General features: G+C 36.1%; 1 protein-coding gene and 1 long non-coding RNA gene across 2 annotated transcripts; both read left to right on the top strand.

The window, feature by feature from the left end:
* The first annotated feature begins 4303 nt into the window (after positions 1 to 4303).
* On the top strand, positions 4304 to 12613 carry LOC142339896 (uncharacterized). Its single transcript, XR_012759039.1, has 2 exons — positions 4304 to 4435; positions 11354 to 12613. It is a non-coding gene; the product is annotated as an uncharacterized LOC142339896 (long non-coding RNA).
* Positions 12614 to 33165: 20552 nt separating this feature from the next.
* Positions 33166 to 68818, top strand: LOC142340320 (uncharacterized). Its single transcript, XM_075390895.1, has 2 exons — positions 33166 to 33306; positions 68140 to 68818. The coding sequence occupies exons 1-2, from the start codon at positions 33167 to 33169 to the stop codon at positions 68816 to 68818; spliced, it is 819 nt and encodes a 272-aa protein (XP_075247010.1). The 5' UTR covers position 33166.
* Positions 68819 to 72089: the final 3271 nt, after the last annotated feature.

Raw genomic sequence — 72089 nt, 5'->3', positions numbered from 1 at the left:
TTAAATTTCGCCTTACTGTTCCGTTCTACTGTAGCCAAAGTTAATCTGGTTAGCGGTTATATCTTCTATCTAATATTTTTAGAACTTCAACGCCACGAGATTTCATATATTTTTTTAATTATTGGGTACTTTATTTTATTTTTGGATCCTTTTGAGTCTTATCACATTATCCTACTGCTGATGGTCCCCAATTGTTTTAGGAATAAAGTTCAACGGATCATAGAGAAAGTTTTCAGAGAAGAGCTTATGATTTGAATTGCTTCGACATATTCTTCTGACACTTTTCTACTGAATTTTTGGTTTTGCCTGTCTCTGTTGTCGTTTTCATAGTCAATAACTTGTTGTAGGGTCTTTTTGATAGAATATGATTGGCAAACAAACTTATTGTCCCATCGAGGCATAATTTAGCGTATTTATTGGCTTGCGTTGAAAGCTAATGAAATTAATTTCGTTGAAAAGACGTAATTTCTCGAAAATTTCGTGGTTCAAATGTATTTGTTTATGTTTGTTGATTTTTTGAAATTATATTGATAAATAAGATAAATCCCATTGTTTTTAAAAATTACTTGAAAATAGAAGAGTTTTTAGTGAAAAGTTCATTTTTTTAATGCCTTCGACACTTTTCTCGCTCAACTTTTTTTGAATTTGCTGTTTTGCTCTTTAGGTAGCCGTACATTGTTGACAAATCTCATAGGCTTCTAATTGAGCCTTGAATGAATGATGTTACCCAAAGCAGTCAGTTTATAGCGAATAGTCTTAAAGGTTATGATAAACATATTGAAGTTTTTTTCAAACTTTTCATTTTTCTGTTGCTCATTTCGTCAAATTGTAACTTATTTTCATATATGAGAGATCCCATCCAATTTTTTGTATTTCAAGAGATAACATATCTTTTTATATTTTTTGTCACTGATGTTTTGTTTTTTGGATAATATGCGTTTTTCTGAACATTCATTGAGTGGCCAATTTTTGTGTTTCTTTTTCTCTTCTTTCAGAACAATCGCGTAATAACAGATCCCAATGGTTTTCAAATGTGGCGCAAGCAAAATTAAAAAATCTCTGTTTAAATCTTTCAGCTGAATCAGTAGAATCGAACAATTGAATTAAAAATAAATAATATTCAGATGATAGCTAATGACTTTATTGGTCGCAATAGATTGTGTTTTCGCAAATTGTTTGTAATTTTTTGAGTTCCTCTTTAGTTCGCTTCTATGGCTTAGTCTAACCAAAGACCATTCTTTTTGGTTTTGTAATGAGTTTTCAGTAATTTACTAAGGATTTTTTAGTTGAAAGCTAATGATTTTTGGGACTTTTAAAATTGCCTGGTCTAAAAAATGTTGATTAATTTTTAAATTTCGCCTTACTGTTCGTTCTTTTTGTCGACTTGTTACCCAGTCTGATCAATAAAACTTTTCTTCTGCTGTATTGTTAGAAAAAAGTAAACTTGTGTAGTCAAGGTTTTACCTGAATGCACTTTGACATTGTTACTAGGTGCTTTTAAATTTAGATATTCAGTTTTTGCCGTGAAGTTTTTGTTTGTGTTTATTTTATTTTTTGTTTTTTTGTCTCTTAGTCTCCTTAATGTCAGATCACGTTGGCGCTGTAATGAGGCATGGCATTATGTAATTCAGTTAGTAGATTAGTTGTGTAACGATTGCTTTAAACTCAAACATATGTTTTTGTTATCTCTTCATTTGGTTGACAATTTAGTCAAAAATGTGGATGAGCTCGGGTCGGAACATCATGTGCGAACGCACATTAACGAGCCGCCTTGTCTGATATAGGACTTATTTGTGTTCGTTTTGGTGCTGGTGTAGGCGGTGGTCTGTCCATTGATTTACAATTCCCAGGAAACCTAAATAGCTTTTTTGGGATAAAATTTTCGCTTTGAACTTTGTTTTCTCGGTCCTGAGTATACACGTTCCTGCTTTCAAGTAATCATCAACATCTTGCTTACAATTTAGTTTAATTGGTCGCGCTTTCTCACCAACTTTTATCAAAACTTGTGGTTGACTGTTATTTGTCTGTGTTCTGAGACCTTTTTCAAAAGCGTAATCTAGTAAAATTTTATCAGCTTTCGTAAGCCTCTCCTCCATGTGCACATTTTTTCCGTTCAAAGGATTTACAAAGCCAGCAAGAAATTTTTTCGTCCCCAAATCTGATTTTTTTGACCGAAATATAGAAACTTAGCTATGATAGGGGGTGGCTCGTTGATGTCCACTATCCGTCCTAGTTCATGACAGGCCACTATGTCCCCTGATGTAACTTCCACATGTAGCACATTTCTTATGAACTCGATAACATCCGTGGTAACGTCCTTGTTTGACAATAAAGGTAAATTTCGATAAATAATAGTATCTTTCGAAGTATATCTTTCGACATCATTCACTTTTTCACGGAGGTATTCAATCTCATTTTGCAGTCGAATTAATTGCGCATCCTTAGTTTTCAAGTTTTCACATATCATGGAGAGAAACTCTTTTAATTCTGGGTCAAAGTTAGAACTCAATAGTTTATCCGTTAAAAGAGCAGTCGAAGTAATAAAGTTGTTCATTTTGATTTCGTAGCACAGATGCTTTAACGAGAGAGAGAGAGAATCGACTGATCTTCAGCTTTGCATTTCTCTTGTGTGATAAACTCTGATTATATTAGGCACCTTTTTTTCAAAAAGAGTTTTTACTATATTTAAAACTTTCACTTGCTCCTAATAAAAAAGAGACGTGTTTCTACTGCTGAAAAAGGAAGACAAAAGGAAGATTCTTTCTTCCATTTAGCAATCCGATAATCACGCTAGCAAAACATTATTCAGGAGCACATGTACTGCAAAAAGTCTGTCTTTTCTCATATTAAAATTATTTTTTGAAATTTTTCAATAAAAAATCGAACGTTTTATAATTATCAACCGGTTGAAGTTTTAGTTTTTTTTGCCTTTTAGTACAATTTTTCCAATTTCGTGGTTGCTTCGTTCTTTTATATTTTCACTGGAAATGTATCGTCTAATGGACTTGTTTAAATTATTCTTTGTTTTTCCACCAAAGCATTCCAACAGTTGATATTTTTAGGTCCCGCAATTTTAACTTTGTAAGATAAAATTGTTCTTCTAGGATTTGTTCAGTTTTTGAAGCGTTTTTTAGTGGTACTCTTTTGGGTAAAATTTACTGCTAAATTAGCATGAGAAAAAAAACAGGTAAGCAAAATTTTTACTAAATCTCAAACCAATTTTGAGCATTGGAGGCAGATAAATATCATAGTCAGAGGCTTCTTTCTTTTGCTTATCTGTAATAAAAATTTTCACATTGGAAAACAAGTTCTTGTGAAATCAGAAGTTTTTCGCTTTGGTTCTTTAGCGTTTAACGCATATACAATATTATCAAACTGAAAACATATCACAATATGAGACAACTTTGTTTTCACCCTGAAGAATTGATTCATTTGCCCTTTTCTCATTCAGATATCTATTAATTTAGTCTTCCCTTTTACGTCAACCACTAGCTTAGGAGAGCAGCGGGAAGTTTTGATAAATATCTGCTAAAATGGTCAAATATTGAAAATTACATCGTACAACTAAGAGGGTGCTACCAGGTTTTGGTCCAGACCCAATTTGAGCTATGATCAGACCCAACCGAGCGCACACCCCTGTGTTCCCAGACCGAAATTACAGGGTCTGGAAAGCGGTTCGAGCGCACAATAGTCTGGACCATGGTCTGATTTCGGTCTGATCAGAGGTCAATTCGGTCTGGACGGTCTGATCATAGTCTTTTTAGTCTGGACCATGGTCTGGGTTCGGTCTGGTCAGAGGTCAATTCGGTCTGGAAGGTCTGCTCACTGTCTTTATAGTCTGGACAATGGTCTGGGTTCGGTCTGATCAGAGGAAATTTTGGTCTGGAAAGTCTGATCAGAGATCATTTTGGTCTGGAAGGTCTGATCAGAGGTAACTTCGGTCTGGAAAGTCTGATCAGAGGTCATTTCAGTCTGCATAGTCTGATCATAGCTCAATTTGGGTCTGGACCTAAACCTGGGTAATTTACTTTTGATGTGCAGCATACAAATAGGCTATAATCAATATGAAGCTTGTTGTTTTAGGTGAAGAATTCCTTCAGAAATACAGAAACGCAGTTTTGTTAAATTGTGATCAAATTATTTTATTTAGTTCATTATTCAATGTTACAGATGAGAAAGAGGAAGGCAAGTTTAAAATAAATCAGATATGAATAGATGATATCTGAACGAACAAACATCTTTTGAGCACGCGTTCAATCGTGAACACTGTTTGAAGTTGTACCTTACTATGATCAAGTTTCAATTTTAATAAGAAACAACCTGAATAGGTTTTAGTGATTTGTGAAATCTTCGACACAATGTCAAGTCCAAATAAAGAAGCTGTTGAAAAGAAGTTTGGTGTCACTCCCAAAGAGATCGTGAATTCTACTGACCAGTAAGAATTTTTGTTGCTTCTTTTTCTATTATTTGGGAATGATAGAACGATATAGATAATTTTAATAAGTTAAATCTGCGATAGTCGATTTGAGATTTATGTAATGTTCTACAAGACTGTGCATAAATTATACAGTAATGGGAATATTTTGCTCCAAGTTAACAATGAAAACTTCTGCATTGCTCTTCTCAAACTGAAACCTGTGTTGCTTTGAAAAATTCTACAAAATGTCACCATCTACAACAAAAACTCCCTAAATCGATCAATAAAGATCTTTATTTTTCTCCTATCAGTCAGTAAAATGCATTCTTTGAACGATTTCAGTTATAGGATTGACATTGCAACTGTTACATATAGATTGAGTTTTCCTTAAAAAAAGTAGATTGAAGTTTCAGCTTCAATTAGATTCTGTGTTCAAAAAATGATCTCTATAGTAAATGCTGCTCAACGAAGAAAAATGATAAACTGTTTACGCGTGCTTTTCACTGTCATAATTGTTCCGACCCCTCTTGAGGGGGGAGGAACTAAATACTCAAACGGTTTTTTTGTTCCGACAATTTTGGCCGATCGATATATTCATCGTAGAGAGTTGAGACTGGTATCATTAGAAAGCTTGTCCAGCGTATAAAAGGGAGTTAAAAAGAATTTTTTATTTTGTTTTTTGCCGGGAGTTATCCAGGTTTAAACTTTTGAGAAAATAGAGTGAATTCCGTTGATTTTATTCACATTTTCCGGAATTTTTGACCAAATATTCGCTAATTTTGCAAATCTTTGTTATATATTTTTTAAGAAAGTGTTGTTGATTTTATTTTCAAGGACAAAAAAATGTTGTGGGCTATTTTTATTTGATTTTTTGGTGAAAAATTCTGGCTAAATTTTTCATGACCCAAATTTTTTCATCAAAAACTGCACGAAATAATTTTCTTTAGTCCACTTTGATTAAACTTGTAGGAAGTACACACCCAAACACCACTAACACAATTTTTTTAAACTAAAAGGGGGCTTTTTCTATTTCAATTTCCGTCGCGAGTGTTTGGGACCAATCTTGGACTGTTGCAATCCAAAAATAATTCGGATTTTAATCAGACGGTCTTTTTTTATTTAAAATAATTTGCTCTTTTTAACATATTTATTAAGTAAAAGAATATTTCAAACCAGAGCTCACAAGTGAAAAGTCCAATTCGCTTCTTAATTAGCTCAAATTTGTTGGTTCTAGTTTATTATTTGAAAGCTCATGGTCTTTTTGACTTTTGAAAAAATTTGATTTTTGAATAAATAATGGCTTATTGAATTTTGCTTCATTTTTCTCTGATTTTGGTCAATTGGTAGCTTAGTGTCATGAATGAAAGAATGCTTCCTCTTTCAACTGAATTCAGATTTAACCTTTATTGTGGTTTAACACCTTAAGTGATGGTTTTTTATCTTTGATGCCACTAATTCCAACTTTTTATTATCAGGTGTTTGCCCATTTTTCACCTTTTCTAGTTTTGTCACATTATCACGTTATTGACAGCTCATATATCACATTAGGGCGTTCAATATCAGACACAGTTGATTATATTAGAAATCTTAAGGATATATAGAGTCTGGTTTTAACGGCTTAGACAATAATTTCTCGAAGAATTGAATTGAATTTTTAAATTTTGTCTTTTACTGTCGTTTTTAATTTGTCTTTTTAGTCGTATGAAATTTCCTGTAAAATGATCCGGTTTCATTGATTTTTCATGATAGAATAGATGCGCCGATATTCTGATACTAGTAGATAGCTGATGGCTTTCATGACTTTGAAAACAATTGTTTTCCGAAAGAAATAAAAATTTTTGATCAATTTGACTCGCAATTTTGATCATTTTTTTGTCTGTTTGTTACATAGTCGCATTAAATAAAAGCCAAATATGAAAGTATTTTTGTCACAAATGTTTGTCAAAGGGATTGGTGTCACAAAAAGCAATGTTTTTAAAGAATTCGTTATGACTTCACTGGCTTCTTTTTCACAAAAGAAGTAAATTAAATTTTGATTTTTGTCTTATTTTACGTTCTTTTTGTAGATGTAAGATATTTTCTGGATAATCGCAGTTTTCAAGGGCTTTCTTTGGATGAAAAAGCTGACCTTTTTCATGTTATTTCTTTTAGTAATTAATGGCTTTCATGTCTTTGGAAATAATTTTTTTTTCGAAAAAGAGACAGGTATCACTTCTTTTTTTGTCTACTTGCTAACTGGTTTCATTAAAGAGAGGTCAAATAATAGCTTATCGGTGTTCCAAATGTGCAATTAAACATTTTTTGAGGGCCAAAGTGTTGTTTTACGGCTTCAAAAGCGTTTTCTGGCAAAATTAAACTAATTTTTTTTTGGTTGTCTGTTTGTTCTTTTTTTTGTAACCGCATAAAAATTGAATACCGACAGTTCTTTTTTACCATCTTTAGAAACACTGGTAATTGTAAACCTATGCGACGTTTTAGCTGATTTCTATTGGTTTTCGTTACTTTGAAATTAATTGTTTTTGAAAACTAAATAATCGAATTTTTCAAATTTACTTTTTTTTGTCCAATTGTTACCAAGCCTTGTTATGGACCGGTCCCAAATCTTTTCTGGTGAATTACTAGTTATTTTGCTTAGTTTCAGTTTTATCTGACGCTATTTCGACTTTCTTATTAAGTTTTGTTTTTCAACACGGACATAAATTTTTTTATGTAATTAATGTTTGTTATTGTTGTTGTTTGATTTTGCTGTTCGTCTTGACTTGCTTTCTTAATATTGGCACATCTCATGAATCTAAGGCATCATTTTTTATTCCACTGAGTTATTTGTTTTGGAGGCTACCTGTTCTTTCTTACACCAATCTTTTTTTGAAAAAAAACTTGAATTTTTGAGGTTTTCTATCTGTTCCTCATTTGGTAGACAATTATGCAAAAATTGTGGACGAGCGGGTTCGGAACACTGCAATTTCACATTGCCGAGCCTCCCTGTTACTTTGAAAAGTTGAGAAGTCCAAACATCATTCTAGAAGAATCTTTCTAACCATGGTTTATAAGGACATTTTAAGTACCTGTTAAAACGATTAAATGACACTGCAACAGGTTATGGATGTTCTTTTTTCGATGAGCATTTTCATGAGAATTTCTTGAGCAAACTAAGGTTCCGTCGCTAGAAAAATTAAATTTCCATATTGCAAAATTGCATGAAAATTGCTTGCTTTTGGAAAAAAATTTCACTAGCATTCCCTTTTTCCGTTTCTCCTCTGTTTTACATGAACCGACAGAAAAATGATAGAATTTTATTCTTGCTAAATCTTAGAAATTTGGCAAAAGTACTAACGGAGAAAAGTCATGTAGAAATTTGGCATTTTCCACAAGCGGCAGTAAATGGAGTCCCACATGAAATCTGTTAAACATAATCAACAAGGATGCTCGTGAATGTACGTTCGCACATGGTTTTCCGACCGCAGCTTATCTACATTTTTTACTTAACTTTAAACCTAATGATGAGAAATTTAAAAATAGATATTTGAATTTTTAAAAATCGTTGCACAACCGAATTACAAATTGAATTAAATAATACCATGCCTCATTACAGCGCTCAAAAGATCTGCCAATAGAAAAATTACGGGAAAAAAACATATAGCAAAATAAGCAAAAGCAAAAAAAATAGCGAGTTTGATATAAAAGAAGAGAAAACGAAACACAAATACTGCCAAGTCACAAGGTTTTTATGACAACGCATATTGTCCAACAAACAAAACATCAGTTACGGCATGAATTACAAGGATCTGGATGGAACCTCTCAATGATGAGAATAAGTTACAAATTGACGAAAAGAACAAAAAATGAAAAGTAAAAAAAAATCTTTGTAATTGAACAATATCGTAAACTGTAATACTCTTCGAATACATGAAGAAAAAAACAGAAAATTCGAAAAAAAATGAGCGAGAAAAGTTTCGAAACCAATAAAAAAAAGAAATATTTGGTAAAAAATTTTCTAACTTCAAATTGTTTTTTAACATTAATGAGTTTCTTCTTTTTTAAACAATATGACTTCGAAAAATCAACAAGTATGAACAAATATAATAAATTTCGGAGAAAACCCGTTGTATCAGCGTCATTAGATTCAAAAGCTTCCAACGGAAGAAAAAAAATATGCTAAGTTAAGCTTCAATGAGAAGGCAAGGATGTTTGCCAATCATAAGTCATCAACAGGACAACACAATCAGTCTTATGATTTTGAAAACAACAACAAAAAAAGCAGGCAAAACCATTAATTTAGCAGAAAAGTGCAAGAAAGCGTCGAAGCCAAAAAACGTCTCCGTTAACTTCATCTGTAATCTATTGAACGTCTTCTTTAAGCCACTGGGAGCTATCAATGTTATGATAATGTGATAAAATTCCAAGTGGAACAAAAATCTTTAAAAAAATTCAAAAATTAATCAAAGAATTATAAAAAATTGATGGGATAAGACTTCAAAAGGAATTCCAGTTTCAAAAAAAATCACGCTTTTGAAGTCATACAACCAATGGTTAACATATAAAAGGGCTTACCGGATTATTTTGGTTGCTAAATTTGAAAGGGGGACCTGTTATTATTGAGATTGACTCACTGTTCATGAAAAGAATAAGTCTAATATCGGTTAATGTTCAAAAAAACTTTCGAAAAATCAATTTTCTAATTCCTGAGAGCCATTATATGCCCACTCAAAGCACTATAAAGGTTTATTCAATACCACATTAGGAAGCCGATTGCACCTTTAGTCAGGGAATCTATATTATTTGACTCCTAAAATTTAGTAAAATCTCAAAAAGTAAATCAAAATTTCTTAAACATTTTCGAAAACTCAGAGTTGAAGACAAAAAAAATGAGCGATTCCTTGAAAACAAATTTTTTGTTCAATGGGTTTCATTTTACTGTAAATGGGGTTTTTCATTAACGGAACCTCGATTTGAGAAGTTATTAGTATCTTAGTGACTAAAAACAATAATAAATAGGAAAAGTTTTCTAAAAAAAACGGCTCTGAAATTGAATTCAAGTTTCTTTTCATAGTAAACTTCTTTCATGAGACCAGAACTAGCCTTTTTATCGGTCTATTGGTAAAAAAATGTTTCATTTTGTAGCGTGAAAGGTAATTTTTAAGTAATATTTTTACAGAAAATCTTAACTTGAACAGTAAGAACAGTAGCAATGAGAGTATCCAGTGAATAAATATTTCAAAGCTGGCTCACACATACTCTTTTTATCAGTACGGACAAAAAAGCAAAAAAGCTGTTAAACAAATTGCAGTCAACAACAAAAGCATAACCTCAACTTTGTTTATTGACCAACGGAAAACCTTTAATTGTAACTTTACGAGTAAACTGCCCATATGACTGCAGAGAGTTCTTATAACCAACCGCAATTCTGGTTGTTTTGATTTTTATGTTAATGAATATGTTTGTAAAGGGTTGGATTTTTTACTCCTTCAAAATCAAACAAATTGGAGGGAGTATTCAGAAAAAAAAACAAATGACTCTGAAGGTATATGAATTCGTCTCCTCAGTGAAAATTTTTAGATAGAAATATAACTCTAAGCGTTCTTCGTTAGTAGCATCACTTTATACACAAAGTGAGATCTCTTCAACTTGATCGTGCCGCCGGTGCTCTAAACAACTATTTGAGTTGTAAAAGGCATCTATTTTATAATGAGTGCTTCCGTAGCGATGCAGCTAATCGCTGTTTTTATTATATTCAAATAAACTCTAGTAATCTATCTAGAAGTTACAAGAGTTGAAGTTGTACACCTTAACGGTCATTAATTGCTCTTGAACGAAGTTCATAGCAATTATTGTAAAGGTGTTGGTCCTATTTTAATGCAAATGTTTCGTTGACCATTTTATGCGCTTTTCTTCTAGAACATTCTTTGACTTCTCGAGTGACTTTTTCAAGCTTTCCTTCTTCAGTTTTGAATGATCTCTATTGCTGTTATTCCGAAGTAAAGTTTGTTGCTAATATAACTCGGTTACAGCATAGTAAATATAAGGGCCTGAAGGCCGAGTGATCAGTTCATGAGGTTATGGAGCGTGAGGTCAGTGTTTCAAATCCTGGCGGGGTAAATTGTTTTTTCTTACCCCCTTGTCGTACGAGAGCGATTCATCCAAAATTAGCCGAATTATGATTTCAAATAAAACTTATAAGTAGATCGGAAGCCCAAATGCACTCACCCACATGCACACACAAACACACACATAAACACACACACACTTGCATTTATATACATACATACATATATGTATATATATATATATATATATATATATATATATATATATATATATATATATATATATACATGTATATATATATATATATAATATATATATATATATATATATATATATATGTATATAAGCATATATATATATATATATATATATATATATATATATATATATATACTTACAGTGAATTCACCGGCCTGCTCACCAATATACACTTACATCTACTTACTCACCTCGAATTTTAGCATATTGATTTTTGTGGGAACTCTGTTGATCGTTGCTGACGAATTCTTACTTTTTGGTATTTAAAAGAAAGAATTTAAAATTTTTGAGATTTGCTAAAACTCCCTTAATGGTTAGATAAAGAGAGGCCTATTTTTCTCCAACAAGTATCGCTTCCTAAAAATTGCCCGTTAAGAACTTGTCAAATTTGTTCAAATTTTGCAAGAAGTATTAAGGTCTTGCTTAACATGGCATTTTCTATCAAGTTGTGCTTTACTGGAAGATCGTTTAATAACTGCAAATAATTGCCGGATCTAATCTACCCCCTCACCCCCAAGGTTTTTCTGGGGACACAGAATAGCTCCAAATTGGAATCTGTTTGACATCCAAAACTGAAAAAGCTATTATTATAGAATTTTCGAGTATCTTTTTTTACATACCATTGAATTTCAGGAGGAAGAAACCTGTTGCACTCGACACAATGAAACGCAGTTAGTTCCTGCAGGTCAAGAGGTCACCAATGACACTATAAACAAACAAGCCAGTAGGACTATCAAGGAGAGTTTTTCCTAAGCACGTTATTCTTCCGCCGATAAAAGAAGGTCATTACGAGTCCCCAAAATCCTTATATTTTTAAATCACGGAAGAAACCCGACATAAAACAGGCTGAAGACAATATAATGCATAGTCAAAATTTTGACACCCTTGAAAAACACCACCATAACCCCGATAATTCCAAGCCGTCAAAAAATTCTCCCAGAAAGCAGGCAAATAATATTTTAGACGATTCTGAATTAACCGATGCTAATCTAGTGGACCATAATCCCAAAACTCCACTTTTAGACGCTAAAAATGCCAAAAAAGACACGGTTAGCGATGATTCTCCGTGGATGTCATTTCCTCGTGGGCCCACACCTGTGAAAGCATCGTGTAAGAACTGTAAGAAATACGTTGTGACGGAAGTCGAAAAGGATCGGGAACTGCTTCTTTTGCATCATTCTTTATAGGACAAAGTCTATCTATAAACTTGACTGAGGTCCCGGACGAAACTGCATTACAGTGCAGATGCCGTCAAAGCAAGCACACTTGCAAATTTAGCGACTAGTACGAGATCACAGTGCAAAGAAAGAGTAAGTCACAAGCGATACTTAAGAACACATGTTCGAACATAGGAAATGAAATCAGTAGTTACAAATTGGTATAAATTTGCGCCCAAAGTGTGCACGAATTCAGTATGGCATCTGGACTGTAATACACGGCCTTTTCTCAGACCATAGAACGAAAGTGATCTCTGATAAATCTGCATGTCTCAGACCGAATTGACCTGCGATTGGACGTTTGGGCGGTCGAACTACTGTCAAGACCCTGTAACTTAAATATGGGAATGATGTGGTGCACTCTCCCTTATTTTGCCCTAATTTTTTTGCGTGTGACCTCAACCTCCTCATTGAATGATGAACTTCAAATCTAAAGCAAGAAGCAAGTGCCAGGCCTATATTGCCTATGATGAGACCTTCCAGAGACAAGCTAACTTCTGACTGGTGAGAAGAGATTCCGAAAGTTCTCACTGTGAGATGTAAACGGCTTCTGATCGGATTTCCATGCTTCATCATTTCGAATTTATTAATATAATAAAAATATGTTATTGAAGTGAATATTTGGTTGATTATGTTTCAAGTGTTCGTTTCAGACCAATTCCGAAGCTTTCCGCTATGTTTTTGTTCGCAATATCTGTTTACACATTCTTCGACATCGTCTGCTCAATGAGAATTCACATTACAGTGGTGATTTTTGTCTAATGAAAAAGAACAAAAAAGCAAGCTGTTTCTTTGAAATTGAGGTGAGAGAAGAGCGTTTGAACAAATTTTTGGTTTTGAGAGAGAGTTTTTTAATAGAGGCACAGCAATAGCTGGGGCTATTATTGGCCTTCTCTTGGTTTTTTACAATTCAAAGATTTTGAATTGTATTGCGGCGCTGTAATTTTTTTAAGATCTCTTCACGCATTTTCATGATTTTTGAAGTGAAATTGGAGTAGAGATTTTGGTCACGCCGATACAGGAAGGAAAGCGAAAAATCGAGTGGTTTTGCGGCGTGAAATTTTTTCACTCTAAATTTAAAGTAGAGTGAGAAAACGGTGCTTGAACAAAATTTTGCTTTCTCGCTAGTGGTTTTTTGTTCACATGCGGCAATTTCACTTTGATTTTTACCGTTTTTTCGATTTTTTGGATCGGATTTGTTTCTAAATGGTTTTTCCAATCCATTCATAGTCCGTGGTTTTTTGTTTAGTTAATGAAAATCCTTCGAATTGTGCGTCAGGACTTGTCCTGCTATGTTTTTTTATTTCGTCGTCGCGATTTTTGTTACGAGCATATGACGTCACAACCACTTAAAATCCGCTTTTTGTTCATTCGTTCATTCGTTCAACTGAAATGCGTGTGTGACGTCTTTTTTCGCTCTCAGTGGAGCGAGTTTTTTTGTTCATTCGCGTCATTAATTTTTTGGTCACACTTGACTTACCTCACTTTCAAAAATGACTTCCTCACTTTGAATTTGACTTTTATTAACTTTAATTCAAAGAGATAAGGCCAAATGGGTGTGTGTCACTCTATATGAAAGTTATTTGAGAGCAGCTAATAGAGGCAGCAAAAACATATACATATTTTAAATCAAAATGTAACATATCAGCCTTCAATGAAAAGACGATTTTTTTGGTCTGTCTTTTTCGCTGTTTTTTTTGAGACTGCAGATCTACGAAGCTATTGCGGCTATTTTCTGGCAATCTGCCAGCTATGTTTATTGACGCTCAGCTATTTGTTTTCCGTATTTAGTAATATTAAGTCGGGTTTCTGTCTGAAGTTTCTAAAAGAACCAGCTCAGTTCTTTAGGTTGGATTTTAAAGTTTCCAAATAGTGGCAGACGGTTTTTTGACGTAGCGGCTGATGGATTTTCAGGACACATTGAAGAATTTTTAGTTAACCACGTTTTTTGTTCTGTTCGTTGTCCTGTCTCTTAACCACAAAGGCACGCGAAGTAAACCAAATTAAAAATAATTTGCAATTTCGTTTCAATTAAAACGCTTTGAATTAATTTAATTTAAACTGTTTTCACACGTTACCGATCAATTTTGTGAGTTTTGACCTTCATTATTATTGTTCGAGTTGTCCTATTACTTAATTTCACTAAGTGAGAGGTCTCAATGGATCTAAAGTGAGGCTTGAATGAAGCAATATAATAGTGTGAATTTTTATATGCTGTTCTTAACGATACTGTTTTCCAAGAGTATGATTGGTTTTTTTAGTTTGCCCGTTTTCGAAGTCTTTTCTTTTGTGCTATCACTAAGAATCGTTAATGGCAGGTCTCGCTGTTTCTTCGTTGAAAAATGATGGAATCAATTTTAAACAACTTCAACTCAGATCTAACGTCTTTTAATTGATCTTCAAGGAAGTTTGTTGCAATTACATAAGTCTGTTGGCTTTTTTATTTGATTTTTCGCTCGACCTCATTTTTCGTCCGACCCATTTGACTTTTCGTCCGTAGAAACCGGATAAACAGGTAGCGCCCAGTGGGCATTAGTTTTCATTAGAGACCCTTAGCCGCTTTTAGCAGTCCTTAAAGTGCTTAGTGTGGTGAAGCTAGAAGGCAGTAATTGAAGGTTAAAAGGTCATTTTTAGGAGTATTTTGAGCCCAAGCAATTTTTTGTAGTTTTTTGTCAATTTTCAAACTTTTTGTTAGACCAGTCTAAAAATGAGGCTTGTTAAAGTTGATACACAGGTTTTCTGCAAGACATAAGTACTTTTTTGTCTATTTAAATAGCTGTATGTTTTAGTACTCCAAACATAAACACGCAAATTTATACCAATTTCACCTATTTTTTAACAAGTCTTTGAAAAATGTCGTCATTTTTTGCGATTTTTCAGCGCTAGGTATCAAGGAAGCTCCTCTAGGGTTTGATGGTAGGTTACTGCATGGAATCTGGTGGCAATAGAATGGTTTTAGCGTCGTAAAATTTAGCATTTTTTTTTTACAAAACGTGAAATTTTTGCAATTTTTTGACAATTATTGTGCAGCCCCAGGGGCTAAAAAACGTCCTTAGGGTTTTGACAATAAACCACAGAAAAAATTTTTTGTCCCAAAAAAATTTTTTAACTTTTAATATCCTAAGTTTTAGAAAATTTTTGATGTAATTTGCAATAAGTTTTTCAATTTTTTTCGGTATTTCTGTTATTATTCGGGGGTTGAATTATAAGTTAGTGGAAAATTCTCATTGGCCACGAAGCAGTTTTCAACTTTTTAATATCACAAACTTCAGCAATTTTTTTAGTTTTTTCGACTTTTTTCAGGTTTTCCAGTCCCAAGAGCGAGGAAACGTCCTCTAGGATTCATTAACAAATTACTGCATAGTTCTTAGATGTAATGAGTTATCAAAATTTTAACATTTAGAACTTAAGCGTTTTCTTAAAAATGATATTTTTCCAAGCTCTTTTTTGAAAATTTTTTGATTTTTTTGGTTTTTCGGCACTAGGGGCCAATGACCTCCTCTAAATTTTGATGATAAGCTGTTGCATGATTTCCCGATTTAATGAAATGCTTATCAATAAATTAATGCCTCAATTCTTAGCAATGTTTCAAATTTTCGAAAAATCATTATCATGTTGCAAGTTATTGGATCTTTATGAGCGAGTGAAACTATTTAAGGCTTAAAGTATGGATGCTGGATAGTCTCTTTAGTCAATGAAATATTTCTGAGGATTCTAATACCAAGAATTTTAGGAAGACTTTTTTAAAGTTTAAAATTGCTTTTAAAATCTTCGAAATTTTCTGTATTTTAGATGGTATGGTTTATTTAACAGAACTGTTTTTTTTCTATAAGATTTAATTACTAACAAGGCTAGGAAAATAAAAGTTGCAGAGTCGTATCTCATCATGGAAAACATTACTGGCTCTCTCTCTTTCTCTCTCTCTCTCTGTCGGTTGGGGGTTTCTTTCCTTCGCTTTCTTGTTCAGATTATATCTCTCTCACTCTCTGTCGCTCTCTCTCTCTCTCTATCTCTCTGTCTCTCTCTTTCCTTAACTCTTTTTTTGATGCCGCACATCAGCTGCTGTTATGTGGCACGATGTCATCATCTATTAAACTCATTCATCCTAAATTGTAATTAAATTGTTTAATGATAAATGACTCAACTAGTATTTTCAAGGAAATCATTGTTAATTGCTCTCAAAGAAGTTTGTAGCAATTATAATAATCCTTTCGATTTTTATGCGATTTTCCGCTCGACCAATTTTTCGTCTGACGCGTTAGTTTTTCCGTCCTCAGAAATGGGATAAGAGGTAGCACCCGGTAGACATCAGTTTCTCTTAGAGACTTTATTTCAGCTCACTGGTCTCTATATAATTTTTTTTCAAATTTTTTAGTTGGTTATAGCGTGCCAGAGATAGTTGTTTTAAGTTACGTTCTTTAATATGAATAGCGTTCACCTCTGATTCTTCTGAATCTAATTTTTTGTTTAATTGCTCTCAGACAAATTTTGTGCCAATTATTTTAGTACTGGCGCCCTTTTTAATGCAATTTGTCGCTTGACCGATTTTTGGTCTGAACCATTTGACTTTTCGGGTTCAAAACCGGGATAAACCGGTAGCGCCCAGCGGGCATCAAGTGCTCTTCTTAGACCCTTTCAGCCCACTAGTCTCCATGTATTCGATTTGCAGAAAATTTTTTGGAGACTTATTCTTTTGGTGTGAAGGGCGTTCCTTATAAATTGATCCGCCCCATCCACCCCACTCCGCTCCCAACATCAGCTCCCCATCCCCATCCCTGCATATCGTTCAGTCCGTAAAATCCCAGTGCTGCCAAAAATCTGTGCCCACCTCCCCCCGCTGCGTTCAACTCACGCCCCTTCAATTAAGCTAAAGCTAGACCCACTAAAACGCGGCTAGCTACTGTTGGAGCTAACCGCTAGCCGGTCGTTTGAGAGCAGTTCGCCCGATGTTAATCGGTTATGTTTGATGACTTTGGCAGTGTTTTTCGCATGTGCTTAGTGTGAGAAAACTACCGGGAAGGTAATAATTCAAGGTTAAAAGGTCATTTTTTTTGTTACTGTTTTTGTGCTTAAAATGTTGCCATTTTCTTGTTTTTTTGCCAATTTTTGAAATTTTTGTTAGACCGCTCTAAAATTGAGGCTGGTTAAAAGTTGAAAAAATTTATTTTGTAAGACAAGACAGAACTACTCTTTATGACCTTTTAAAGAACTATATGTTCTGGTAATCCAAAAACACGCAAAAAAATACTACTGTTTTTAATCATGCTTTTTTAAAAAAGTTTTGTTATTTTTTACGTTTCTCCAGCCTTAAGAGCCAAGGAAGCTCCTCTAGTGTTTAATAAAAGGCTACTTCATTGTTTTTCAAGACTTTAACATCACGAATTTTAGTAATTTTTTGACGAAATTGGATTTTTTAAAATTTTTCTGTCAGTTATTGTCATTATTACAGAGTTTTTACAGAGTTATTACAAGTTTTTACAGAACCAAGGGCCAGAAAACCTACTTATGGGCTTGACAAAAAGTTACCGAAAATAATTTATTGGTCCTGGAGTAATTTACAACTTTTTATTATCACAAAATTTCAGCAACTTTGTTTGCTAAATCTTGCAATTTTTTTTTCATGTTTTTAAAAATTTTTGTCATTTTAATGTTTCACCAGCCTCAAGAGCAATTTTTTATAGTACTTTTTTCATTTTTTTTTTCAGGTTGAAAAAATTTTAGCAACTTTTTTCAAGCTTATTTTTTGTTATTTTGTAGGTTTGTCCAACCTCAAGAGCCAAGGAACCTCCTCTAATGTTTGATAAAGGGTTACTGCCTAGTTTTCAGATGTAATGGAATGTTTTTCCAGCATTTAATATCAGGAGTTTGAGGAATTTTAAAAAAAAATACTTTGAAGTTTTGAAGTGTTTGAAACTTTTTATCGTTTTTAGTTTTAACTGGCATTCTTCACAAATAATGCGTTTTTTCAAAATTTTTGATGACATTTATTGTCCTTATCCAAATTTTTGCAGACCCAGTGGCCAGAAAAACAGCTTATTGGTTTAAAATCAAGTTCTTGAAAAACTTTTGTTGGATAGTTTCCATATTTGTAGCCATTTTTGATAAGCAATTTTTTTGTATGTTTTTTGAAACAAAATATTTTCGCAGAATTTGCATTTTTCTTGACATTTAAATTCCTTATTCAAGTTTTTCTAGACACAATGGCTAAGAAAACACCCTATGGGTTTAATAATAAATTACTGAAAAAATTTCCTCGGTAGTTTTTAAATTTTTAATATTACAAATTTTAGCGTTTTTTGATAAAATATGCAGTTTTTTCAAGTTTTTGAAAATTTTCGTCTTTTTATAGTATTTTACAGCAGCAAGAGCCAAGAAACTCCTCTAGGGTTTGAGAATAGGTTTTTGTTTTGTTTCTAGACGTAATAGAATTTTTTCAAGATTTTAATATCAAGAATTTTAGAATTTTTTTGACAAATTTGATTTTTTAATAATTTTTCTGTCATTCATTGTCATTATTCAAACTTTTCCAGACCCAGGGGACAGAAAACCACCTTATGGGTTCAACAAAAAAATACGAAAAAAATATTATTGGCCCTGGAAAAGTTTTCAACTTTTTAATATCACAAGTTTTAGCAATTTTGGTTGCTAAATCTTGCAATTTTTTTTAAGTTTGCCGAATTTTTTTTAGTCATTTTCATGTTTCTCTAAACTCTAGACCAATTTTTTATAGTATTTTTTCTGATTTTTTTCAGGAAAAAAGTTTTAGCTATTTTTTTTCAAGCTTAGTGAAAGTTTTTGCTATTTCTTAGGTGTGTCCAGCCTTAAAAGCAAAGAATCTCCTCTAGTGATTGATTAAGGTTTACTGTATAATTTTTAGATGTAATGAGATGTTTTTCAGGCAACTAAAATCAGGATTTTAAGCATTTTTAATTTTGCATTTTTTTCAACCTTTTTGAGAATATTTGTCATTTTGTAGGATTGTAATTTTTAAATCCATTGTCATTATTCAAGTTTTTCCAGAACTAGTTGCCGTCAAAACACCTTATGTATTTGACAATAGGTTGCTTGAAAATCTTTTTGGCAGTAGAAAATCTTTCAGATTTTTAATATCACAAATTTTAGCAATTTTGCGATAAAATATGTAGTTTTATTCAAGTTTTCCAAAAAATTGTCAATTGTTAGAATTCTCTAGCATCACGAGCCAAGGAAATTCCTCCAGGGTTGAATAATAGGTCACTGTATAGTTTCTAGATATAACACCACAAATTTATGCTTTTTCTAACAACAATTGCATTTTTTAGAAATCTGTTTTAACTTTCTTTTACCATTATTCAGGTTTTTTTTAGGCTCAGGGCTCAAAAAAAATTCTCCATAGACGTTTGATAATAAGTTACTGAGATAAAATTTTTGGCCATGGATTAGTTTTCAACTTTTTAATATAACAACTTTTTGCAGTTTTTTGTTATAAAATTTGCAATTATTTCAAAATTTTTGTCATTTTATAGGATTCTCGAGCATCAGGAGCCAAATTACTTCTTTTAGGGTTTGATAGCAGGTCACTCTATAGTTTCTAGGTGTAACTGACGGATTTTTGCATTTTTCTGACAAAAATTGCAATTTTTAAGAAATTTTTCTTTACTTTTATTATCATTATTCAGGTTTTTTCAGGCTCAGTGGTCAGAAAACCTTCTTCCTGATTTGATAATCAGTTACTGTAAAATGTTCATTTGCCATAGAATAGTTTTCAACATTTTAATATCACAAATTTTACAGTTTTTTGAAAAAATTGCATTTTTTCAAAATTTTTAATAACTTTTTTTGTTTCTTATGTTTCGCCTGCCTCAAGACCCACGGAAGCTCCTCTAGGGGTTGACATTAGGCTGCTGCATAGTTTCTAGATGTATTGAAATGTCTTTCAAGGTTTTAATTTCACGAGTATAGGCAATTTTTTCACAAAAATATTTGCTATTTTTGAGTTTTAATGAAATTTTTAGTTAATTTTTTGGTTTCGCCAGATCCAAGAGCCAATATACCTCCTCTAGGGTTTGATAATAGGTTACTGCATTGTTTATAGATGTAATGGATTGTTTTTCAAGATATTAATAACAACAAATTAGGCAATTCTTTCATAAATTTTTGGCAATTTTTATATTTTTGGAAATTATTTGTCAATTTTTAGGTTTCTCCAGCCTCAAGAACCCAGAAAATGTCCTCAAGGGTTTCATAATACGTTGATGTTAAGTTTCTAAATATAATGGATTCTTATTTCTAGATTTTAACATCACCACTTTTTGCATTCTTTTGACAGAACTTCAGAACCAGTGGCCAGGAAAACACTTTTTGTGTTTGATAATAACTTCCTGAAAAGTGGTTTAGTTTTCTAATTTTTATCACAAAATATAGCAATTTTTGGATAAAAGTTTCAGTTTTCTTGGAAAATTATAGTCATTTTTTAAGATTCTAGAAGTAACATCACGAATTTTAGCTCTTTTCTGACGAAAATTGCAATTGTTTAAAGATTTTTTATTTGCTATTGTCATTATTGAGCTTTTTTTAGGCTCAGGGGATTACAAACCCCCGTATGCTTTTGATAATAAGTTACTGAAAAGAGTTCATTGGCCTTGGAATAGTTTTCAACTTTTTAACATCACAACTTTTTTGCAGTTTTTTGTTATAAATTATGCAATTATTTCATGTTTTTCAAAATTTTTGTCATTTTATAGGATTCTTGAGCATCAAGAGCCAAGGAACTTCCTCTAGGGTTTGATAATAGGTCATAGTATAGTTTCCAGATGTAACATGACAAATTTTAATTTTTTTGACAAAAATTGCAGTTTTTTTGCAATTTTTTTCACATTTATGGTCCTTATTCAGGTTTTTTTCAGGCTCAGTGGCCAGAAAGCCTTCTTAAGGGTTTGAATTGAGTTACTGAGAAATGTTCACTGGCGATGGAATAATTTTCAACATTTTTTTCACAAATTTTAGCAGTTTTTTTTAACTTGCCATTTTTTTCATTTTTTGAAAATTTTTGTCTTTTTTAGATTTCCCCAAACTCAAGAGTCAAGGAAGCTCCTCCAGGGTTTGATGAAATGTTAATGCATACTCTCTAGATGCAATGGAATGTTTTTCCATCGTTTAATGTTACGATTTTGAGCATTCTTATTAAATATTTTCCAAAGTTTAAGTTTTGGAAAATGCTTGCTTTTTGGTTTCTCCAGCCTCCAGAGCCAAGGAACTGTTCTCAATGGTTTCACAAAACGTTGCTATATAGTTTCTATATTGGATTGTTTTTCCAGATTTTAACTGGCATTCTTCACAAGAAATGCGGTTTTTTAAAAATTTTTTTGACATTTATTGTACTTATTCAAACTTTTGCAGACCCAGTGGCAAGAAAAAGAGCTTATTGGTTTAAAATTAAGTTCTTGAAAAAATTTTGTCGGATAGTTTCCAGTTTTTTAGGAATTTTTTGGTAAAATATGCAGTTTTTTTTGCATGTTTTTTAAAATTTTGTCATTTTTTAGGTTTCTCCAGCTTCAAGAATCAAGGAAGCTCCTCTAGGGTTTGAAAATAGGTCACTGCATAATTTAATGCAATGTAATGCAATAGTTTTCAAGGATTTGTTTTCACGAATTTAAATAGTTTTAAAGGACTATTTGCAGTTTTTTTCAATGTTTTTTGTTTTTTTTTAGAAATTTTTTGGTACCAGGGTCCCAGGGACTTCTTCCGAAGCCTAATAATAAGCTGTTGCGAATTTTTTTAGACTTCATGGAATGATTATCTATGATTATCTATGATTCTCTATGATTATCTATGATTCGCGAGTTTTAGCAATTTTTCGATAAAAATTATTTTTTCCTCACTCTTTTGAATTTCACCACCTCTAAGAGTCAAAGAAGATCTTCTAGTGTTTGAAAACAGGTTACTGCATAATTTATAGATGTTTTGGAATGTTTTTCAAGATTTTAATTTCAAGAACTTTATAAAAAAAATTTGCAACTTTTAAATTTTTCGAATTTGTTCTCAGTTTTTGGTTTCTCCAGCTTCAAGAACTCAGTAACCTCCTGTAGAGTTTGATAATCGGTTATTGCATTATCTCTAGACGTAAATGTTGTTTGGGATTGTTTTTTGAGATTTTAGTTTCACGAATGTCAGCAGTTTTAAAGAAATATTTTAAGAAATTTCTTTTAAGTTTTTTCAATATTTTTTGTAGTTTTTTTTAAATTTTTTTTAACCAGAGGCCCAGGGACCTCCTCCGAGGTTTAAGCTGCTGAGATTTTTCTAGACTCAATGGACTGATTATCTATAATTTAAAGACGCGAGTGTTAGCAATTTTTCGAAATTTTTTTTTCAATTTGCCGAAAAATTATTATTATGTTCCAAGCTAATGGATCTTTATGATTCAGTGGAACTAGCTCAGGCTTGATTTAGGGATACTGGATGGTCTCTGGAGACAATGCAATGGTTCTGAGGATATTCATATCACAATTTTTAAAAATTTTCGTTGAAATTTGAAATTGTTTCTCAAACTTTTGAATATTATTGTCCTTTTATGAGATTAGTAATCATTACCGGGCAACAAAATTTTATAAGTCTTTCTAATGGGTTACATGACAGAGCTCCAGAAACATCAAATGGTTTTCAAAAATTTTTTCTATGCGAAACTTTGAACTTGTTTAAATTTTTGTACTTTCCGTTTTTTTCTGTATGACTTAATACTAACAAGGCTGGAAAACTAGAATTCGCAGAGTCGGATCTCATTATGGAAATTTTTTCTTACTCTCTCCACCTCTCGGTTCGTTGTGGTTTCTTTGTTTTCTTTTTTTATTCATATTTTATGTCGTACACTCTCTCTCTCTCCCTCTCTCTCTTTCTCTTTACTTAACACATTGTTGGAGCCGCACCTCAGCTGCTGCTATGTGGCGTGATGTCTTAATCTATTACCCTCACCTCACTTATCTTCAATTAAGCTAAAGCCAGCCTCACTAAACCGTGGCTTTCTTCCGACTCAGCCAACAAGTTGCCGGTCGTTTGAGAGGACTTCGCCCGACCTTAGTCGGTTATGTTTTAAAAAATTTAAGAAGGCCTTTTAAATGTCGAATTGCTTATTCTTCTCCAATGTAGATACCATTAGAGCTCTCAGGAGGTGTAATTTGGACTTTTTTGTTATTTAAATATGTATTCAGTTCCTTTACTTTCAAAATTATCAGAGACTTTTTTGCCCCTTTTTCGAAGTTCGTTTTGTTGACCTATCACGTAGTGCTGTTCATGCCTTTATCTTTGTCTGTCTACTAACTTTCAACAGTTTTGAACTTTGTTCTGAATCAAAATCACATTTTTCAGAAGCAAGATTAACTTTTTATTGACTTTGACATGATTTGTTTAAAAAATCAGTCAGTTTTTTTCTAGTTCTGTGTGCTCTTCGCAGTTGTTCTCGTTTGTCTTGTCATCTAGTTACATTGGTCCCGTGTGTTATGGAGTTCCACTTTGATCAAATTTAATCAACTTTAAAGCTTCTTTTGGTTATTTTTTTAGAACAGTTTCCTTCAAGAATTCTGTTTCGCGCCTTTGGCAAATAGTTTTTCAAATTTTAGAGCCTTGTCTAGAATTGACCATTTGTATTTTGTTATCTTTGCTGCCTTTTCTTTTGCAGCGCAAACTTTCTTTTGTATTTGAAAGAGTTTTAATTTGATTTCTTGTAAGCATTATTTTTGCTTGTTTTGATTTGTATTTTTCAGCTCCGTGTTAAAAATATATGAGTGCAACTTCTTCGAAACTTTTATTTTAAAGATTTTTCTCAAGTTTTCTATCCTTAATCTTTTGTCTTTTTACTTTCTTTGTAATTTTTTGTGCCCGTAGGGTTTCAGGTCTAACATCCAATAGTTTAAACGTTTACCTTATCTGCTGTTACCAATTTTAATTATAAAAATAACAAAATTTTCAAAAAAAAACAGGAATTGAGATCTTTAATTTCTTCACGTTTCTTTTAGTAAATCTTCTGTTGAAAATGAAATGTTGTTTTTTGTTTGTTTTGGTGTCTGGTCTGTAACTTTCGATTTTTTAAAAAAATCAGTCTGGCTTCCAGATGTTTTTTTTTTCATTCAATTGGATTGTATTCACTACTGATACTGCTCTGTTTTTGCTTGTTGTCAAAGTTTCTGTTGCAACTGTATCACATCGCGCTTGCTTCAGTGCTGCTTTTTGCTCATTCATTCATAAAATTGCAACCGCTTTTGCGTTAGCCAGGTCACATTTCGCTCTTATTAGAGTTTTCTCGTTCTTTCGCTACAACAGTTGACTCTTATGGAGAGCACTTTATTAGAGGGCGTGTTATCAAAAGAACCCGTAAGTTATACAAGTTAATCTTAAATAAATAACACCTCAACATTAAAAACTGAAAGTGGTCTTCTCTGGTATGTTTTCAATGTAGTTTTTAGGTTACATGTCTAAAAGCTATTAGCAGCTGTTTTATAGCAGTAGGGCAGCCATGCACCAATTTTGCAAAAACAAATAGTCTATTTCGGATATATCCTGCTTCATAAACTTTAGTTCAGAAGTTTGTAAATTTTTTATAAACTTAGTTCACAAAATTTTTCCGTTCAGTTACATAGCCTATGACTTTTTCTGTGGAGTGTTTTGTTTTTTTGATAATTATTCGTGAGAATTTGATTGATCTCGTCTTAGTTTTTATTAGAATCCCGAAATTTGGACTGCTGTCTTTGTTGTGACTCATGCAACATTTAGATCTGAAAGCTGGAGTTATAAAATTGCCAAGATGAACAACTGTTTGCTGAGCGACAGTTTATTTTGGATCTTGTGCCACTTTGAATGTTTAACCTTGCGATTTCAAACTTGCCTTGCAATTTCTTCTGTTTTTGCGCATTTGGACCTTTTTTCTCTTCTGGTTAGGGTTTTATGACGCTGTTATTTCATTGAATTTTCGAACAGTAAACATTTGTTAAAACAATGTTTTCAGTGCCCATTAATGAAAAAACTGAAGTATTAACAAAGAAAAATAGTTAGCCTGGATATCTTAAATTTTTCTAAGTAACAATTTAGTCAATAAATTTCTTTTTGAGTCTAATTTTCTTCAATCTGTCTACACAGCATTATACTTTTTTGGAATATATTTTGACTTCATGATCTGAACAATTTTTGAAGTTTTTATGTCTCCTCATTAAATCTTTGGAGCAATCTGTGTTTCTTACAAAACTGATAAGCAATATTGCGTTAACTGATTAACAATGGTACTCTATATGTTTGCCTCGACGCCTTAAACTTTTTAACATGGTAAAATATTTAGGGCGTTTTTCCTACGGCTTCTGTTTTTTGGCTGCACTATATTCCGAGGTTATTTATCTTTCAATTTCTTCTTTTTCATTTAGTAGACTTTAGGAAGTTCTTAGTGTATTTAAATAGAATGGGTGCAATTTAATGTGTTCGTTAGCCCGTTAATGTCTTGAACTAGCTCTTTGATCAAAAGTTATTTGAATTTTAATTTTCATAAGATCAAAAGCTTCTGGAAGAATTATTTTTGGTTTTGTCAACAAGTTGACAAGTGAAGAACAAAGCATGAGAAAGAACAACCCAAGACAAATAATAACTTTTACTCAATTTGAAATGTTTTGGAACTTGCTGATGGTTTTTCAAATGACAGTTTCGTTTTTTATTTTTGAACTATCATTATCGTGGGACGCTGGAGCAGGTGCGAAATCTTGTTTCGAATGACTTTCATTTACACAACTTTTTGATGACGTCTCAGTTTTTTTATACTCCTGATTAGAGATTAGCTTCTAAAAAGCCCAAAATTTTGATTAGCCCAAAATCAAAATTAAAATCTCGCTTGTCGTTCGAAGTAATTTCATCCAGCGTTAATTGATTACGTTAGTTCGTTAATGTCAGCCGCCCGTTATGCTCTTTGATTTAGTCAGTCTGCTAGTGTTGCCTTTTCCATCGATTTGTATAATAGTTAGCTTCCGTTACATTTTTGCTTGAGAAAAACGTTTGTTTAACAATCGTTCAATATCTTTTTTGACATGATGCAGTAGTAACACCGTTTCAAATCAGTTTAGGATTTCTTCGGGCCATTAATATTTTAGAAGCGCTCATAAATTTATTTTGGTTTCTGATGTCACTGAGAAACCAAACTAGACCCGCAAGTATAGTAAAGGAAAGGAAAAATAAGTAGGTCTGAAGCTTGATTTCTCTCAAACTACTTCTATAGTATGGTGAGAATTTAGTGCTTAACCAAACTTTTGTTTTTTGAGGTTGTTTTATATTCATGTAACGCAATTTGTTATTTGTTTTCATTGTTTGTTTTCTCAAGTGCGACTATAAAAATTTAACTGCGCTTATTTGCCTTTTCGCGAATCCCTCAATGGGTAATGTTTGTAATGATTTTGACACTATTTGTTGTTTAAATATGTTAGCGAATACTTTTTATATTTGTATATTATATGTCAATTCTCTTGCCCCGTTTCTTATCTTCAATAGTGATAGATCTGATTGTTCATTATCAAAGGGTATTTAGGTTTCTTTAACTGTATCAGTTTATTGCTTATCGGTCCTATGATTTCAACACCCTTTGCTTTCAAAAAACGTTAACAATCTTTGAATTTTAACTTTACGTGTTTTTTTTTGTGTATTGTCCGACCAATTGGTGTCAATAAATGTTGGCCTTTTTGGCAACTGGAAGAAATGAATGAGCCTAATTTATATCCCTAGATTATTCCTATATCCCTAGTCATTCCTAGATGTGAGGTCTCATCGTTTGCCAATGAAACATTAAATAATCAAGTTTTGTTGTTTATCTCCTTGTTCTCGCTTAACCTCAAAGAAACAATTCTAATTTGCCTTTAAACCCTTCTCAATTCCCAGGACGAAGCCTCGGCTCATGAAATGACCTATAAAGTCTAAGGGGGCAAAAAATAAAAAAGACTGCAGATTTACTTCGCAGATTTAGATATTGATTAAAATGGTCATAAATCTCATCACACTTTTTTTTATAAATTGAAGCATTTCTATATTTAAGATTGCACCAATAGCAACAACAACTAGTATTGTTCCATGGTCTCTCTTTGCATTCATCGGTGAACTCCATATCATAAGCCGCAAGGTAACCATGCTCGCTATCATCAATAGTATTTAATATATCTTCTAAACTAACATCAACATACTCAAAGTCCGCATTAGGCGATTTTTGTAGCATTGCTTGTCCACATACACTACCAGTATCTTCATAGTCGATAACCCTGCCAACAGAGTTTTCATAACCAATTTTATTATCAATAAGCTTAAAAGCACTAGTACTCACATCATCAATTACTATTACACAATTTGTAAAATTTTTATTTTTTCCTGTGATCTTAACTAATCATTTGTTATTAAAGGCAGATACCAATAGTGAGTTTAGCTGATGGCAGAGATAACTACTAATATGTTTCTTTTTCATAACGTTGAGCTTCTTTTTTGAAAAATCAAATTGCAATTCTGTTGACAGTTATGTATAAGCGATGTACATATTTTGTAATCAGCATTTTTGTTACTCGCAAATTGTGCTAATGAGGTTTTTTTTGGGTCTATGAAGCTATTTGAAGAAATAGTTTTGGACAACTCAATTGTTATTTATTTTTTTGTTTAACTGATTCATATTTTCATGTGCGTTTTTCTTCGCATCTGTTTTCACAACTCTCAACACTTGGACCGCTATTCTTGCTTCTTTTTGCAATAATATTTTAGCCCAAGTTACATAACCCGCATTTTCAGCACGGAGTTTTGCGTGCATTGAGGTCAAACATAAAAACTGTCAAACGTTCAAATAAGGTTGTTCCTAAACAAACTGTTAAGAACGACAGTCTCCTACTTTCTGGCCAATACCTGTTTTGGCTCGCAGACCTCATCTTAAATGTTGGTGGTGAGAAAAAATGGGGAGTTGTTCCGACGGGCAATTTAAATGTCAAGGACATCGTTCACTGCGCAGCCAAATTCTAGGACACGTTTAGCTGTCTAGCCAAATTCCAGGACGTTTTATTGTTCAGCCAAATTCAAGGACAGCTGTTTTAGTTCCAGCCAAAGTCGAGGACGGTTGTTTTAGTTCGAGCTTATTTCGAGTACACCACTTAAAGTCAGGACAAATTCTGTTCATACCAAAAATCTATCCAAGACGGTCTTTTCATGCCTTATATCGGTCGAGGCCGGTCTTTTAATAAATCCAGGTCTAGATTAGGGTGGGCATAAACTAGGTCATGTTATGACTTTCAAGTTAATCTCCTATTCGCGTACGCCCACACACACACACACAAACACACACACACACACACACACCCACACACACAAACACACACATACATCTTTACTCGACGAAGGTTGGCCTGATCAGGGCTGAATCGGGCTACATCCTGAAATATTTATAAAGAGAAGAGTAGCCCGGGTCGAAGTTTGGCGGTGAATTTTCGTAAGAAATGCGGTGAAATGCGGTGAAAAAAAAATAATTTTTACCGCGCATTTGTTACATCTTTTTGCGGTGAATGCAGTGAATCGCGGTGAATTATTTGTTTTCAACGCGTTCTCAGTATTCTTACAAAAAAGAAGCGTCCCCACACGGGTTCCAACCTCTGACCTCCTGCATGCTTTCCACTGCTTAGTCCACTGCGCCAACTTTCAAATACATCGTTGATATTTCTTGTGAATTTAAATCAGATTGAGTAAACTTTGGAAATAATATGCGGTGAATTTTTGTAAGAAATGCGGTGAATTTCGCGGTGAAATTTTGCAAGAGATGCGGCGAAATGTGGTGAGTTATTTTTTTCATCGCATTCACCGCTTTCACCGCATTTCTTACATTATTTTGCCACAAAAGTTGATGCGGTAAATTTTTGTAAGAAATGCGGTGAAATATATATTTTCACCGCATTCACCGCATTTCTTACAAAAAATTACCCTAAAACCTTGACCCGGGAGTGCACTATTTTTCGATCAATACAATTTAGGTGACCATATTTTTGTTCACGCAGAGAAAAGAAGCAGCTCTAAGGAGCCAAACAATTGTGCGTGGGCGTGTTGCATATGTATGGCTTTGCTACTCTTATGGCCATGTTGCCTTATTCCCCTGTGTATGCCCCTGGAATGTTGCCAAAGGACATACCACGTCTGCTCAGTATGCAGAATGAGCTTCGAAGAAGAAAACTATAAAAAGCCTCTTAAAGGTCAAAATATCGTTAAATAGTTGAACTGAATGAGTTGAATTGGATTTAACTTTGTCTATGGTAATTTCATCTATTTTGGAAATGTTTTGGTTGGTAAAGAATGCTATACAGGAAAATTATTTTGCTTTCGAATAGTCGTGATTTTATAGAACTTAACCAGCTGTAAACTTTGTGAGCTATAATTTTTACAGTTTTCAAGCTGCTAAAGAATTTTTTATAATTAAAAGATTTGATTCTGGCTACGTTTTTTGACTACGAGTTAAAGCATCCCCAAACAAATAAAAGAAAGCGTAAATAAATCAAACCCGTAAGAACTTTCTTCTTCAGTTCCCGAGACCTTTAAAAGGACGCAAGGTGTTCTGTGTTTTAGGTCCATTTTGACTAAATTGAAATGCTCGAGCTTCCTTGTTGAAGTCTTTCATCGTTCAAACAAAAGCCTGTTCATTGATTTAAACCATTTGTTCATTGTCAGATTCCAATGAGTCATGGTCGTTTCACGTGGATTGAAGTTCAAAGCAGAATGAGCATGGGGCAGAACTTTTCACAGGCATTTTTGGTTTAGCATAGTCGAGCAAAGTCTTTCAAGTGCGTTTTGAGTGCTTTTGCGTAAGTTGAAGACTCCACGCAAAACTTTTTGATGCAACAGGGTAATAAAAAGTAAGAAATAGTCAGAATATGGCAAAAAGACGTCTAGTATTGACTCATTTCGGTTGTGATTCAACAGAGAGTTGCCTAATTATCGGACTCAGTGAAGCTAAGTTTCATTGATCATGGACACTTTGAATAAGTTGACGATACAGTGCCGTTATCAATTTGGCCATTACTAGTGCTCAATGTTTGAGGAAAATATTGACCAAATCTTAACTTAGGTTCAATGGGCTTGGACACGCTCTCAGCTCACATTTGAAAGCAGCCAAGATATTTCTCAAATTTTACAACGTTCGCAACACAAATCAATTTTTTCCATTTACGCAGCCCTCACCTCCAAATTTAGTAGGTGCACTCCCCATTTTTGTAGGTGGCATATCTTTGTAGATTGGTTTACTATGTCTGAGAGAGTATCCGGCAAATCAGCGTTCCTTTCCCAGTATGGGATAATTTTTTTTTTCATAGCACTATCTGATAGTGGACATTAGGGTAACAAAAATAGTTGTAATAGCTTTTCAATTGTTCTCCATTCCAAAAATATGAATTATCTTTTAAAAAACAAAGCAGATTTCTGATTGATTGGCGGCTCTTCAGTTTTGCAATAGGTGTTGGAGCGTACATGCGGACTACGTTATAAGCAAATGGTAATCAAATATGAGATATTATGAGCCAAAGAGAAATTAAAGTCAAAACGTAACCTTTATTATGTTTGGAAATAGGAAGAAAGTCACGGACGCACGCACACACACACACATACAGGGAAGCCACCAAGAAGAACCACCCCAGTCGAAAAATAATGGATAATTTACAAATATTTATAAATTTTTTGAAAAAAATGGATAATTTATAAAGATTTATAAATTGGTAGATAATAATACAAAATTTATAAATTTCTACTTTCGGCAACTTTCGGCTATTTTCGGCAACCTCGCCAACTTTCGCCAAATTTGCTGACTTTTTCATATAACTTATCCATTATTTTTCGACTTGGGCATACTTCATATGTCATTCTTTGCAAATTGCAGTATAAAAACAAGACAAGTGGCTGTAAAAAGAAATCGCTATTCGAATGAAAAAATGAAAATTGAAAAAACATTGTAAGTTTTGAATCGGAAAGAAAAGATCAAATACGCGTAATCATTTCTCTTGGCCCACGCATTGTCTCGCAATTTCGGCCTAGTCATCACTCATCTGTACTTTCACAGCTCCTTCAGGGAGGACACTCAGACCTCGATTGATTAAAGTACATTACAATTCCCTTAGATGAGTCTAATATTGTCTGTAAATACACTGTCCAGCGCCTAATTATTGTAAAATCTTTTCGTGGGTCCAACTGTCTTTTCATAGCAAGTGGAGGTGAGTACGGTTTTCTCACGGTTTGAGCAACAATCTCTTCACACCCCACAGTGAGATAAAGATTTTTTGAGATTTTTATTAGTTAATAATTGCTCTCGAATGACGTTTAGGGCAATTATAGTAGTCCTGTGGTCTTTTTTAAGGCAATCGTTCGTTTGACCAATTTTCGTCTGACTCATTTGACGTCCTCAAAAACGGGATAAAAAAGTAGCGCTCGGAGGGCATTAGGTTCTGTAGAGCCCTAAGACTTACCTGCTAAGAATGCGATCCAACAAAACTGTTTTGAGGAGACAACTTCATGATGTGAAGGGAGATTCTTAATCTTAAAATTAAGAATTACGCCTCTTAGTTTGACCCCCTCCCCCCTCAGTCAAACCCCTCGTTCTCTAAAACAAAACAATTTTGAGAAAAATTAAGTGTTAGAGCACCTCTTTTAGATCTTAACGCCCTAATAGTCTCTAAGTATGCGCTTCGCCGAAAGCGCTTCGCCGGAACTGTAAGAGACATTTTCAGGGTGTGAGGGGGCGTTTCTATGTCTTAAAAGTTTGACCCCCTCTGTCACACGCCAAACTCATCCCAATCCATCTTCCTCCAACTTGGCGATTTGGACTCCCCCTCTCGTACAACTCTCCAATAAACACACCCCCATCGCTTGACCCCCCATCCCATGACCCCACCCCCCCCCCCCCTCAATCCGCTCTCATCCCTTCAATGCTAACATACCTATACTCCACCGAAGCCAACCGCTGGCCGGTTGTTTGAGAGCAATTCGGCGGACGTTAGTCGCTTATATTCAATTCATTTCTTTCTGTTGATGCTAAAGCAAACCTGAGACCAACAATTTATCATTGTAATCTTATTTAGATACCACTTAGAAAATTGCTAAAAATATTACTTCTAAAATAAAGTAGTCATTACAGGTAATATATTTTGCAACATTTTTTTCGCTGAATCGTAACAGTGAGTGCAGCTCTAACAATTGTAATTTCATTGCCAGTGATTTTGATTGTTTTAATAAATTATGCTTTTTTTAGCCCTGAAGTTTTTTCTTAAAAAGAACCACAATTAGAAAGATGGGGTTTTAACCAAACATTATAAACATTGAAATTTTTTATCGTCCTAGTTGACCCGTTTTCTAAGTTATAGGTACTAGCTGGTTTTTAAAGTGCTTGTAAAATTTTCAATTTCAGCGTAAACATTATGGATCAATCTAAACTTGAGCATCAAATGTGGGTTGAACTTATGTTGAGCATCATCTTTGGTTCAATTTAAAATTGGAATGAACACCCAGCTGAAGTCTTTTCATGGGCTGTTTGAGCGGTTTTTAATTATCACTGTGGTCAAGCATTTTGTTCATAGTTTAAGTGTAAACCAGCGGGACATAAGAGTTCCCAATTTTCATCTCATAGTCCTTGCACATTTTTTTTTGCTAAAACTTTGTAAGATAAACGCAGCAGTTTTCATTCTTTCAATTTTTTTCAAATAATGTATTTCGTTCCCCTTTCTAGAGGATTGATCCTCATTCTCGTGGACTCTACCCACATCTTCTTCCGCTGCTGCAAATAATCTCGTAACACTGAAAAGCAAGTTGCTTATTACTAGAAGGCGTCTGTTTGTAAGATTTTCACTGAAATCACTTAAAAAGCTGTGACAACAAATTTATAACTTTAGAGAAAGTGCGGTACATACAACAATCTGAATTTCTTGTATAATCAGTCTCTGAAAATGGGCGTTTCACACATAATCAGGCGCTGAAAATGAGGTGACTCCTCCCTACGGATGATTACTTGATTTTTTTTTCTCATTTAGTTCCTCAACCTGAAGCAAAATAACGCAAATTTGTTGTCATTGATTACCAGCGCTGAGCTGCCTATCTAAAGAACATTTTAGTAAAATTCACGAACAAAAAGCGTCCCAAAGCTCGACCAAAACGTGGTAAAGTTTTAGCCATGTGATCGAGTTTTACTCCGCAGCTAAAAAAAGCCGAGCTGAACAAAAGTTATTCGTGAAATAATTCATTAGCAATGTCAAATTCGAAAGAAGAAAAACATAATGAAGGCAAAACAAACAAGAAAGAACAAACGAAAGATGAAGATCCACTGAATGTGAGCTCTTTTTTCCAAAGTGCTGTATCGCCCGTCGCCACTGCCGCAGTTTCTACCGTGTAAGTTACAAATTGTACAGGGATCTTTTCCGTTTGTGCCCCCCCCAGTATGTTATGCCCCCTCCCCCCCCCCCCCCCTGTTACAGAGTACGTACCATTACATAGTAAATCATTGTTAAAATATGGTACGTGCGTCTGGGGATGCAAATGATATGCGCCCACTAAGCTGGGTGGCACAAACGGAAAAGATCCTTTGTGCACTTACTACTTGAAGATGCTTTTATTCTAGATACCGAACTTTTCTCAGGCGAACGGCGAATGCTTTTTAATGTCGAATTGCATCGTAAATTACACGCCGTAACAAATATATGCGTTCAACTCACCATTTACATGTCAAAAGACTTACAATTTCTTTTGATTTGAGTTGAGATCAATCACTTTAAGTTTGTTGATTTGGCTTTTCCCAAAGGCACAATAATTCCACAGTTCAGATTTAAGACTCGCAAGAATATACATAGTCTTAACCGAGTATGTTACTGTAAAAATCTGTCAAGATAACCGTCTTGTAAAAACAAAATAGGAAGAAATGATTCAGGGGCGCTGATGTCAGGTCATCAAATTGAGATGAGTACATTCATTGTTCAGTGAAAAAAAATAACAAAAACAATTTTTTCCAAAAATTCATTTTCAGAAGATATTGTCACAAAAAAATTGAAACAAAAATTGTGGAGATTTATTGAAGCAGAGTTTCTTCGGACTCTTTTTACAGCTGTTTACAAATGAAAGGTTACCTGGTAAGACTCTTGCAAGTCTCTGAAAAACTGTTGTATTCATTATCTTTCAAAAACCTCGCTCGCGGCCGGCTTTGGTGTAAGGCTGCTGCGATAGTCTTGTAAAAAATTAATCTTTGGCAAGATCTTTCACCATAGCCATCTTTTGAAAGAACCTTTACAAAATATTTTAAAATAAATAGTAGTTTAGGTAGCATTAGACAAGAAAATTACAATGAAAATAAAAAAACCGAGCAATTGGGTGTAAACAGACTGCAGAATAAAACCTGATTCATGTTATTACAATTGTCAACAAAAATGAGCTTTCAAACAGAAATTTTTATGTACGCTCATTGATGGAAACAGATACACAAATTGTTATTATACATTGTAAACTGCCTGTTTATTAGGGCTTCTTTCAGTATCACCTCAATTTATTTTTAAATTCATTTTAATTGATTGTAAGTTTTAAATAAAAATAGAATTTTAACTCGAAAAAGTAAAGAGTTCCCAAAGCAGTTACGGATAAAATTCAGATCGTTTTCCAAAGAAGTTGCGTGTTCAGTCTGCGTAAAATCTGTTCAAATTATTTGTATAACTTTTAATTCATTCTACAAAACCATGATCAAATTGATGAAGGAAGGCACGATTAAATTAAAGATAATTCATATAAACTCTGATAATATCCAAAAAAATCAGTAGTCCGAGGATTCAATTCATTATATAAGGTAACAACGTGTTATTCAGAAAGCAACGTATAAGCGATCGGTCAAGACAACAAGTGAAACTTAGACGGCAAGGCTTTTTCGATGCTCTTTTACTAGTTTTTTGTCTGATGTTATTGACGTAAATTAGTTCGTATTCATCCAACAATTGTCTAGATAACCTAAAAATTTTCAGCCGAAAACCAGCTTAATCGATACATTTCGTGGTTATATTTACTTAAAATTAGGCTAAACGAACTTTTTCGGATTTTTCTACGCCTATTAGAACGTATTTAAATCTTATTTGGAACGGTTTATATGCCTATTTGTTATTTGAAATATACTCAATTCTGATTGGCTAAAATTCGTCCATTTACTACGTAACATCCTTCGGGCCGGAAGAAGATGTTGGGAAAACTGGTACAAGTTTTACAAGCGGACGTACGAAAAACGGCGGAGTGCGCGACGCTATCAGAGCCGTAACGGAGCTCCACAATCCGTTGGGTAGTAATCCCTAGGGTTGGTTTCTTCAACTATCCAAACCAAGTCGCCGGTCTTAAGGTGTTGCTCGACAGGCGTCTGCCACTTAGAGCGTCGGTTCAACGTCGGTACATACTCTCTGATCCAATGGGACCAGATCGTATTAGCGTACGACTTAGCACGTGCTTAACGTTTACGATGGTCATATTCATTATTGCCGACAGTAGACGGAATACCGGTAGAGTATTCTCCTAAAAGAAAGTGGTTAGGAGTTATAGCGTTCAAATTGCATGGATCAGCGCTTACGGGTGTTAAAGGACGCCAATTGAGAGCATTCTCCACGATACAAAAGGTAGTATGCAGTACCTCATCCGTGAGGCGACGCGTCCCAAGAACAGTATACAACACGCGCCTGAAACTGCGTACCAACCTCTCCCAAATACCACCCTGATGTGGTGCGTTGCGTGGCATTTTATACCTTTGTGAGCGAGATCAATTGCAATATTGACAACTTTCTACTTTTCAATACTTTCTCGGAATTCTTTCTCCGCTCCAATAAAGTTAGTACCATTGTCGGACCAAATCATGGCAGGTGTACCCCTACGTGACACAAACCGCTCAACTCCCATAACACAAGAACTGGTGTCCATGGATGTAACTATCTCGACATGGACAGCTCGAGTAGTGAGACAGGTGAAGAGGAAGCCCCACTTTTTCTCATTAGTACCGCGAACAGTAACTTAGAACGGCCCAGGGTAGTCAACGCCGGTCTTCGTGAAGGGAGGATACTGGTAAGCAAATCTCTTCTAGGTTGAGTCAGACATGATTGGTTGCATAGTTAGAGCTTGGAATTTTCGGCATCTAAGGCAGTGTGCTTTGATGGAACGCAAAGATGATCTTAGTTTCAGTACTGTATCGTGTTCCTGCATAATTGATCTTAGGTATTCAATGCTTTGATGATGATGCTTTACTTGGATGTGTTCACGGAGGAACAGTTTTACAAACAGATGATGTGCATCTAAGATGATTGGGTACTTTACGTTAAAGCCAATTTCCATTGATCGCTTGATGCAGCCCGAGGAACGGATTAGACCATTTGGACTAAAGAAAGGTGAATGTGGAGCGATTGGGCTGCTCCGCTTAACAGATTTTTTGTCAAGAAGATCTTTCCTTTCGGTTTCAAAAGACTCTCCTTACACCGAGTACTGTAGATGACGCTCGGCTTCGCCAAACTCAGTAGGGTCAGTAATGCTACCATCGAGATTACGGTAGCCGGCATGTTTGGGCGAAAGCAGGAGAACGTATGCGACAATACGCATGTACTTTTGATATGAACTAAACTTATCAAACGGAAATATTGAAAGAACGCGAGTTATCTGTTTTTGACAGATGTAGTCAGAGATACATTGACCTCTATAGTGACGGCTTGGTTGACGCCAATTTTGATGTTTTTAATGACGTCTTTGTTCGGTTCAAACGGGAAACGTGAATTAGTAAGGAAATGTGGACCTTTGATCCAACTGCTTGGTTGCAAAATCTCAGCGGACATTCCACGCGTTCCAGCGTCAGCTGGATTATCTTTAGTTGCGACGTGGTTCCATTGGTCAACGATGGTGTACTCCAAATTTTAACAAACGCGGTTTGCAACAAAGATTGGTTGCTTTTCATTAGAGTTTATCCACTGAAGAACAATCGTGCTGTCTGTCCACATTAATACTTGGATAACAGTTACTGTAAGTGCCTGAATAATGTCCATTTTCAGTCGAGTGGCAAGTAGAGCTGCTTTTAATTCGAGTTTTGGTACAGTCATTGCTTTCATTGGCGCCACGCGCGCTTTCCCCCAAACAAACGCAAGCTTTGTTTTCTGCTTCGCCCATGCGAGTTTTTTTTTCGGGCTCGCAAGAATAAGACCGCACTGAAATAATCCTGGGAACTGTCACCGAACATATGCAACTTTATATTATCAAAGGGTCTACTAAATTAACTTCAGGGAATTTTGATGTTTTCAAGCTTTGATAAGTCCGCACTCCAAACCAAAAATCTTTGAACCAATTCCTGTGGAAACTCGTCATCCCATTGTTGTTCTATGACACGCAAGATGTCCTTTAAGAGAAGTCGAGCACCAACAGTAAACGGTGCGACAAGACCAATGCGGTCAAAGACTTTCCAGACAAGACTTAGGACCAAGCGTTGCGTGAGGGACTTGTTGATAGCGCAGCTTGTACCCCTACTCACAACTAAAGTGTCATTAGTGTGATCCAACTTTAGGCCTAGCACATGCGATGAATCCTCCTGACATGACACAATAACTTTAGGCTCAGTAGATTCAGAAGGACAATCAATTCGATCAACCAGACGTGGCACATTGCTTACAAACTTTGTAAACTTGAACCCACCGAGAAGGAGAAGATGTACCAATTTCATCGATCTATTGGTGGCCTTCTCACCAGACTCCACCGAGTCAAGGTAATCGTCCATATAGAGGTTTTCAAGGACGGCTTTTTCAGCTTCGGGGTAAGACATGGCATTGTCTTTCGCAATGCGCTGTAAAGCATAGTTGGCGCATGTGGGCAAGTCTTTAGCCCCAAATATATGGAGCGTATATTACTACAACGTTATTTGTGGGGTCCTTCCGCCACAGAAAGCGAAGTGATGGTTGATCTGATGGTAATACACCAAGCTGTAGAAACCTTCCCTCGATATCGGCAGAGACGACATGTGGATGTTGTCGGAAGCGAAGAAGTACGTAAATAAGGTTTTGGAGCAGTTCAGGGCCAATGAGCAAAGATTTATTCAGTGAGGCACCCTGAAACTTTGCTGCTCCATTGAGCACCCTACGCACCTTGCCCGGTTTGTTCAGGTTTAAAACCGGATGGTGGGGTAAGTACCACTCTTTATCGGACCGGCTCTCAACCTTGTGAGCGTTTGGAACCTCAATTGCATACCTCTTATTTAGGTCTTCATTGATTGTACTAGTATACTCCTCTCCACGGTCTTCATCCTTGAACAATCGTTTTTCGAGAGATTTTAGTTGCAAAAATGAGGAGAAGTAATTATTTAGGAGCTTGGTGTTGTCTGATGCCAACAGCATTCCGACATTGTATCTCAGGCCATTGTGTACCGTCTTATTCTTGAAGATTTCGTGAGACCTTGCGTCTGCTGCAAATCTTGAGTCGACCTGCTTGTTTGCCCCAACGGATTCAATTTCGTACCATGACTTTACTTGAATTGCTAACTCCTTGTCATGTTCGATATTCACTTTAAAGCACTTTGAGGTTAAACCAGAACTTGATTGCAACGGACCGCTTATGAACCAACCTATGGGTAAGCGTACGGCAACGGGTAAACGCTTTTCATCGGCAGAGAAGTTTTCTAACGGGCGGAAGGCATTAGACATCTTGTCCGAGTATCATCTCAATGTCTTTATAGGAAAATGTCACGGGATCAAGGACTGCTAAGTGTGGGTAAGTCTCTTTTAGGGCCTGTAAATTAATTATATCAGAGCCGACGTTCAGACTCTCTTTAATGAAAGGGTTGATGGTAAATGGTTCGAAATCCTCATGTTCTCTTGGTTTCACAGTAACTTCAACAACCCTAGTATCAAATACTTCCTCGGTATTAATACACTTGACAATTTATTTTAGTGCTTTACCGTGCAAACCGAGTCTATCTGCGAGACTACCGGCCACCCTAAAAATACTGGAGGCGGTATCATACAAAACTAAAGCCTTGGTATCTAAACCGGACGAATTGACCAAATGCAATTCAGATACCTGGAGAAGCCCTTTAACATCAGTAACAGATGACATTGTTGTGGTCCTATTAGATGGTTCTTGACTAGTAGTTGCTTTACTTTGACAAGTTTTGCCAGAAGGCTTAATGGTATTAGGATTTGTTGACTGTTTTGTTGGGAAAAACCTATCTGTTCCACGCAATAGTGTGTTATGCGAACTATTGCAGCCCTAAGCTCGGCACTTTCTCGGTTGAGGGCACTGGCAGAATGTGTGCTTATCGCGTAAGCACGAAAACCAAAGTTTATTTTCCGCCATAAACTTCCTTTCCGCCACAAAGTCCTTTCCTTGAAAACTCGACAATCCCCTAGTCGGTGGTTACCTTTGCATACAATACAGCAGGAGTAAGTGTTTGTGGAAGAAGATGGCATTTGCTTCGTTTTTTCCCTTTTGTTGTGAATTTGATGCAAACACTTTTGAGGCTGTTTTGGTCTTGGTTACTGAAGTGCGGTTATCTTCAGGCCTTGCCTTGATTGCGCTTTGTTTCATAAGATCATGGGCCTCAGCCTTTTCTTTACGCCAGTCGTTAAAGTCCAGGATGGTAGGCTTAACCCAGTGCTTCTTAACCGTAAAGAGCGACCTTGACTCTTTCATGTTTGGTGGTATCTTCTGTACCGCTTGGTTAAGTAGGGAAGAGCTTTTCAAGTCAGCATCTTATGATAGTGACTTGAAAACTCCAAGGAGGCTGGATATGGCTGCAGAATAGTTAATGATGTTATCACTATTGTGCATTTTAGGAGGCGAAAAATTGCTTAGTTTAACCAAGTGTGCACTTACGACTGCCTGTGGCTGGCCAAATTTACTTTCTAAGGTCCTTAGTGCATCCTTGTAAATTAAACCACAATAAGCAAACTCGGCGATTGCAATTTTTGCTTTACCGGTGACGAGTTTTTTGAGGTATGTCAATTTAACATCATCAGTTAGAAATTTCGAGTCAATCGCGTTTTTGAATTGACCATACCACTCGTGCGTTTGTAATGGATTGCCATTGGCAAGAGATTGTAATGGATTCAATTCTGGCAAGGGGTCATTTTTTTGCTGTTATTGCATCAGCCAACTCCCTAATCAATGACGCATTGCCTGCTATTGAAGGGGCGGGCACAGACACCTGCGGACCACTCCAACTCAACGGTGTGGGCCCAACATAAAGATTTGTTGATTGGAAAACCAGAGTGGCTAGACCAGGTACAATATTACTTGTAGTTGCGATCGGGTTTTCCTGTTGTGTGCCGGGTGGTGATTGCATATCAATCAAAGGGGGTGAATTTGAATATATTTGTTGTGGAAAATTAGTAACTGATGGTGCGATGTGTGCCTGTACATTTGGAGCAACATTATTTACGGTATCAATGTCCTGGTTGACTAATGACGGTCTGTGATGTGGAAAACGCCAATAACTCATATTTGGCACCAAGTGTTGGCCAAGAGGGAGATTGGGAATTTTTGTAACAGGAGGAGCAACTGAACGTACGACTTTGTGTGCTTGGTTAGTATTGTCTTGAAAAGTGTTGTGGACGAGAGGCTGATTAATCAAATGGGGCGTGTTGGATGGGAGCAGTGAGGTTTGGTGCAGAAACTGGGTTCGGAATGGGAAGGTCATTAGGATGAGCGGGTTCAGAGTTGTGCTGTTGAGTGTTTGGACTTGTTGGGGAGCTTGGTTGCAAGGGAACGTTCATTGCGGGGGCTGGATGATTTGTTGTCGGAAAAGGAGGAAGAGTGGCGATTGGTGCTCGGGGAACAAAATTAATTTACTGTCGGGAGCATATACGCTGGCCCGAATTATTCTTAGGCAGACTTGATGTTTCAGCTCCCCTGGTTTCTGAAATTTGAAGTTGTGCGTGAGGAAAAAAATCGGACGAATTGTTTTGATTTATTCGTGGTCGAATGGGCTCTTGAATTGGTTGTGGAGAAGCCCCTGGGGCGTGTACAGAAGGCGGGTGACTATCTGCGGTTCCTTGGTTAGTTATGCACAGAAGTGCCGTGCCTTGTTGGCCGGTTTAGATCATTTGCGCCCGTAGGTGTGCCTGGTACAACGCCTGTGTGTTAGCAGCAGCCAAAAATTTTCAGGTGGAGTATAATAAGGGTCGAGTTGCTGCAAGGTCTCATTGCTTAAAATGTAATTGCCTCGACAATTTTTTGGAATACAGTGACTCGAAATTTCAGTGTTGTGATCTTCCACTGTTTTGCCGTTGTTGTGGCTAGGACACTCTGGAGGGTCAATCGTAACCTCAGGCTAACTATTTTTCTCCTCATTGTTAAAACTTAAGGCAGGTGAGGTGTTGATCCTGTCTTGGACAGCCTTTTGACTTCTCATTGGGCTCCTAGCACTTGCAGTTGTTTCAGATTGTCTACCTTTAGAAACGGCCTCCAGCAATTCAAATTCTTGCAGAGTTGCCTTTGCCAATCGTTTCGTGTTGTTTTCCTCCAGTTCATCTATTTTCATTTGCTTTTTCTGTTTAGCAAGGCAAATGGCAGCCTCATTCTGTTTTTCAATTTCTTCGCGCTTCATTTTAGCAATAACGTAATCATATTTACGCTGACTAGATGTTTTTGACAAGGCCATAAATTGAGGGAAGTCTAGAACGAATTGAAGCCCTTTGTTCCTGGAACTCACTCATTTTATCATCAGCAGAGTTGATGTAGTTTCGTGCTGAAGTGAGTATCTAAGTTGTCATTGCTTCCAAGTAAGGCTCTAATGAAGGAACAAGTGCACTTGGATCCTCCGTTTTTCCAGCAAATACAATCAAGTCCTTTTTCTGTCCACAACAGTCGTGAAAGCTTCGTTGCACTTTGTTACTAGGCGTTCAACTTTCACTCACCTACTTTGACTATTTATGCAATGAAGGATATCTTCTTGTATAGCATGCAATTCCGCTTCACGCTTTGACCTGGCAGCGTACAATTTTTGGACTTTTTGATCAAAACTATTAGACATCACGATGTTAATATTTCCGAAAACCAGCAAAACTACCATTGCAAACGGTTATCTTTTATATGCACACTCCAAACAAACCAATTCCACGCAAAATAAACCCAACACAAAAGAGACCAAACGCAGCACACTGTAGACGATCTGTAAAACAAACCGGCCAAAGAGCACGAAAGGTCGTCGAGCAAACAGTGCCCATGAAAACAGAAGTGGAGCGCTGAACGCTATGTGCTCAACTCAGAGGGAGACAAAGGACACACGTGAAGTCGAGCCTGGAACGCGCGACGAAACGGAAACGTTACGAACGGGAAGTCGAGCGAGCAATGCGGGACGGAAAAAGGACGGGCGGAAGTTGAGCGAAAACGGCGCAACGCAACAAAACGGGACGGTGGAGAAAGAACGGGCGGGAAATGAGGGCGGAAAAAACTATGTTAACAGACCTAAGCAAAAACTCAACCATACAACCTGGCCGTAACTCCAGAACAAACTTAAGTCACACCCTAGGAAGAAGGAGAGAAGCTACTACAAGACAATCTAGCATAGTTCCTTTTGGGCTTAATATATCAACAAATTAATTTACGGCAACACAGTAGTGCACTAAAGGATGAAAAGGTCGAAAAATTTACTAGCCGTAACTCCAGAATTACCTTAAGTCACATCCTAGCAAAACCAAAACCACAACAAACAATCAGCATACTAACGTTATTATATAAACTACAGCAAAATTGAATAAACTACAATAGTGTATTTGTAGAATAAGACAGTTGGAAAAGTCAAGAAACAATCCAGCCGTAACTCGAGAATAAACTGAAATCACACCCTAGAAGGCAACGAGACCAAACCAACTAGCAATCATACAAGTAGACACAAACATACAGCAAATTCAATATACTACAACAGAAGGGCTAGTAAATTAGTAATGTTGAAAAGTCAAAGGACAATCCAGCCGTAAATCGAGAATAAACTTAAGTCACACCCTAGAAAGCTATAAGACCTAAACAAAAAACCAGCATACTAGCATACTCAACATACTACAGCAAAAACAACAACATACTTCATCACATGTGACATCCTACATCGAAATCCAGAGAAGTAGCGGAAGAAAATGGAAAGCAACATTTTGGGAGAGCAACGTTATTGAAAATAAAAACGGAACACGGATAATTGAAAAGTTAAAGCACGAAAAGGACGCGGACGAGAAACGGTACATAAACGAGCGATGAGAAAAATTATGGTAACTCGATAATTTTTTGTAGGCCGGAGGTTTTGAAAATTTCCAACTTTTTCTGTTTATTGAGTTTCGCTAAATTAACGAACCTTCTTGTTGGAAAAATTGATTTTTGACAACTTTGTCAAAATTGTGTGCTTTTGTCCAATTTTTTCTGTATTTGGTCAATTTTTGCAATTTCTTGAATACGGAACGGTAATCCACTAAACTGGACACTTTCATGCCCAAAAATACGGTTTATCAATATTGGTAATAATTTTCCATTTTTTTTTAATTGCCTAAAAATTGACCAAAAATTTTCAATATGGAACAATTTAGCATTATTTTCTCTCAATTTTCTCTATATCAGAGGTTATTTCTGTTATACGAACCGACTGTATCAATTTTCTCGAATTTTTGGTAAATCTACCAAAAATTTTTAAAATCGGTATTTTTTCGTCTCTAAATTTGTGCTTTGTGCGGTTAATGGCGACCGGTTATCTATAAATTACCTGCCGTAAAGCCTGTTTAGTGTTAAAGCAATTGATGATGAGTGTAACGCAAACCGCTGATAATTTTTTAGGGTTGGGTCAATGCCGTCTAATTTAGTTTTTTTTTAAATCAATTTACTGCAAAAAATTAATTGTAAAGTTTCGGCTCTGTCTTACAGTTTTGCTGCTTTTCAATTGGAGTTTCTCTATGATGCTTAAGCAACCAAATTGCACATGTGTTGTTGAATTAAGCGATGGCCTCTTCAGCCGCCTCGTTTCTGTTGGCCATGGGAAGAAATGCGAAAGTGCTGTTCAATTTCTACCTCAGTCAATTCTCCACTGCATTGGGCAGGTCACCCATGTGCACCATAATTGCCAGGGCCATCTTATCCACCCATCTGTTCCCCTAGCCTGTATCCGCTAGCCTCTTCTGTCTCCACACGCTCATATCACAGCTCTCGCCGACTATCTGATCTGCGGGCACATTCCTTCACACGGACCTCACTCTTTCGCACGCACTGGGTACTACCTTGCCGCTTCACTTTCTCTTTCTCTCGTCGGCCTCTTTGTTTTGCTTCGAGCACCACTTTCGACTGATACTGGCTACACGCAACACGGCGGGCCTTCACACAGGCTGGATCTATCAGCCGAATTAGCGTTTTGTTAAATAAGATGGCACCATATAAACTCTGATGATATCAAAAACAATCAGTAGTCCGAGGATTCAATTCATTATATAAGGTATCAAAGTGTTATTCAGAAAGCAACGTATAAGCCATCGATCAAGACAACAAGTGAAACTTAGACGGCAAAGCTTTTTCGATGCTCTTTTACTAGTTTTTTGTCTGATGTTATTGATGTAAATCAGTTCGCATTTTTCCAACAATTATCTAGATAGCCTAAAAATTTTAAGCCAAAAACCAGCTTAATTGATACATTTCGTGTTTATATTTACTTAAAATTAGGCTAATTGAACTTTATTGGAACTTTCTACGTATATTAGAACGTATTTAAATCTTATTTGGAACGGTTTATTTGCCTATTTGTTATTTAGAAATACTCGATTCTGATTGGCTATAAAATTCGTCCGTTTACTACGTAACAATTCACGTGGCACCATTTATCAACGATTTAAAAGAAAACCGACCAATTGTTATGTAGGGCTGACACCTTATTAACTTAGTTCTTTTAATCTTCAACGTATTATGCGTTGATTGATATAAATGAGTTAGCCAGGTTACATGCAGCAATATCTTGCAAGATTTTGGAAAAAATTATTTCAAGACGGCGTATCTCCTTACAAGATTCTTCGAGAATCTTGCAAAATCTTGCAAGAAAACCATTCGAAGTTGACTGGGGTGACTAACAGTAACAATTTACAAACTGAAGCGGTTTTTGTGCGTTTAATTTTGGCTATATATCTGTGCCCGTATATTCTGATTTGTATTTGATTATGCCTCTATCATTTTAGGCAAAAAATTGCATTGTGAATTCAAGAATTTCATGATTAAAATGATCAAATTCTACCTGATACTCAAATTAGTGCTGATTAATCAAATCTGACATCCTAAGCAAAAATGGAAATCTTCTATCTGATTTTATCCGTAAGAATTTGCGCCGTTGTTCTGCAATCTAGGTCTATTAACTTCTTGGTGATTAGTTGCTCTCAAACGAATTTTGATGGCAATTACATTAGTCCTATGGTCTTTTTTAATGCAGCTTTTCCCTGACCAGTGTTTGGTCAGACCCTTTTGAATTTGCGTTGAAATTTTTAAAAGATTGAAAGTTTTAAATTCTGACATCGTATAATTGAAAATTTGGTTTTTTAGACTTCACCACTGAAGAGATCTAGCATTTTGAACATTTAACATAACAGCTTCATGAATATATCAAAACTTGAAGGGTTATATATTTTTCAGTTCAGTGAAATTGCTCACTCATAAAATAGTTTGATTGAAAAATACTAAAAAAAAATACTAAAACACTATAAATCAAATACTAAAATATTATAAGTAAAATCGATGTCAAGAAAAGTTTGATTTTGGTTACATTAAAATCAAGATAAAAGAAACTTGCAGTTAAAAATCAAAGCTTGCAAACACAAAAACTAGCGTCAAGTATTTTTGCGAAGGCTCAATAGGAAATACCACGAAGAAACCCATTTTCTTATGGGTTATTATTCTAATCCAACCTCATAAGTTTTTTTCCGAAAAGCTCAAAACGTGTGCAATATTTTTACTCAGTAGTTCTGAAAAAGGTCGGTTTTGATGGTCAATGTAAGACGATTTGTTTTTAAATTTGCATGTCAAAAAACGAATTACTGAAAAACTTTTTAACTTTTTTGGTACAATTAATGGTACAATTAGTACAATTAGTACAATTAATGGTTGAACTAACTGGACTTTTAAAAAATGTCATCGAAATGTATTCAATTTGTGATTGTATTAAAGAACTTTTTCTGATTGTATTAAAGAGACAAATAACATGAATCTCTTATAAATTCGTGACAGCGTTGTTGCAAAGGTGAAATTTCAATGAAATTAAATTTTATAGCATAGTGACATCTGGCCTTTCAGCTTTGCGTTTTTGCTTAAATTATTGTAGCCGATATCACCAATGTTGAGGATTACATTTGTTGTGTAATACATTTTTCCCCTAAACTTTCTTAATTTTCTATTCCTTTCACATTGAAGATTTATTTTTTTGTTCAGAATAAAAACGAAACTAAAATTCTAATATTTTTTTAGTTCATATAAGTCCTGATTTTCTTTTGATGCAATTTGTTGAGTGATCAATTTTCCCTTTGACTTTTTCATGTTTCGCCCTCAATTGAAAATCAACTGGTAAAAACCAAAAACTGTCAGATGTTTGTTTTTTGCTTGTTTCAACGACACTGCTAAATGTACACTCAATGAGAAAATTAAACGTAAACGGCAACGTTTTATGGTAAACTGAGTTTTTGAAGCCAGTTTTAATAAACTTTGGCCGTTTATTTAGAGTTTCATAACAGTCAACGCTTTACCTTCAGAAGTGTAATAGATCTAAGTACAGAAAGGCGGACAAAACTTTTATAGAGAAAGCTCAATTAGAGGTTTGCAGGTTTCTCATTAACTCCTGTATTTCCTGTCTAACATGAAATGTGTTCAAATTGTTCTTTAGTTGTATTCACATTTTCTTACCTCGAGTGATGCAGGCATAATCAAGTTGAAAAGATGATGCTAGGAGCTGATATTACTACTTATGGAGAACTGGCAAATTTATATCAAGATTTTTTTTTCGGTAAATATTCCGAGCACTTTTCTACAGTTAAGAAGGGTTAAAATCTTTTATATTGTTGTCGCTTCTGCAAAACCTAAGAAAACTCCTCAAAAATAAGCAGTGCATCATGTCACGTTCATTTTGAGAGCTTAAATATTCATCTCCTTCCTCCCCAGTCCCCAGTAGTATAAAAAAATGACTAGAACCTCAACGGGGGGGGGGGGGGACGGACATTTTTGGAAGCCTGATTTTCTCGGCCCAACAACAATGGGGTGGGACAATTTGAAATTTCTGCGGGGTGGCCATCTACAACGGGGTGGGACAATTAACAATTAGAATTTTTTAAAATGAAGTAAAATGTCCCCCCTATTTTACATATTTACATACATATATACATATACACAATATATACATACATGCATATATATGTATATATGTATATGTATGTATGTATGTTTGTATGTATGTACGTTTGTGTGTATTGTTGTATGCATGTATGAATGTATTTATGTATGTATATGTATGCATGTATATGTATGTGAGTATCTATATATGTAAGTATGGATGTATGTATGTATGTATGTATTACGTAAATGTATATATGTATATGCATGTATATATGTAACTTGTATATGTATATATGTATATGTATGTATGTATACATGTATGTAGGTATGTATGTATGTATGTTTGTGTGTATTGTTGTATCCATGTATGAATGTATTTATGTATGTATATGTATGCATGTATATGTATGTGAGTATCTATATATGTATGTATGTATGTATGTATTATGTAAATGTATATATGTATATGCATGTATATATATAACTTGTATATGTATATATGTATTTGTATGTATGTATACATGTATGTATGTATGTATGTATGTATGTATGTTTGTGTGTATTGTTGTATGCATGTATGAATGTTTTTATGTATGTATATGTATGCATGTATGTGTATGTGAGTATCTATATATGTATGTATGGATGTATGTATACATACACACATTCAAACATACATACATACATACATATATACATACATACATACAGATTTCAAGACAAACAAGTTTTTACCTAAGTATGTGCACAATTATGGTCATAATCACCTATGTCCATAAATGCATACATAAATTGGTGAAAACAACAGTAAAACAACTAACCTGTTATTAGATGTATAAAATCATTAATGATATATTAATTGGAGAGTCATCAGATCATGTTCAAACATGTTCAGGGTCACAAAACTGTCCAAAAAAAATTGACCAATCGGAGTGCTTGATTTATTATTCAAGTTGACAACCAATCAGAATTGAAAGATTTATAAACAAAAACTCTAAACGCTCACGTTCGGTAAACAGTAAATAATGAACACAATAGGAACAAAAGACATCAAGCTCATTCATGAGAAAGTTTTATCACTGAGAGGTAACATAAATTATACACACATATGTTATCGACAATTATATTTCGTAGCTGCTTGTTCTTTGTTAGATCCAGAAGTTGACGGAGAAATAGCACTTAAATTTAGACCCTATGGTGGTTTCATTGGAATTGATAATTCAAGACTAGATCCTTTATTGAAACGGAGCAAAGTGCTACGACTTCATGCTGCATTGCATGACGCCGCTGGATTTATAAAAGATTGCCGAAGCAAAGGCCCTGGATATGTTTACGCTTTCCGTTACTCACCAGTAAACAATTGTCTTTTTGGACACCTGACAGGAATATTATTCATTCTATCAGTGAAAATTTTTCATTCACAATTGTTTCGTGAATTGGAATGCTAGAAAATTTTGGCAGCAAAACCACAAATATTATTGTCCTCGATCTCGAAGGTTTCAAACTCAAGTCACTTGGATTCATTATAAAAGAACTCAGTTTGTGTTCCAGTTACAACGATACAATATTTTTCAAACCACCGCTTAAATTCGCTGATTTACCCGCACACGATAGACAAACTGTTATTTGGCTGACCAATAACCTACACGGTCTTGATTGGGACGAAGGTGATATACCTTACTGTGATTTGCAAACAATCTGTCTGAGTTTCAGTTTCCGATTCACACGAAAAATTTTTTTGCCAAAGGCATTGAAAAGTGTGAGCTCCTCAGTAAGCTTTTACAAAAAACTGTTTATAATCTGGAGGATCTAAATTGTCCCCGAATCTCAGAGATAATATCAGAAGAACAAGTTCCCTCCTGTTATCTTCATTCAAACTTTCGTTCAACAAACGATCAATTATCAAATCACTGCGCGGAACGTAAAGCAAGAATATTTTCACAGTGGACACAAAGTGATGCACAGAGAAGACACGGCAACTTAAACAACCTATCTGTCAGACAACTTGAAGATATTCACTTGCTTGACTCCACTTGACGATCAGCCGATTGTAATATTCAACAGAGTTCAGGATCCCTCTCCACCAATACAGAATAATTTTTCAAGTGATCAACAGAACCGAGCGAACTATCTCAACAATAAGCCAAACACAGCACAACAACCGCGTTACAATTCGCTTTATAGCGCAGCAGCAAAACGTTATTTTGCAACCATTACTCTTTCTCCCGACGAGCTAGACAGCTTTAGGGCTTTCCTGCCCGTGATAGATAATTTCTATCACTTCCAACTGTATGTAAAAAATAAACAGAGAGCTCGAGAACATCGGAATCAGTTCAATTATGGCTATGAACCAAACAAACCAGAAGCCTATGCAGTCCCCCAACGAGCAGCGAATCCCACGTTGGAAGCAATGGGCGGACAAAAAAGTTCCTCAATTTAGATTGAAAAAAACGCCATCAGAACGTGAGCTGTCACTTAATGAGATGCCGAATGAGTTGCGGTTATATGTCTTGGAGCACCCCGAAGTTGAAAAAGTCTTCAATCAACCATCGTTCAAGGAAAATGACTCATCAACTGTTTGTTATAAACTAGAGATAAAAAGTCATATTAAAGGTTTTAATTTGTTTGAGTTCTGGTACATGAAACAGTTGCCCAGTGAATAATTCAAAGTTAACATCTTATATCATTCTTGTTTCAATTCACTTTTCAATTAAATATTTTTCTCCAATTGAGTTGCGGTTATATGTCTTGGAGCACCCCGAAGTTGAAAAAGTCTTCAATCAACCATCGTTCAAGGAAAATGACTCATCAACTGTTTGTTATAAACTAGAGATAAAAAGTCATATTAAAGGTTTTAATTTGTTTGAGTTCTGGTACATGAAACAGTTGCCCAGTGAATAATTCAAAAGTAACATTTTATATCATTCTTGTTTCAATTCACTTTTCAATTAATTATTTTTCTCCAATGAATCAAAAAGACGAGGCTGACGCTGGTATCAGTAATTTAGTCTTTGATGTGAACAACAAGGAGAGGCCCCCATTGCGTTGTTGTTCAAATTCAACAGTGCCAAGGCTCGAAGTAATTTTTTTGTTCAAGTGAGTATCATTGTCTTAATGATCATTCTTTGCTTCTCTATGCTCTTTCTATTATCAGAAAGCTGTGAAGAGAAATCAATTTGGATTGCTCTCTTATCGAGTTTAGTTGGTTACATTTTACCTAATCCCAAACTATGAACAAAGTTATTCTTACACATGACAGGGTATTTATGTCAATTGTAGGACCAAGTGGTTGTGGTAAAACAGAACTCTTGTTTCGAATGCTAAAAGGTTCGACCTTTTATCCACGTTTTGAAAAAATTTATTATTTTTACAAAGAGTTCCAATCACTTTTCAAAGATATCCAACGAGTTATACCAGGGATTGAGTTTCTAAAATACTCAGGCTTTGATATAACAAAAAAACTATCGCATTGTCTGCTTATCTATGACGATTCATGTGAAGAAATCTTCAACGATAAAGAATTTTTAAAAATAGCGACCTCAGGACGTCATCGCAAACTACATGTTATATACGTCAAGCATAATTTATTCCATCAAAGCAAATGGTCCAGAACCATTGATTTGAATACAACACACATAATATTATTCAAGTCGCTTCGTGACATTCAACAAATTGAATATCTTGGAAAACAGTTGAATTGTCTCCAACTGATTAAAGAAGCATACAAACTAGCAACTGCGGAGCCCTTTGGACATTTGATGATAGATCTCGACCCAAAAACCAGTCAGGGTTTACGTTTTTCATCGCAACTAATTGGACCGGATCCTTCTATTTTTTACATTTCGTCCCCTGAAGCAGTCATTACAACAATTACAAATGAAAAAGAAACATTTGCTTATGCTCAAGCAATGGGCAAATAAGAGGAATGAGAACACAGCTCAAATAGAAATATTACATCAGGGCGATTTCATTTGGTTCTTGAGTGACTGTGTGATGAACGTGCTCTCTGGAGTTGTACCAATCAATAAAGTTGAATTAAAAAAATTCGAGAAACCACTACGTAAACTTGCAGACAGGCGAGTTAAAAAAAGTGAGAGAATCAAAATTTTTCGATCAGATTCTGGAATCCGTCTAATTAAACTGATTGCGTTAGCGTGTATTGCTTTTCTGGAGCAAGATGCACACTGAAGAGTTTGTGCTAATTCCTCGTCAAATGTATGCGAATGAACAACCTCAAATTGCTCAACTTCTCAACAATAAAAATGTCCGAGAGAAAGCAAAACAAATATCACTGTTAAAAAAGAAGCAAGTCTCCACCAGCACCTTCTACCACGCAACAAGACGCGCAACAGCAGACCGATAATATTTTGGAGAATGCCAAAGATGAGTTGAATGAGACTAGAGATGACAAAATTGATACAAAAGTTTCAACTGAAATCAGGGAGCAAGTTTTGAGAGATATTAAACACCTTGATAGAAAAAAGTTTGAAAAAGCGAGCATAATATTGGAAAAAATAGAAGAGTCAGAATCTCTATCGCTGGATCAGACATCAAGACTAATGGTTAATAAGTCAAGCACGGGAATTCTTGTCGCAGATTTTCTTTACGATCTACAACAAACAACATCTAAGCTTTCACTTGAACATTACAAAGTCCTGACCTTTCTAGATATCAGTTCACAATTAACTTGTAATACATACGCAAAAAAATTTCTTGCCTTATCACTAAACGAAAAGTTACAGTTGTTTGAGGATGAACCATAAAACGAAGAATCAGGAGTCTCGAGAACAGAAGAATCAAAAGCATCTGGCGACGATGAAGGAAGCTTTGAAGATGCAAAAGACGAAATCCAACCGTCTAGCTCGTGGACAAATTACTTCCTCTCACGTTTAACAATTGAACAAATTATACACAAAAGGTAGTGCAGCTTTTGGTAGCATTGCTAACTTGAAAAAAGCCAGTGGTTTACCAAGATCCAAAAGTGGTTCAATACCTTCAGTCGAAAGCCCCATACACAAAATACAAACAATTCAGAAAAACTTTCCCGAGACTAAAAGCTGTTGCATGCAGAATAAACGAAATCTGGTCTGTCGATGTGGCGTATATGGATAAAATTGCCCAACACAACAATGGAGTCAAATATTTACTGGTGGCTGTTGATGTTTTATCGCGATACCTTAGAGTGCAACCAATGAAGGCTTTATATGCAAAAGATGCTGTTGAAGCGTTCGAAAAAATGATCGAACAGAAAAAACCAGAAAGGGTTTGGACAGACAAGGGATCCGAGTTTAAAAGTGAATTCAAAAAATTTTGTGAAAAGAAGGAGATTCATTTATATACAACCGAAAACGAAACCAAGTCGGCATTTGCTGAGAGGAATATTCGATCGCTCAAAAACATTATTCACAAATACCTGGAGGAAAATTGGACTTGGACTTATATTAAGCAATTGCCCTAGTTTGTTAATACTATAAACACTCGTGTTAATCGTGTTACCCAACTTGCACCTAATAAAACTTTCAATAAACATGAACCGTTTCTAATATCCCTAGCAATTAGCACAAAAAAGTACAAGCCAAAATACGAAGAAGTAGACCTGGTTCGGATTGCAAAGCCAGACCAAATATTTAGGAAAGGTTATAAACAAAATTACACAGACGAAGTCTTCACAGTATTCAAGGTTGCTACCCTTAGTCCACCAACATACAACCTTATAGACGCAAACAACGTTATAATTGAAGGTAAATTTTATGAACCAGAATTAGTCCAAGTGAACGTTCTTCCTGTCAAAGATTAAACATGAGTATTCATAGAGAATTTACTATTGATTTGATATCGAATGCATCAATGGGAATTTTTTCCAGTAATACTATGGCCAAGTTTCGAAATCAACTCGCTCAACCATTACAGTTAGATGGAGATTGGCAAGTTGCCCTTGCTTCAATATCATTTCCCTCAAACATCAATAATGTAAACTCAGCCGAAATAGTTGCGTATGTCAGTTCTGGCGCTGAACTTGATGCTTCACATAACCGAACCGGACAACTTCGAAGAATTCGCAAAGGTATATACAACAGTTCAGAAGAGCTTCTGAAAGAATTTTTTCGAATCGCTCAATTGAAAAACTTTGACTATGATTTTGACACTGTAACGCAAAAGTTAGTTTTGAAATTTGGACCTAACGAAGGTTTGTCATTTGAAGATGAAGAAGTACCCATTATTCTTGGTTTTAAAGGAATAAGAGATATTTCGAATCATGGTTTTATTCACATTGGTTAAAAGTCAGAAAAAGCAGGCAACTCTTTGAACAGACATGTTGGAGAATTTCCAGTTGATATCACTTGCGGATCACAGTTAATATTTGTATACATTGATATAATTGAACATCAGAACGTTGGTAATGTGAGAGCTCCAGTAATAAAAATCATTGAGTCTGAAAGACGTTTGAGAAACGGTAGCATAAACACAGTGACACCCATACACCACAAGTCCTACACAAATTTGGATTACAAGCCAATATTATCAAACAACATTCAGAACATACAGGTAGAGTCGAGAAACGAAACTGGAAAACTAATTCCTTTTACTGGAACCGGAAAAGTTATAGTCAGTTTAAAATTTCAAAAAATTATTTAATATGGAGGCTTACTACAGCAATCAAGCATCTCAATCAATGCCGCATTTTTCCGGACACTACAGACAAAGAGGCAGTGGTTTTGGAGCGCTTGCTGCAGGTATTGGAAGAGTTGCTCTGCCATTAGCACGCAAATTTCTCTGGCCCGCAGCAAAAAAGATTGGTCGTGATTTATTGGTTCAAGGAGCACCGGAGTTAGTAGAAGTTGCAACCAAAAGAAAGTCAGCAAAACAAGCACTGAAAAGTACAGTAGCCAAAACAGCTCGCAAACAAATAGGTGGATCTCTTCAATCACGTATTGCATCAGGCCGTAAAATAATTAGACGAAAAAGACGACAATACACGAGACCTCTTTCAAACCAAAAACAAAAAATCTCAACCAGAAGAATCATTTCTCGAAAACCCCATCCGAAAAGGAGTCGTCTGGATTTTTTCTCGCGAGTGAAAAATGCGAACTAATATTGTGATACCATCTGAAGCCACTCACAGTTATTTAGACTTATTTGAAAAACCACCTTTGCTGGTAACATTTGATCAATCATTCGAGCAAAAAACAGGACCGCTTTATTCGCCTTCGGGATCATCATTGGAATTTGAAGTTGTTGGTGATCGCAACAATTTTATTGACTTACAAAAAATTTACCTGGAGATCAAGTGTCGAATACTTCAAACAGATGGAACGGATTTGCGCTTCACAGCTGGTGACGCTAATGCCAGTGATCTTCCATATTTTGCTAATAATATCCTTCATTCACTTTTCGCCGACTGTACTGTTTCTGCAAATGGTATCAAAATTTCAACAGCTAATGGACACTATGCACACAAAATTTTCATAGAAACTGAATTCTCTCATGGGACAGACGCAAAGAAGACCTGGCTGAAATGTCAGGGTTATGAGTATGAAGAAAACCCGGCACTATTCCAGCAGCAATATCAGATATAAGAAAAAGAACAGTGCGACAATCCGCACGCATAACATTATATGGAAAGTTGGCGGTTGATTTCTTTTCATGTGAGAAACATTTGGTTAGTGGAGTTACGTTACGCATTTCAATGAGAAGATCCCAAGATGATTTTGCCGTCATCAGCGAAGACGCAGCGAAACACTACAAGGTTAAAATAGATGAGGCTAATTTATTTGTCAGGAAGATGACGGTGTCAGATAATGTTGTAGGTGCAATTGAGAAGACATTATTGAAAACTCCGGCAATTTACCGATACAATGAAGTAATTACCAAAACATTCTTGGCTACAACAGGCCAACAAAGCTGGAAACATGAGGATATTTTCACTAAAGAGCCAATCCGAAGAGTCATTGTTGCATTATGCGTTGGTACAGCATTCATCGGTACCAACACCGCTTATCCATTCCATTATCAAAAATTTGCTTTAAGAGAGATAACCATTTATCGAAATGGTTTTGCAACGGCTGGAACTCAAATGTCAACAACTGACAACAAGAGGTTGTACTACAATTCAATGAGTGCATTAGCTTATGTAGAAAATGGCCATGGAATACCTCTGAGTGAGTTCGCAAACCATTATATAATGGTATTTGATCTGACCAGCACTCAAGAGGCAACTCATGACTTTATTCATCCAGAGCTCACAAATTCATCATTGTCTGTCGAACTCAAGTTCGATGCAGCGTTAGCTCATAACGTTGAAATATTTTTTCTTGGGGAAAAAGCATCTACGATCTACATTGACTCTGCAAGAAACGCATCTAAAAACGCTCTTCCCATGATCACATACTAATGGACGAAGATCAAATTCATCTTCAAGTGAAAAAGTGTAAACACCTCAAATTCAAATTCAGAGGTGTTTAGGCCGCTGATAATTATCCTCTGAACTTGCAAACCAACACATTTTTTATTGTTAATGCATCACGATCCAACTCTATTGGAACCCACTGGGTAGTGCTAGCTAAACGATATGCATACCCGATAATATATTTTGCGGATCCATTGGCTCTACCCTTGACTACCTACAAGGATATTTTCAACCGTTTACAACAGTGTAAAGACTTGGAGATAATGATGGATATCATGGAACATAGAAGAGACATTCAGTCTCCATTGCAATCCTCAGACTCCCAGCTTTGTGGTTTATTTTGCATATATATTGTTCATTATTTTTATAGTGAGAAATTTCCGTTTATACCTGATGTAAATGAATTAGAGTTGCTAGCTTTTGTAAAACATATGAAGTAAAAGTTAATTTAATTTTCAAACAACACTTTTTGAATATCAATTTTTACAAAATTGAAAGGTTATGAAAGAGTTTGAGGTTTCTCGCACAAAACTCCCGTGGCCACTAAGCAGAATATCCATTATCTGATAAAGAGTTGAGGAGTGTTCACCTAGCATAAGCTGGCAAAATCGTTTCATAGTTACATCAGGGACTGTAGAAGAACGTTTGTTGGTCGTAAAAGTACTAATAGATTTTGCTGTTGCCTCACTCAAGGGTGCTGGAAGTTGTTTCTGGTTCTTGGTAACTGCAGAAGAAGTTGATTTTGAAAGGTATTCAACAGCAACATGTAGTCGTGAAATTATTGCACCACGTTTAACAAGTCTTTTTGCGTAGGCTGAATAAGTAATTTGAAACAGTTAACGAGACACGGTATCACCGCAGGTACATAAAGAGAATCGAATGTATTATCATCCTGAGAACCAAATTCATACATAACATGATAATGATTGGAGCCAAATGTGCAACCTTCGATAACTGTTGCAGATGAATGATAACCATATGCATAATTTTCAATTGTTGTGTTTTCAAGTTTTGGTTCCGTCTCACAAATATTGTACTTGAAACGTTTTTGAAATTTCTTGAAATATTCAGGACTGTTCTCATACATTGCCTCAACCATAACGAACAAAAAAGAAAAAGCTAATGAACTAACTATGAAAGCATAAACAATGACAGGAAGCAAAAGGTATAATAGAAATTATTCCGATTACTCGTTGACTGTTACAGATGTTTTTGGTATCTTCTTTTGGCCCTGAGTTGGCGTTTTGCCAGCCCGTTTTGCTGGACGCTTCGAGTCATCAGTTGAATCCGGTTTTAGAAGAGAGTCGATCAACCCAACTGGTTGATCAAGCATTTGTTCTAGTTTTTCTATGTTCTGACATAGCAACCGAAACTCTCGCGCCGAAAGTGTAATTTTTTGATTGAAATCCCAATCGACCTGTTCACTATCACGTTTGAACAATTTCAAGGATAAATAGGTGCCAGTGGTATGATAAGTCTTAACAGCAGCCCTAACAAGCCGTTTTTCATTGAGCGAGAGATCCAAATGAAAGTCGCTGTACTCAACATCCTTAGACAAAACATTACCCATAATGTTGCATATATTGAGACAAACTGTATCAAAGTAATCTGAAAAGATAAATGACTAATACATTACTGTTTGTCGGAATGTAAACAATTTCAAACCCCACGCCAACATGTCTAGACAAGATAACAGCTGAACAAACAAATCCCCCTCCCTACGCGTGTAAACAAATTTATACTCATTTATATTAGTTAGATACGAAATATGAAATTCAAAAGATCGGAAAAAATATACCCTGCTGAATCAAGACCCATTCATTGTCACAATTGTCCAAGGCAATTTAAAAATTTCCATTCACTAATGCAACATCGCCGGGCCAAGCATTATAAAGGCCATAGCAGAAAACAGTTTTACAAGTCCCGACCTCTAAATCTAAAAACTGACAAATTTTCATTAGCAATGGATAAATTAGCATGCCTACTCGAGTCTCTTTATATTTCTCGAGAGCAACCCAATTGAACTTTGGTCAATATGACATAAATCTATTTATAGACATGACGGAATAATGATGAAATGATTAAGTCAAACAAACAAATCGGTCTGCAACAATTTTTTCATTCTTTCCGCCATTGGTTCTTTTTTGTTGTTCAATATAAGTTTTGTGAAAACTCTTTAGTTCTTTGGCACCTTATTACACTACTACAAGTCTTTTGTTACATAACCTTCTTCTTGAATTTGCTTTCATCCTGCTTTTCCTTTCAGTTCCATACGACATAAAAACAAGTTTTCATTTCTCTTGTTACTAGAATTGGCTCTAGACTCGGTGCTGTTAAGTCTTTATAAAATTTTCCTTACAAAGAAAACTGTGTGCGTTGTTACCGTTTAAATCCCTAAAATCAGAACAAAAAACATCTCAATTGTTTATCCATCACCTGTAATATGGCTGCTGAATATTTAGAAATTGCAAAGACAAGTGAGCGAGGCACTCGAACCCTTGTGCGAATGTGTCACAACTTCAAAAATATTGTCCTTGTAAAGGAAAGCTTTGATGATAAGACAGATTTATAGCACACAAAAAACAGCTTTATTGTTCCAGTTAATTACATTGAACCAATACTTGAATACACAAAACAAAACGATTTATTTCATCTTACAAAAACGCCAGAAAAATCACCAAGACAAGAAGAGTCTCCATATGCTCATCGATATTATGGATGTATTACTCCCATTCAAACAAAGAAGCAGGATGTGAAAAAATTGGCGAAGCGAACAAGAAAACTTTTTGCAGACTACGATCATGACTGCATTGAAATTTGGGAGAATCAATTGGGGCAGCTAGAAGAAGTTGAGCAAATATCTGGTTTTTGGAATTTTGATCAGTCGCCAAGTGAAGAAACAAAAACCCCGGAAAGCCTCTCGTTGCTTGTAAACAATTTTTCTGATGATATCAACTTTGATGAAACACCTCCATTGAGCCAGTGCTATGCCCCCGTCAAGAAGGTCATCAAGTTATCTCGACTCTAAACAAAAAAAACCCACCTCAAACTCATTGTGCATATTGAACATTTCATTTGTTGCTTTTCATTGTTCCAACGTATGAACTTTGTGTTTCCTTCTTTAAACTAGTTCTTAATTTAATTTTCTCTAACAATCAATCTTAGCGCTAGACATTGCATGATTTTTTGAGAGAAAGATTTAGGCGATGCGGCGAAATTCAGACATTGAACAGACAAGTATTTGAGACATTGCCGTAAACAAATAAGCAAAAACAGACCGGGTTGAAATAAACCCAGTTAAAGCTTGGATTTTTTCATATCATGACAGACAGTCAATAAACATATTTCACTAATTGCTATTATTCAGTAGAGAAAGTGAAACAAAACTAGGCTATGTAAATAAGAAGTAAAACTGTGATCTCAGAATCACCTGTGATGAACCAACAAAAACTAGCAAAGCAGGTAAACAAGTGCATCTGTGATATTGACACAACAGTGTGGTAGACTTGCTGCCCCCCCAACCACTATTTGTGGAGCAGTAGCTTTCAGTCCCAAAAGTAAACAAAAAAGACGCGCACTCTGATTGGTTGAGAGTGTTGTGAAAATGTGTCCCCTCCAACAATAAATTTTTCTCATTTGCTTTTTGCCTTAACTTTCAACTCAAGTTACAGAAATAATTTTCAACAGTCTTATCAAAACTTTCATTCTTTCCTCTTGAAAACTTTCACCCCATTTCCTTATTTGTCTCAAGTTCTTACACCTGTAATGAATTCAGAGAAGTGTAGAGTTTGCAAAAAGACACTTTCGGACAAACGAAGCTTACGTCGGCACATGAAAGATGTGCATAAACATTATGCACAAACAAACGTATTCGTGTGCGATGAGTGCGCATTTGCTAATGAAAAAGTTGTCGAGCTCGAGACGCATATGAGACAACAACACAACTCAACCCACCCACGCTTTTGCCTATACTGCAACAAGTTTTTAACAGACAACCTCAAGTACATGGAGCACATGAATAAAAATCTTGGACTGACAGTATGGGATGCTAGTGCTGAAAACAACCCAAGTTCTGGAATTCTTCCGTCCGAGCAAGCTTTCGGCTGTGTTTTGAAAACATATGACATACCAGTGGGAGAACATGAAATAGACTTGCTAAGTTTCATGCGTAGCAAACGTGATGAGATTGAAAACGTTGTTCAACTCAACACCCAAAATCAAGCACAAAAACTTCAGTTTAGCGCACTGGTACAACTCACAAAACCAACGAGCGATGAAAATGTTAGCAGCCAGCCAGATCGCATCAAAACATACATCAACTCAAAAATGCAGCGGGTCGACTTCACAGGCTTGAGCAAATCCTGTTTCGCTGGAATGGTTGAACAAATGCTGCTTGCCTTGAACAATTTTGCATCCCATGGTAGCGGCTGGACAGTAGATAGCATTGAAAACATTGAATTGAGGCTCGCCAGGTCAAAACCAATTGCTGCTTCTTCATATTTAGCTCTGCCTACTGAGCTAGCAAAATGTCAGTACCTGTTGAACATTCGAAACCGACAAGACGAGAAATGTTTTCTCTACTGCTAAACAGCTCAGTACCATAGCACATTCGGACCCCGGTTGATACCCGCCAATGCTTCATGGAGACAAAAGACAAATCCAATAATGTATAGTTCGGAAAATCCAGGAGCAAAACAAGCGGCTGGTGAATTCATGATGCCCATGGCTTTTCACCAGATGGAAAAATTTTAACTGCTGAACTTGGTACGCGTTAATGTTTTTCGACACTCGAACAAGAAACTGATTCCTTTCCGCATGTCAAATAATAAAAACTACAATTTCAATCTTGCTCAGTGATGGATCAATGCATCACTATGTCCTGATCACAAATATCAAGGCACTTATTCATAAATATCTTGGAAAACACCAGCGCATTGACAACCATTTGTGTCGTAACTGTTTCCACATCAGCACCTCATTGGCTCAACATGAGAGACATGAAGAAATATGCCATCAAAACACGCAAGCAATAATTAAAATGCCGAAAGCCAATAAGCAAAACTTTGAATTCAAAAATGTTCAAGCCCGATGGTTTGCGCCGATAGTTGGATTTTTCGATCTGGAGTCAATAATTGAACCAGTTGCTAACACTATCAATACACAACAAAACTCAGTTACTAGAGCATTGGAGGAACACAAGCCGTGTAGTTATGCTTTGCTCTTCGTTGCTTTAAATGAAACAAAGCCATTCTACTTCGATTTCAAATGTGGTCCGAATGTCATGGTTGAATTTGTTAAGTCACTGGAACAAATTGCTAGGGATATATACGACGTGAAACAACAACACAAAAACTTTGCCGGCGAGCCAACAATCACTAAAGATCAAGCTAGTTTGTGTTGGATTTGTGAAACTGAATTGAATACATCCTCACAAGATCCCACTGTTCTAGACCACTGCCATTTCACAGGAAAATTTTTGGGATGGGCACATGCGCAGTGCAATTTGAAACGCAAAACTCTAAACTTCACCCCCCTATTTGCGCACAACTTGGCAAACTATGATCTTCATCACGTAGTATTAGCACTACAAAGTCTGAATGACAAAAACACAATTTCAGTTGTGCCAAGCACGAGTGAGAAATTCCTCTCATTGCAAATTGGAGTGCATATGAAAACAACACAAAACAAGAAAGGTGTTTGGACAAGCCAGTATGAGTATATCAGACTATTGGAGTCATTTAAGTTCATGAAAGCATCGCTCGACAAGTTGGTACAGAACCTGCCATCTGATCAATTCACCTTATTGGAACAACATTTTCAAGCGTGGCCAACAACGTCGGTTAATTTGTTAAAACAAAAAGGCTCGTTCCCTTATTGCTTCGTCGATAGCTTTGAAAAACTGCAAGAGGCCCAGCTTCCCCCTCTCGAGAAATGGTCAAACAGTTTGCAGCAGTACGAGGTAACAGTGAGTGAAGATGAATACAAGCGAGCCCTCGAAGTGTTCAGTTTATTCAAGTGCCAACACATTGGTGATTACTACAATTTGTATTTGACAACAGATGTGTTTCTCCTCGCTGCAGTAGTACTCTGCTTTAGAAAAGTGTGCTATGATACATATGGGCTCGACTGCTGCCAGTATTACACGGCTTCCAACTTGTCAGGAGATGCAATGCTCAAAATATGCAACCCTCAACTACATCTTCTAACAGAAAGGGAACACCTCGACATGGTAGAAAGTCTTATAAGAGGAGGCGTGAGCTCGGTTTACAGCAAGCGGCTCTGTCGCGCAAACAGCAAGTTTCTTTCGGACTACAAACCGAAGAACATTTCCTCTTTCATAATAATGATCGATGCCAATAATCTGTATGGAGGAATCATGGAAAAATTCCCCTTACCCCTCCATGATTTCGAAATGTTTGACAAAAGTGAATGGACCGATGAGGAAGCCCAGGAAATTTTGCGTCGAATATTGAATACGCCTGATGATGATGAGGTTGGATACATAGTTGAAGTCGATTTCAGTTATCCCGACAGCCTGCACGATCTACACTCTGATTTTCCTTTGGCGCCCACAAAAGATGCGATTGATGAATGCTGGCTCAGTGAGTATCAAAGCAGCTTGTTGGCCGACATGCAAATTAAAAAACCCCGCAAGTGAAAAAGCTCATTCAGACGTTGTTCGATAAACAGAATTACACTCTGCACTATCAAACCCTCAAACTCTACGTTGAACTAGGATTGGTGGTGACCAAGCTTCATAGAGTGCTTTCGTTCAAACAGCAAAAGTGGCTAGCACCCTACGTAAAACTGAACACCGAAAAGCGAAAGCAAGCGAAGAATAAATTTGAGGAGGATTTTTTCAAATTGATGGTTAACTCATCGTTTGGAAAAACTTGTGAGGGAAAGCGAAACCGAATGAAAGTCAGGATAACCCGCACGGAAGAGGAAACGCTAAAGTGGACAGACAAGCCCGAGTACCAATCATCAAAAATTATTAGCGAAGATCTTGTCACAGTATGCCTTCAGCAATCAGAAATACTTTGGGACAAACCAACCATAGTGGGTGCCTGTATATTGGATTTGGCAAAGAAGTCCATGTTCGAGTTTCACAACAAAGTCATGAAGAAAAACTTTGACTGCAATTTACTTTACTCAGACACGGACTCTTTCGTATATGAAGTGCGTTCAAGAGACTTCTTTGCAGAAATACAACGGAAAAAGTCGGTCGCTGAACAGTTTGATTTTTCAAACTTTCCACCAGAACACCCCTTGTATAGCAGGGACATTGCACGTGTCACTCTTAAATTCAAAGATGAGATGGGAAGCCGGCCAATTGCTGAGTTTTGTGGACTCAAGCAAAAGCTGTATTCAATCAAGCTCGCTGAAGGCCAGTCTTTTTCACTAGCCCCCCCCCCTTTCACTCTACAAACACAAGTAATCAAAACAAACAGGCATATGCAAATCATTCTAGCAAATAAAGTTTGTTTGGGTATGGAAACAATGGAATGAATTTGAAATAAACTAAGTGTGCTATGATACATAAAGTGTGCTATGATACATATGGGCTCGACTGCTGCCAGTATTACACGGCTTACAACTTGTCAGGAGATGCAATGCTCAAAATATGCAACCCTCAACTACATCTTCTAACAGAAAGGGAACACCTCGACATGGTAGAAAGTCTTATAAGAGGAGGCGTGAGCTCGGTTTACAGCAAGCGGCTCTGTCGCGCAAACAACAAGTTTCTTTCGGACTACAAACCGAAGAACCTTTCCTCATTCATAATATTGATCGATGCCAATAATCTGTATGGAGGAATCATGGAAAAATTCCCCTTACCCCTCCATGATTTCGAAATGTTTGACAAAAGTGAATGGACCGATGAGGAAGCCCAGGAAATTTTGCGTCGAATATTGAATACGCCTGATGATGGTGAGGTTGGATACATAGTTGAAGTCGATTTCAGTTATCCCGACAGCCTGCACGATCTACACTCTGATTTTCCTTTGGCGCCCACAAAAGATGCGATTGATGAATGCTGGCTCAGTGAGTATCAAAGCAGCTTGTTGGCCGACATGCAAATTAAAAAACCCCCGCAGGTGAAAAAGCTCATTCAGACGTTGTTCGATAAACAGAATTACACTCTGCACTATCAAACCCTCAAACTCTACGTTGAACTAGGATTGGTGGTGACCAAGCTTCATAGAGTGCTTTCGTTCAAATAGCAAAAGTGGCTAGCACCCTACGTACAACTGAACACCGAAAAGCGAAAGCAAGCGAAGAATAAATTTGAGGAGGACTTTTTCAAATTGATGGTTAACTCATCGTTTGGAAAAACTTGTGAGGGAAAGCGAAACCGAATGAAAGTCAGGATAACCCGCACGGAAGAGGAAACGCTAAAGTGGACAGACAAGCCCGAGTACCAATCATCAAAAATTATTAGCGAAGATCTTGTCACAGTATGCCTTCAGCAATCAGAAATACTTTGGGACAAAACAACCATAGTGGGTGCATGTATATTTGATTTGGCAAAGAAGTCCATGTTCGAGTTTCACTACAAAGTCATGAAGAAGAACTTTGACTGCAATTTACTTTACTCAGACACGGACTCTTTCGTATATGAAGTGCGTTCAAGAGACTTCTTTGCAGAAATACAACGGAAAAAGTCGGTCGCTGAACAGTTTGATTTTTCAAACTTTCCACCAGAACACCCCTTGTATAGCAGGGACATTGCACGTGTCACTCTTAAATTCAAAGATGAGATGGGAAGCCGGCCAATTGCTGAGTTTTGTGGACTCAAGCCAAAGCTGTATTCAATCAAGCTCGCTGAAGGCCAGTCTTTTTCACTAGCCCCCCCTTTCACTCTACAAACACAAGTAATCAAAACAAACAGGCATATGCAAATCATTCTAGCAAATAAAGTTTGTTTGGGTATGGAAACAATGGAATGAATTTGAAATAAACTAAGTTTTTTTTTCAGGTTGCACCAAACAGTCAGCAAAAGGGGTCACAAAAGATGCACGTCGCAGCATGACGCATGAATTGTACAAGCAAACTCTTTTGGGCGGTGAGGTGGTGCGTCTGCTCAACACGAGAATAGCTTCAAGCAACCACAGGCTGCACACAATTGTGTTCAACAAGAAATCTTTGTCAGGCTACGATGACAAACAATTTAGTATGAATGACCAAGTTTCCATGCTGCCCTTTTGTCATCGTTCAATAAGAGAGGATATGTTCTTCAAATCAATAATGAATGACCCCGATTGGGGCGCCGATGACTTGGGCGAAAGCGAGCAGGAAAGCGGGCAGCAGGCGAAGGAAAGCGGGCAGCATGCGCAGGAAAGCGGGCAGCATGCGCAGGAAAGCGGGCAGCGGGTGCAGGAAAGCGGGCAGCGGGCGCAGGAAAGCGGGCAGCATGGGCAGGATAGCTCGCAGCAGGTAAAAAACAAAAAGCAACAAAAAAACAAACGTCAAACGCAACAGTCAGCAAACGTTCCACAAACTAATAGCATTCTAAACACAAGTTTCAACTCAATTCCCGACCCAAGTTTTCACCAGCGAAATTTTAGCGAGGACGAATTGAATCAAAATTTGGTAGATTTTGACAATTTGTCAGAGTTTTCGGACAGTGGTTCATCTACAGACGCAGCTTGCGATGGATTCATTCTAAGTCAAGCGATGGAGGATTCAGATAGCAGCCCCCAACCTCTAATCACAATTGATGAACAACCTCCAGCCAACCTCCCAGTAACAATTGATCAACAAAATCTGCAAGATCAACCACCTACCAAAAAGAGAAGACGAGCAAGAATCATAGAAAGTAATAGCGAAGAGGACTGACGAACCAAACAAAACTAAAAAGTCTTGTCTCATCCTGTATTTGTACCTATATTGTCCAAAAAACACTTGAAGCCGGGCTTATATGGCCCAATTGGCTTTTTTAAAAAATTAAATTTGTACCGTCCCCCCTTTTTGGGCTAGAAATTTCTTGTGTGTAGTGAGTGAGGTCATGTCAAAGGGAGGGACACTGACGGACGTACCAGGAGGGGTTGATCTGCCACGGCATGTGACAGAACACCGTTCTTCCTGCACATATCAGACTGCATCAAAATTCGTTTTTGCAACAAAGTTTGTGTCGCAAAGAACCTACTAAGTCAGCTTTTCCGCTGCCATACATGCAGGGTTTCTCTTATTATTGTGTTACACCCAATAAAAGTCAGCAGAACCGGAATTTTTGAAAAATAGTTCCTACCCATATATCCGGTCTACTACAAAAAAGTCTTACTCAATTGTTGCGGAGGGTGATGTGTAGTTGTCCGTTTCCCAAATCATGAACAACCCGGTCTTGACGTTCAAAAATTTCTGGATTTTTGCACTTCCCGCAATGGCAGATGTGCAAGTCAATGAAGCCTCTGTTGAGGCAAATTTTTATTGGTCGAAGTGATTTTCCTGAAAGGGAACCGCTGTTGAACAAAAATTGATAATTGCTCTCATGTTTACCTATTGTTTTAGACTAAAACTGATTTACAAGCGTATTGGATTTCGATTTCCGGTACAATAAGAAATATAGTTTTGAAATGAATAGGGAACGGGTTTAACTGCAGCGTTTCCAAAGCTTCCTTAATTTTAAAACGACATTCGCGAGTTTTAAAGAGTTGAGTACCAAGGCTTGTAAAAACAAGGATTAGTTTGACAGGTCATTTTTGAATCTGACTGAGTTTTTTTTCAGTAAAGCAAAGCTCCATTACTATCTAAATTTACTTACTTGTCACAGACGCTGGACGCTTTCCTGTGTCGTTTTCCATTAACTGATTACTCTTTAAATCTATCCCAAATTGGCAATTTTCAATTATTTTCCTCTCTTTTGGAAATACTGGGTTCCTTATTATTTTATGAACGCTAATAACAACTGTGTTACATCTTGAAATATCACTATCTAAAAGAATGCAAACGCTCTTGGTAAGGGGGGGGGGAGATATATGTGTCCCACTAAGTTGGTGGAGGAGGCGAATAGATTCAGAAATACTAATAAATCCATGCTAAACATTCAAGTAATATACACCACCATTGACTTATTATTCTGAGAAAAAATATCAGACTTCGTTTGCATTTTCACAGCTCTTCATCCCCTCATCCCAAAGTCATTTTCCTTTTTCTGAAAACGTTTTTATTTAAAGAAAATCGGAATTGCCAATTTGTGAAATTGATTCAAACATCTGGAAACTTGACTGATAACAGAACTTGACGAGATTAGGTTTCCGTGCAGTGAAATAAAAAGAGAAACGATAGATCGAGCTAATGCTTTAATTAACGGCTATTGATATAGTATTATTTATTCCAGTTATGGATAGCTGTTATGCCAGCAGTTATGGATAACAGTTATATTTATTATATTTATACGAGATTTATTAAGCCAACTCAAATGATAAGAGAAAAATGGAATTTAATTAGCTGCTAATCCTTGAAGTTTAAACAAAAATAGTGATAAAGACCACTAGAATTTAAGAATTTTGAGCGAAGTTTTATAAGCTTGAATCACTGTTTTTTAACCAAAAATGTTTATAAGCTGGTTTCCCTGGGTCCCCTGAAACCCTTTATTTAATTCCCATAATCTTGATTTTTTGATGTGTCGGCAAATTTTTCTAAGATCTTGCCGCAAAAACCTAGTGGGGGACCAAAAAACCTAAAATTCTGAACATTTTTGGCTAAAAATCGGGTTAGGTTATGTTAAAATCGGATATATGAGCGCTAAAACTTGAACAGCGATGAACAATGAAGCACCAAAGTGACAAGAATTGTACGTAAAAGTATGTCAAGCTAACGCGCCTTTGTCTAGCACTGCTTAGTTTTTGGCGGGAAAGTTGCAAAAGTTGCAAGCAATTTGAACTAATTTCATAGCACCGATGTATAATTTAGGCGAAAAGTTAAGAATAAAACAACAAAATTGCTTTAGTTCCAATATAGGGGGAGGGGACATTTTATTCAAATAAAAAAAATTTTAAGTGTCCCACCCCGTTGTAGTCGGGCCGAGAAAATCAGGCTTCCAAAAATGTCCGTCCCCCCCCCCCGTTGAGGTTCTAGTCACTTTTTTATACTACTGTCCCCCTCCTCTATGCTTATTCTACAGGGGCAGATCGATGTCTCTTCCAGAAAAAGAATTGTGGCGAATAGCGTTGAAAAATAATTTTACCGGAAAGCGTCCACATCTTGTAGCGGTGAATTTAGCGGTGAATCTTTTAGCCACATTCATCGCAACTCTTACATTTTTTAGCGATTTTTAGCATTGAAATGCGGACCCGAGGTCTATATTTCTTCGTAAGCTTAAACTAGCGTAGCGACAGAATAAAACGCTCGCCACTCGTTTGAGAGCAACGCTAGTCCGATGTCATTTAATTATGATTGCATTTATTTTGAGAAAAAAAATTAAGCCCCTCCATTTTTTTTTAATTTAATGTAATGTTTTGTCATTAATTTGGGCCAGGGTGTTTAATTTTTTGGTTTCTTTTTAGCGATGAAAAAACAGGCACAGGTCCCCACAGACGAAGGTCGTCAATTTCGACGGACACAGCTGTCAACGTCGGTTCCATATCACTGCCATCCGTCAAAACAACCCAACAACCCTTGCCAAATCAAGTCGAGAAGTACCCCAATCTTAATGAGGTAGATAGAGAACAAACTGTTGACGGGGATGAAAACATAGCAGAATCAAAACCCAAAAGAAGAATTATTCCTGCAATTGACAATGATATGCGGCATTCGGATGAATTTGTTAAATCGTTGTCAAGCATCAGGCTTTCATCAAAATCTTCAGCCTCGATCGAAGATCAGGAAAAACCAATGCTGAAGAAATCTGAAATTGAAGAAGAATTGAGCAAGAAGGGTCCGGACCAGACCCCTCAAACCCCTCTTTTGTACCCTCCAAATGCGCCCAAGACTCCGTTTAGCGTTGTGACACCCGATAGACCTCGAGGTGGAAGGAAGTTGAACAAATTGTTTTGTACGAATTGCAATGAATACGTCAAACATGAGGCAGAAATGGAGCCCACAACCGAAGCTTGGGTTTGGTGCATTTGCCTGGCTGCTTTTCTTTTATGGCCTCTATGTTTGATTCCGTTTTGCATGGAAAGCTGCAAACAAGAATACTATTACTGCTCTCGATGTAGTATGCGATTCAAGGACAACAAATGAAAAAGAGATAGGAAACAAACAAAAAAAAGATTAGGAATTGTTTCCCTTTACCCCGTGAACTTTTTTGTTTTCATTTCACCAATTGAGTGATTTTTCACTGGTGTTCTACAATCTATTGAGAAATGAATCTATTGAATATATTTCAATACACTGTTCAAAAATCTCACTTATGGAGGGTCATAATCTAGTGTCATGGGGGTGGAGGGAGCGGAAACAGGCCTGAAACAATAATGCTTAATAATTCTGAGGAGGGCTTCGAACGAACTCTGCTAGAGTTAATGTAACCTTGTCTATGATACATAACTCTTATTGAATAAAAAATGTTATAGAACAAATCAATTCAATTATAAATGTATGAATATAAATTTGTGAAAATTCTGTTCTAAATCTTTTGACGGTTAGAAGCCGGAACAAGGATGAGCAGGTCAAAGTGAGCGAGTGTCCAGATATAGAGCTCCAGTTAAGAAATCCTAAATTGTTTTAAAACAATTTTTGCTTATCTCATTATTGCAAAGCTGGACTTTTGCTCGACGAAAAAATGAGGTTTGGAAATTCCGCCAATCCTCTGTCTCTCGAGCAAAGTTCGATACATTTATTGTAAACAACTGAGTCATGCTTTATTTATTCAAAATTTTTTTTGACCGCTTTGACCTTTTAGCAAGAGCATTTTCAAACATCCCTTCGGCCGCTTGAGTGATTTCAGTTTAAATTCCGCGCTTCAGAAACGGGATAAACTGGTAGCTCAGCCTCTCTCTAGCGCTTTAGTAGGCTGTAAGTGTACGGTTCAAGGACACTTAAGGAGGTAGATCTTGTAGGATTAAAGTCTGATCTTAATTAAACTGAGCACCCCCCCCCCGCACCTCTTCTCCTCTTTTAACCCGGTGTTACATCGTGGTAGCAGCAGTTTTGAGATAGAAAAGCTGTGAAGTAACAAAGCAATTAATTGCCAAATCTGCTCAATTTTCAAAAACTAGATTGTCCTAACCCGCTTTGTCTATAGGTTTTAGCTCCCTCTTTCCAGCCATTTTGCTACAGTTCAATCATAAAAATGAAACCTAAAAATAATATGCTAAACCTTCAGAACATTGGAAACAAAGACTGAATTTTTCAAAAACACAATTTTCTATACATTTATTTATAAAAAGCAACACTTTAATTTAGGAATTTAAAGTAGCTATAATTCTATTCAAAAAGAAAATTATATGATTTCAAAAATTTGCATCACAAAAGATGCCTTTTTCAAATTACAAAAAAAAACTTTATACTATACAATTTTTTTCCTTGTTCCAGAACTCGATGCGGATTTGGGACCTAAGGATGTGATTATTTGTCAATTTGTTTTTAAACGCTTATTTTCATTTATTGGTTTAATTTGTCAAATTTCTGCCAGGCTGTCAAGCTACTCAGAACTGTAGCAATTGTTTAATGTTTATCAAGCGGCAATACCACAACGAGAAATAACCAGCCGCTATTTTGAAGTGCTAAATGAAAACGTAATTGGTGGGGGGGGGGGGGGTAATTTTTGTACAACAATTTTGCAACTGATGAACGTTGTGGGCAGAAAACGTTTTTTTTGCATGATATGTTTTTATCATCTTACAACCTGAAGACTCTTTAAAGCCAAAGAAATGAATCAAAACCTGACATAGATAGATTAACAGAACATAGACAGAATGTCCATTACATCAAGGTAACCTAATAATTATACTTAACGATGTATTGAAAGACCTAAAATGGGCTGCAATTAACAACACAAACAGACTTCTCATGGTAGCAGACAGAATAATTTGTGCTTGACAAGATAAGTAATAGCATGCTCATTCCCAACCAGTTCGACATCAGATTGCTATGTCTCCATAAACTTTCAAACTCATAAATCACTTTCCGCTGTTAGCTTCAAGGTTAAACAGAAAATGAGTAGTTAATACCTAATTCAATTAATTTGGCTACCAAGATTTCTTAGAATAAAAAATTTGTTCTATTTTTTGTTGTCAAGAAAAATACTACATCAGATCAGCTAAAGACAACTGAAGCAAAAACGTTTTGCTACTCGCAATCACCAAACTGTACCATCAAAAGTCACCTCGTTTTTTGCTGTTTTTATCGCTATTTTTTTTAGTAAAGGAAGTTGTGATACCTGATGTATATTTATTTCCTTAATTTCATTGATGCAGTAAATCTTGTATGATGTCCTAAATTTAGTTCATTTATCTTAACCTTCAATAATTTGTTCAATTTGTATCTTATGATCTTTCTTTAACTGTCTTCTTAGTTTCCCGCTCCGTGATCAGACATGTCTGATCACGCATTCACGTTGCTCTTGAGTGCTTTATGTTTTACAGTTTCATTCTCTTGACATTCTGCAATTCAAATCAGTTCTGCAAATCTTCTTTTGAAATCCCGCTCCGCGAGTAAACGCAAGTAAATTGAATATAGATCTCACACCGCAAATTGCCATTTAATATTCTTCCCGCATACTTGCAACGCAAATCACTACGCTAAATAGATCAAGTACGACATGGCGCAGTCAGCAACCAAAAGAACACCCCTTGGAATTGACCCTTTCTGGGACAAACCAACACCGGATCCTCCCCTTCGCTTGAAGAAAGGGAGGGTACAGTACAAACTGGCACTCTTGGCCAAAGAAAACATCATTTTGGACACGCTACTCGGTCCAAAACCAGAAATGGTAGAGCTACCTCTAGAGCCAATCTACGAAGAGACAATAGTGGGTGCATCTGCACAATCAGAGAGGGAAAGGAACGCGCGCAACGCGCAGCAAAAGATGAACTGGCAAAACAAATGTCAACGCTTAATTGAGGTGGGCATCATGTGTGGCGACAAACCGTGGTCGTTGACAGACCGCAAAACAGTCTCCCTCCTCTATCTGAGCATCGGGATAGAGGGACGTCGCACGCATCCTTAATTGTAAGAACCCGCACATCATGATTGACACCCTATCTACTGTTAACTTTTGGAAGATCGTGGAGGAAACATTCATCCGCCCACGTAACATAACGTTTGACCGACATGTTTTCTTGATTACAAAACAGCTTAGGGGAGAAACAGTTGAACATTTCTACGGTAAACTAAAAGAATTGGCGGAAAACTGTGATTTTGAAAACAAAGAGGAGACCCTAATTCGAGATGTTTTCATCACCAATCTGATTGACCCTGAAATCCAAAATGAACTCTTAAAACAAACAGTAGAACCGTGACAGGCGTTAGAACTCGCAATTAATATGGAAATCGGGATGCGGAATCAAAATCA

Source organism: Convolutriloba macropyga, chromosome 5 (genome assembly GCF_964194025.1).
Source record: "Convolutriloba macropyga chromosome 5, txConMacr16.3, whole genome shotgun sequence".
Classification (NCBI taxonomy): domain Eukaryota; kingdom Metazoa; phylum Xenacoelomorpha; order Acoela; family Convolutidae; genus Convolutriloba; species Convolutriloba macropyga.
Note: the sequence above shows the minus strand (reverse complement) of the source record. Positions and strands in the feature narration are given on the sequence as shown.

Coding starts and splice junctions, on each gene's coding strand:
- LOC142340320 (XM_075390895.1), top strand. CDS start 33,167: ATGTCAAATTCGAAAGAAGAAAAACATAATGAAGGCAAAACAAACAAG. Junction 33,307..68,139: donor ACTGCCGCAGTTTCTACCGT/GTAAGTTACAAA, acceptor GTTTCTTTTTAG/CGATGAAAAAACAGGCACAG.